Below are 61,317 nucleotides of genomic sequence, written 5' to 3' on the forward strand. Positions count from 1 at the left end.
CACCCCAATTGCATATGTTATATTGTATTAACATACAGATTGGAATAAATTACATTTTATTCTCAAAAAAGGTTGCATAGTGCCACTTTAAGACAGGAGCTTTAAAGGAGCCATTACACTTGGCATATGACTCATATTCCCAGTGAAATGGTAATAGCGCTCATTAAATGCCTGAATTAGGCACCGATTAAGCCATCACCTCCTCCCACCTCCTGTCCTGTCCTAGTGAACTTCTCTCACCTCTAGGAGGGTCTGAGGGCCATACATGTCCCAGATCTTCCTCTTACGTACGTCGATGCCCTTTCCAGGGTGCTGCAACACAAGATGCCATGACGGTCAGCCAATAATCGCCTCATTCAACCTCATCCACACTCCAGCCTCTGTGTGTGATTCCAATTATTGTTGCCAGCTTCTGATTGGGCATCCAGGTTAATATAATGCTTCTATTAAATATTGTTTAGATATATGAATCCCCTCACCTGGGCCCTTACAGGCCCATGTTATCGGGCTACTTAAATGACCTCTGCTTGAAGGGTCAGTTTTCCACATGGCCTAGGCCTGCTTTAGTTATAAAGATGGCCTGTTTAACAGAGTAAATCTACACAAAGCAATTCAAATTGCAGTGATTGAATAATATACAGTATATCGTATATAGTATAATACATAACAACGACAATCACTTCTCATACATGAGATGCAGCTTAAAGAGGTGGTGCCATAGTTTTGTACTTTTTCTGTTTTTCATGTGTCTAGGAGGTTGAAAGTACATCATTGGACCCCCTGTTGTGGTTTTTATGAGCAATTATGTATTCTCTTGGTATTTGTTTGTTTTCTCTTGGAGGCTGCCACCTTGTGGTCAAAAGTGTCCGTTAAAAAACACAGATACTTTTACATCACAGAATCAACTCCTCCCCTAATTACCATTCACCCAACACTGTGGGGTGTGGCTAACTTCAGCTGGGTCACCACCCACCATGACATCCATGCATACTTAATGAACTGGGGGTGTGGCCACATAAAAACCCAATTTTAACTCTTTCTGTATACTTTTTGGGAAAAAAATCTTCCTCCTAGTATAATCATAATACCTGATAATCATGTTTTAGTGGGGGGGGGGGGGGGGGGGAATCATGGCACCACCTCTTTAAAGTTACATTACATTTCATAACACAACAAAAATAAAATATAATAATTCAGAAATAATTAAAATGCTACTATAAAAAAATCAATAAAGACATGTTTAAAAAAAAATGCTACTATAAACCTGTTTTGCCATTATTATCTTGTGTATATAATATTCAAACAAATGTACCATTACCTTCTGTGAACACAAGTGCAATCATTTATATGTATTTATTTCCCAGGCCAGTATACAAGATATTGTATACAGTTGAGTTTTCTACATTATTGAGGTGTAACTAGTTTTTCATGTTGTCATTATTCATTGCAATGCACCAACCTCACAAGACAAATTCCACTCATCACATTGTGATGCATTGTGAGCTTGTAGATTTGCCATTTTCACAGAATTGTCACCTATTAAAGGAGTAGTTCACCCACATACATCATTGATCCCGGATAGGGACCCAAATGCATTTAGGTCCCCATCCGGAATCAGTGGGGGTACATTTATTGTAATCAAATTATTGTCTTAGGAATGCGACAAATACAAAAAAAAATATTATTGAACTCAAGTCTCCATGGCGTGAGTAATCAAAAGAAAAAAGGTCATTTTGGGTGTGTTCAACGTACCCCTTCATTACATAGTATGTGAACCAGGAGGCCATTTCCACAGCCCAGGTCCACAAATGACTGTTTGTCAGTCAGGTCCTTTTCTGTTCGCTCCTCGGCCCACAAGACCTAGAAAGACAGAACCAGAGAATAAGCTTTACACTGTGATAGGATGATTTGTTGTGAGCTTCAGCTTATAGATCAGCTATTTTCAGCTATTTAAGATATTTTGTGTAGAGCGAAAACATAAAAGTCATTAGTATAGAGCCCTGATAGCATAGCAGACTACCAGTAAGACCAAATACCCAATTGTTTATTTTAGCTGTAGTTTAAGGTTTCTGCTTGGCTGATTTGTGAAATGGGCTCCTTAATTTGTGGCTAGATGGAATTATTTGATCACAGATTGAACATGTTGTGTTTTCAGGCAACTGTTCAACTGAGAGACAAAACAAAAGCTGGAGTTGTTCTGCCACAGGTCTGTCTCCAAATTGGTTCCAACTTGCTAGTGGCACTCTCCAGGAAAGAGCTGGCAAACACAAACAGTAACTTTACTAAACATTTCAGCCAATCAGGAAAGAGTACCCATTCATCAGCTTCAATTTTATGGTGTTCCAGTTCCAATTTTGGTGGCTAATTTTGTACCATGATTTCCAATTTCACTTCTAATTTTGTACCATGATTTCCAATTTCACTTGTTGAAAATGTATTTTCTGTTTACTAAAGAGCAGGAGAGACAGGGAGACTGCTCTTACTGAACAAACACTCTATAGCAATGAGTATTCTCATAATATAGAGCAATTTAAAACTTATTCTATGTAACCTACCATCATTAACCCTTAAGGCTGCTAAAGCTTATGTATATAAACCAATGCAATAATTGTTGAAAACATGCCTCAAATATTTGTATAAAACTATATTGTTTGGGACTTTACCACACAAATTCTAAGAGGAACATTGAGGCCTAAATTGCCTAAACCCACCAAGAGGTATGTAGCAATAGCAACATCTTCATAGACAAACTTCTCCGGATCCGTCACTTCAGGCCAAACCTAGGACATAAAAATAAAAACAGAAGCATTCAGCAATAATATGATTACAGCTAAGACATTTTGATTAGGGCTGTCACAATTATGACATTTTACATGACGATTAATTGTCACTCAAATAATTGCGATTAACGATTTAATTGTGTTTTTGTCATTAATTACATTTCTGTTTGGCTTTTAGGCTTTGAAGTTGCACATGGTAGATATGACACATAACCTAAATATAGAAAGAGATTACTGACATATTTGACAACTTTATACTTAAAAAAGAACATTGATAGTGGAAATAGCCGATCTAAAAGCTCACAACGCGTAGTGAGCTTGTAGATCTGCTATTTCCACTATTTTTGACTTTTTTTTAAAATATATGAACATGGAAACTATTGTGAAAAATAATCGGTTTATGTCAAATAATTGCGATTAGACGATTATGTAATAATTGTGACAGCCCTAGTTTTGATCAAATAAAACATTTAAAAATACAAATAGTGACAAGAGATTTTGCACAAAAATCCATTACCTTCACCATGTTCTTGTACCGGTCTTTAAGCTGCTGGTACATGAGACTGTACTTCTCCACGGGCAGGAGAGACAGGGTGCTCTTGAACTCACTGGTTTTACTCTCAGTGGCCCAGCGTCCCAGTTTAGGCAGGAGGTCTCTGGACAGCCAGGGCAGCTTAGGGTAAGCCACTCCATCAGAAAACCACTCGTCTGGCCTCAAGACATGAAGCTCCAAGAACCTGCAGACCAGAGGGCGAAGGGATACGTTTTTATGCTCTACACCAGGGGTCTTCAACGTTTTCAGGCCAAGGACCCCTGAGAGAGAGATGAAGCAGACTAGATTCCATAGTTTAATCGTTTGACATCACATTCATCAGTGTATTTTGGAATGGATTCATGTCAATTTGTGTTTTCAGATATTTAACCACTTGAACCGTCAATACTTTAAAAACTTGACCTTTCACTCTGTACTTAGTCAGCTCTTTTTCCCCTCTACGCCAAAGCTCTTTGCCGAAATAGCCGATCTACAAGCTCACAAAGCCTCGCAGCGCGAGGCTTGTAAATCGGCTATTTTTGTCTAAAGTTCTCGGAATATGGACGCTATAAGGGTTCAAGTGGTTAATATATAAAAGGAGAAAAAAAGTTTCTATCACACAAAGATTTGGAGGACCCCCTGTAGTAACTCTGAGAACCCCCTAGGGGTCCTAGACCGACCCCCTGTACAGTTTGACATTTTAACCACACAAACCCTTTATACCTAGTCAACTTGACATGAGTTGGCACTGTAGTCTGTACTCGGTCCACTCTTTTTCCCCTCCAGAGTCTACTCTAAACCAAATCTCTTGGCCAAAAATAGCCGTTCTACATTAGGGTTGAAGTGGTTAAACAGAAAGCAAACCAATACAGAAAGAGGGCAAAAGAAAATGGTCAATACACACTATACACATGGTGCAAAGTGTTATTATTTATTTTTCTCTTCAGTCAGGAAATGAGGAATGTCTAAATATTAAAACATATTTATGCCAGCGCAAACTCACACGTCTCAATTGTGTTTTATCTCATACAAAAACGGAAAGTGTTTGGAAGTGTGTCTGATGATCACATGATATTGAGTTTCATTTCGATACCTGCTTAACCATCACAAGACAAACCTGAAACACAGGCCTAAACCCTTACAATCAAGCACTCTCCAATAATTATGATTACTCCTTTCATGGTTTTAATGTGCCTCTTGTATGTGTCTGCTGTTTTTTTTATGTGACAAGCATTATGAGTTACAAAAAAATGAATTTTGCTGAGTGTATTATACAAGTGATTGTTTGTTGTTTTTATTGTTTTGAAACACTGGCTGAAGTATATTGAATCCTTCTTATTCTTTTTTCTTTTTTGCAACCCATTTTCACCCAGTGCCAATTGCCAATGTAATCCTGGGCTCTGCTCTCCCTCTGCCGCGCCTGGGGAGACAACGGACTGACCTCATGCTTCCTTCAATGCATGAGTAGTCCAAGTTGTTTCTTTTCACCTGACAGGGGGGATTTCCCCAGGATGGACGTAGCGCGTGGAAGGAACACGTTATTCCAACCAGTTCCTTTCCCCTCCATCAAGCGCCCCGGCTGGCCAGGGGGAGGCATTATTGAGACCAGGATTACTGCATGTTTTTGTGAAGGTATCAACCCTATACAAGGAGACACGGGGAGAACATGCAAATCCTTCTACAGCAGTCAGATGAAATGAGTTTCCAGCTAACTCTGGTGCATATTTCTTTAATTGTGCATGTACCTGAAAATGAATTAAATTAAAGTGAACCATGAATTATTCAGTCACCCTGACTTGCCAGCTATGATCATATTAAAGTAGCAACACCTTTTCCATGGCAAGTAATTTATATTTGAACAATAATAACTTGACTAATAATAATGACTCCCTGGGCACTGTTCAATAGATACCCACTGCTCCTAAGAGATAGATGCAGAGGAGAAATGCCATCATGTATTTAAGTTACCATTCCTCCTGACAGGCCTGGTGGAAGAGGCGGATCTGATAAACGTTGTTCTTTTTTTGAGACACCTGCCCTTCTGAATCTTCTTCAATGGGAACAAAAGTCACCTGCTGTCTGTCAAAGTCTAGAAAAGGAGATGGGGACAACAGGCTTTAGTCTTCCTCACAGCATTTAAAATACTGAATAAAGGCAGCATTACTGTTACAAACATTATTGACTTTTTCCCCATTAAATATGTGTCATCATTATAGAGAAAAAAATAAGTTACAAACTTACAACCTCTATTTATGCTTTTATGTTTATGTCACACAGGACCCCCTGTGTGTCTGGAATAGTTTGAATTTATCATCATTGGTTCTCAGGGGTCCCCCAGGGGTCCTTGAGGGAGATCCAAGGGGTCCATCTGGTTCCATTTGTACACTCTCAGAGCTACATTTAAATTGATTTTACAATTGGTGTCTCAGAGATAGAAATGAAATGGGGGGTCCGTAGCCTTCTCTTATGGGGGTCCCTGACATATCTTTTCAAATGGGGGGCCGCGGGCTAATACGTGTCAATTTGGGGGGTCCTAGACATGAAAAATCTTGAGAACCACTGTCTTACATCTTTTGTAAAAAAAAATAATAATAATAATATGCTACCTACCTTTGAGTACAATTTCTTTGTGCCGATTTGAACCATAGCAGTTCACTTTGGGAATGAATGTCCTTACAGCAGAGGACCAGGCGTTGCTTTCCTTTGCATCTGAAGGTCCACAGTCTGTCAAGAAAGACATGAGCTCCTCGTCTCTGTGTGAGGAGTCCAGCAGACATGCCACTGCTTCAGTGTCCACATCCTTCTCCTCCGCCACACTGGCTCCACAAAGGCGTTTGTTCACAACGTGAGGTTTCTTTATCCACACGTCAACAGCTGACCAAAACCCTTCGGGTAGACCCTTGCATTCTCCTGGAAGTTTTATATCAAAGAGTTTGGGCATAATTCTAATGTTATGATATCACACACAACATGACATGCATGCCATGTGTGTGTGTAGTCTGTGTTGTAGTGTGTACACAGAATTAACTTGGATATGAATAAAGTAAATCGCTCGACGTGAATCCAAAAGGCGTTGAGTTAAGAGTATAGGCATAGGTCCATTGGAATAATGTACTAAATCGATATCCCAGTAGAAATACCTAATCCTTTAGCTTGGGCTTCAAACATAGGCTTCAAGTTGCAAAATAGTAAGATGTAGTCAATGTCGCTCGGTGATGACGTTTTGACAGCTAAAAGCATGCAACACCAAAAGTAAACAGTAGAGTATGCTGTTGTTCTTTAACTTGTTTTAATCACGAGACTGTAAATGCATTGTTATGTAGAGTAGAATTATATCAAATGGAAAAAAAGATCAGACTATTTCAGTGGCATCCTTTAACAATACCATCCGACTTTCCTCCTCCAAGATCCCTTTCTTTTTTCTTTTGAGTTGATAAAGTTGATAGTGACAAAAAATAAATTGAGGAAAAAGTAGCAAATTACTTGACAAAGCTCTGCCTTTTATGTTTTATTACCCTTGGGATAAATAATACAACATGTTAAATCAAATTGCACCTAAGCCTCTCTAACTTCAGTGGTTTCTTATCAACTTTGTCCATTTCACACTTCACAGTGTCCATGTGATTGATTGTATTTAGTAGTGAGGTACAATTTACAATGATCGATAAAAAACACAAACAGTCTAGGTCCTACTTGTTTCCATTATGGGTGATTTAAAGACATGCAATGATATATAATAATAAACCAGACATAAATCAACGCTAGCATATAGCAATAGCAATTAATGTATATATTTACAACAAATTGCATACAGGTAGGCCTACTCTTTTATGGCAGTTTTGAAGGAGGGGCTTTATTAGAACTAATTTGACCCCAAGTTTGTGCCGAATCTGGGTGGTTGAGTGAGATCAGTGGAGCTCCCTCTGAAGTTAACTTGTGTTTTGTGTGTGTCTTTCACGTTATTGAAGTAGTTCGACAGGCACATGGGTATCCCTGTTCTCTTGTGTATCTTGAAGACCAGGCCTATTGCAAGTTGCTCTGTCCCCTGAGCCATCTCACCCCAGCATAATGATCAGGGGTTAGGTGAGTTCTGGGTGTGAGGCCTGAGTAACCGGAGATCATTGCTAAGGCATGGTAACAAAGACCAGGGATTATATAGTTCTAAAAGAAGCTCAAACTGTACTCTTTAACCTAAAGTAAAGGTTAGTCCAGGTAGGCTGGTATGGTATTCACACATTTCTTCTAAAATAAAATAAAATAAAAGGTGTATCATGATTGTGAATTTGTGACTATGCTGCTCGACCTCAAGCCGATGTCTTTCCTGGCACATTAAGCTGACTTATTGTTATAAATTATGATTATGACCTTTTATCTGATTGACCCAGTCAGTATACATATGTGTTGAATCACTCTACTCTGCTCAAGCTCTGCCGATAAGCTTGATGCCATGACAATCACGTCATGTGTCCAATACTGTATATATTCTCTATGTGTGTAGGCCTAATGAAGAACTTCAGAACTTGCCGTGGGATATTGTCTGCTGTCATTTTGTTCTGCGCGGCGCGCATACAACTCAACTGAAACATCACTCTCCCTCTAATCACAACACTTATTAAAGGCCACTACTGCATTTTCTATGGTGATGAATCACATCGCACATTACATTCTGTTACCTCCAGGAGTCAAGAAAGAGCTTCCCACACTGTAAGCTGACACTCATAATGGAATGAAGGAATCTGAACTTCAGATAAGATTCAAGGCAGCAGGATGGGGGCACGTGCACACACACACACACACACACACACACACACACACACACACACACACACACACACACACACACACACACACACACACACACACACACACCAATCTACAAACTCACACACATGTGGCCTACATTGTTTTACATCTGTATGAACTACAGTAGTTAGGGCTATATTTTCAAAATATCTTGAGCAAATTTGGAATATGTTTTGAACGTTTTAACAACACAAATCTTTGTTCAGGGGTCCAGGGCCAAATGCAATTATGGTGGTCCTTGACATGAAAACGTTTGAGAACCACTGGTTTATCTTACTTAATTCGGTTAGTTAGTTTCTGTGACCTATTAAATAATTAGTATCTACACAGTATCACTGAAAGATGTGTATATTATCAAAACAGTTCATCATTGCCATCCTTAATAGCCACATAAAAAGACAAAATCCAATCCTTGTCATACCTTATTGCCAGGTATTACAGGAATTTGCACTGAAAAACTAATAATAAAGCTCTATATAAAGCTGTGGGTTCTGGGACCCCTCATCACATTGGTGACTGAACTGAAGGATAAATGCTTCTACACTAGTGGTGCTCAAAGTGGGGTCCAGGGACCCCCATGAGTCCTTGATGGGGTTCCAGGGGGCCCCCAGCAATGTGTTGAAGGAGTAGTTCTCTCAACAAATGACTTATTTTCTATCAATTACACACCCCATGAATTTGCATTCCTGACAGTAATTTGACAACCAGTGGAGTCTCAATTGAGCCTCTTCCCAGAGACTCCAACGGTCATCAAATTATTGGCTTAGGAATGCAACAAAAACAAAAAAATCATCATGAATTGAAGGCTTCATGGCATGTGTAATTGATAGTCATTTTGTGGGTGAACTATTCCTTTAAGCTGGCCAGTGGTAGTTACTATCCCGTTCTGTACAGTGGAAATCCAAGTGACACAGCAACACTCACAGTCTTCTGTTCCCAGGGCCAGAATGGCATTGCCATTTGTCAATGTTTATGTAAATCTGCATTCATCCACTCACTGCACTGGTGAATGATGCAGTTTTACCAGAGCCCTGTTAGTCAGCATGACCTGCTTCCACCTCCCACGACGAGGACGTAGGGTTGGATTTTGAGAGGCATACAGTGCCTTGCAAAAGTATTGATAGATTGTTTTGTATTTTGTTTTATTAGGTTTCTGTATGTTTGCAAGGCACTATATCCTTGCAAGGCACTCTATATATTATGTATGTATATTTTACTTATTTTATTACATAGAAATATTATTTAAATTTACTGAACTTTACAGTGTCTCCCAATTTCTTGTGGAATTGTTTTGTTCCATTTATTACATTTTTATTTTATTTTATTTTATTTATTTATTATTATTTATTTTTATTTTTTTTTGGGGGGGGGGGGGTATCTCAACCTAGTCATGGGATGTTTAGCAGGCCCACATGTGTCCCTCTATTGGAAGTGGATTAACTGGTTCGCAGTATCCATGACACAATGCCCTGACAACGCCACGATAAAAAAAAGAGACCGGATCTAATAACGGTATTGCTTCCCTGTGGATCTCATCATGTGTTAATTAATGTCAGCCTTGCCAACTTTGGAGGGACAGGGGGCAGGCGTACAGATGGACACACACTCTTCTAGACCAGTGTTTCTCAAACTTTCAAGGTCTCCCCTTAACTCTGACAAATGGAACCAAATGGACCCGTACACTGTCAGAGTTACAGACTTGTATGGGTCAATTTACTTTAAGAACCACTGTTCTAGATGACCATAGGCACCACTCAGGAAAAAAAATCTAACCATGATCCACATGGGAATCGCTTGGCTACAATGTGGAGCTCAGGTTACTTGAGGCGAGCCTGTGACTAACATCATTTATGACGTTTCTATGACTTATTACTCCAAATCTGGGAAAGGTTTCAACCCCTTTTGAGCCCCATTGATTCCCATTATGAAATTAAAGTGGATAAATACCACCACAAATGTTATTCCACATATTATTGTTTTATACTTTTTTTTTTAATTTACATTTTATTTAACTTTAATTATTGGAAGTGTTCACAAGAAATATGTCGCTGATCTGTCCAGCGTCTTGCTAAATTAGCTACAGCCAAACACAAACACAGACTTATATCCTCCATCAACAGAGTGAGATAGGGGGGCATTTCCCTTTCCTCTCTATGGGATTCTCCTGGACAAAGTGTTCAAAGAACTTCTTGAGTTTGAGGACTGATTGAACTTTTGGCTCGACGATAGCAGGCTCCGGCTCTTCCTCAGCCTCAGCCAAGGGTTTATCACTGGCAGCCATTGCAGACTCATCCTTCGGGACTCCTGGCTCTGAACAGGGCGCCGGGTCATAGAAAGTAGCAGTGACAGAGGTAGTATTCTCAGCCTCCACAGAAAGTGCTGGACTGGCAGCTGCTGCAGACTTCGCAGAGTCTTCCTTTATCACTGTGACTCTTGGCTCTAAACAGGGAGTTGGTCTGGAGACCACAGCAGCATTGGGGATGATGAGAGTGATGGGGATGATGACAGTGTGACAGTCTGCTTGCAGCTGCAGAGACGCAGTTATCATGGCCTTCTCAAACATTGCTGAGGATTCAGGACCGGCAGGTGCAGCATATTTGTCCTCAACCAGTGAGACTACCGGATTTGAACAGGGTGTATCTTGATAGAAGACAGCAACGATGGGGGTAGTAGTGACAGGGGTGGGGTCTGCTTTCAGCAGCATGGCTGAAACATTTGCTGCTTTTTCTGACTCCACCAAGGGTCCAGGACAGGCAGCCACCACTGACTCGTCCTCGACTTCCTTGTAGAAGGAAGCAATGGTGGAGGTGGTGACAGGGGTGGTGGGTTCTGCTTTCAGCTGCATGGCTGTAGGGTTTGTCACTTCCTCTGTCACTGTCAACTGTTCTGGACCGGCAGCCACTGCGGACTCATCCTCAATTGTTGGGACCCCTGACTCTGAACAAGGTGTCTTTTTGAAGATGCCAGTAGGAAAGAGGGTAGTGACAGGGGTGCGGTCTGCTTTCAATTCCACAGCTGCTAGCTTCAGTGCCATTGCTGAATCCACCAAAGGTTCTGGACTGGTTGGGACTCCTGCATCTGAACAGCTTATCTCTTCATCAAAGGCAGCAATAATGGGGGCAGTGACAGTGGTGGGGTCTGCTTTCAGCATAATTGCAGGCTTCACCTCGTCCTCTGTATCTGCCAAGGGTTCAGGACTGGCAACCACTGCACACCCGTCCTCAACTGCAGCGTAGAAGGCAGCATGGGTGGGGTTCATGACAGGGGTGGGGTCCGCTTTCAGTTGCACAACAACAGGAATTCCATCTTCTTTGGCCTCTACCGAGGGTTCAGAACCTGCAGCTGCTGCACACTCGTCTTCAACCGCTGGGACCTGTGGCTCTGAACAAGGTGTCAGTTCATAAAAGGCAGCTGCAGTGGTGGCAGTGACAGTGGTGGTGTCTGCTTTTGGCAGCACAGTTGCAGCCTTCGCCTCTTCCTCTGCATCTTCTGAAGGTTCAGGACTGTCAGTCGCTGCAGAATTGAAGGAATCATAGAAGGCAACTGCAGTTGAGGCGGTGACAGGGGTGGGGTCTGCTTTCAGCTGCACGGCTGCAGGCTTTGCATCTTCTTCGGCCACTGCCGAGGGTTCAGGACTGGCAGCTGCAGCACACTCGTCCTCGACCCCTGACTCTGAACAGAGTGTCTCTTCATAGAGAGCTGCATCGGTGGGGGCAGTGATGGGGTCTACTTTAAGCTGCATGGATGTTGCCACCACAACCTTCTCAGATTCTGCGGGGGGCTCAGGACTGACAGCTGTGGACTCTTCCTCAAATGCTGGGACCCCTGGCTCTGAACAGTGTGTCATCTCTTTGTAGAAGGCAGCATCAATTGCGGTCTTGACAGGGGTGGGGTCTGCTTTTAGTTGCACGGCTGCAGGCAATGCATCTTCTTCGGCCACTGCTGAGGGTACAGGACTGGCAGCTGCCGCGCACTCGTCCTCAACCTCTGGCTCTGAACAGGACGTCTCTTTGCGGAAGGTGGAAGCTATAAGGGTGGTGACAGGAGTGGTGTCTGCTTTCAGCTCCACAGCTGCAGGCTTCTCTGGCGTCTCTGAATCCACCAAGGTTTCAGGACTGGCAGCCACCGTAGACTCTTCCCCAGCCGCTGGGTCTCCTGGCACCGAATGGGGTGTCTGTCCGCAGACGGCAGCAGTAATGGGGGTGGTGAAATCGATGAGGTCCGATTCCAGCTGCATTGCTGCAGGCTTTGTGACCTTCTCTGAATCCACTGAGGGTTCAGGGCTGGCAGCTACTGATAAAATGTCTTTGATTGCTTCATAGAAGAAAGCAGCAGTGGGGGTGATAATAGGAGTGAGGTCTGCTTTCAGATGCATGGCTGCAGGCTTTTCATCTTCGGCTACTGCCAAGGGACTGGCAGCTGCCACACATTTGTCCTCGACCGCTGGGTCCCCTGGCTCTGAATATGGTGTCTCTTTGCTGAAGGCAACAGAAATGGGGATGGTGACAGGGGCAGAGTCCCCTTTCAGCTCTACAACGGCAGGCTTCGCTGGCTTCTCGGACTCCGCTGAGGGCTTAGGACTGTCAGACACCAAATCGTCTTCCTCGACCACTGGGACCCGTGGCTCTGCACAAGGTGTCAGTTCGTAAAAGGCTGCTGCAGTGGAGGTTGTGACAGTGGTGGAGTCTGCTTTCCACTGCACAGTTTCAGCCTTTGCCTCTTCCTCTGAGGGTTCAGAACTGGCAGCCGCTGCAGACTGGTACTTGATTGTTTCATAAATGGCAGCAGCAGTGGGGATGATAACAGGGGTGGGGTCTGCTATCAGTTGATCGGCTGCAAGCTTTGCATCTTCTTCGGACAGTGCCAAGGTCTCAGGACTAGCAGCTGAATCACACTCATCTTTGACCCCTGTCTCTGAAAAGGGTGTCTCTTTGCAGAAGGCCACAGTGATGGGGGTGGTGACAGGAGTGGGGTCTGCTTCCAGCTGCACGGCTTCAAGCTTCACTGCCTTCTTGGACTCCAACGAGGATTGTTGGAGATTACACAACAAGGTGTACAGTGGCTGCCACTCCTCATCCACTGGGACCACCGGCTCTGAACAGTGTGTCTCTTTATAGATGGCTGCAATGGTTGGGGTGGAGACAGTGACAGTGATAGGGTCTACTTTAAGCTGGATGGCTGCAGGCTTCACAGCCTTCCCAGCCTCTGCGAAGGGTTCAGGACTGGCAGCTGCTGCAGACTCATCCTCAACTGCTGGAATTCCTGCCATTTCTTCGTAGAAGGCAGCAGCAATGGGTATGGTGACAGAGACAGAGTCTGCTTTCAGCTCCATGGCCATATGCTTCACTGGCGTCTTTGACTCCACCAAGGGTTCAGGACAGGAAGTTTCCACAGGCTCTTCCCCAGCTGATGGGTATCCTGGCTCTGAATAAGGTGTTGTTCCATAGGCGGCCGCAGCTGTGTGTGCTGTGACATTGATGGGGTCAGATTTCAGCTGCATGGCTGCTGGGTTTGTGGCTTTCTCGGAATCTGCTGAGGGTTCAGGACTGGCAGCCAGCAAAGACTCTTCCTCGACCAATGGGACCTGTGGCTCTGAACAAGGTGTCAGTTTGTAAAAGGCAGCTGCAGTGGGGGCAGTGACAGTAGCCGGATCTGCTTTCAGCAGCATAGTTTCAGCCTTCACCTCTTCCTTGGCATCTGCTGAGGGTTCAGGACTGGCAGCCGCTGCAAATTCCTCCATGAGTGCTTCATAAATGGCAGCAGTGGTAGGGGCAATAACAGGAGTGAGGTCTGCTTTCAGTTGAACGTATACAGGCTTTGCATCTTCTTCGGCCACTGCCATGGGTTCAGGACTGGCAGCTGCAGCACACTCGTCCTCGACCCCTGGCTCTGAACAGGGTGTCTCTTCATAGATGGCTGCATCGGTGCGGACGGTGACAGTGATGGGGTCTACTATATGCTGCATGGCTGTAGTCATCACAAGCTCCTCAGACTCTGTGGGGGGTTCAGTACTGGCAGCTGCTGCAGACTCTTCCTTAACGGCTGGGACCCCTGACTCTGAACAGGATGTCATCTCTTCGTAGAAGGCAGCAGCAATGGGGGTTGTGGCAGGGGTGTGGTCTGCTTTCAGCTGCACGGCTGCTGGCAATGCATCTTCTTTGGCCACTGCTGAGGGTTCAGGACTGGCACCTGCGGCATACTCGTCCTCAACCTTTGGCTCTGAACAGGGTGTGTCTTTGCAGAAGGCAGCAGCAATGTGGATGGTGACAGGAGTGGGGTCTGCTTTCAGCTGCACGGCTGAAAGCTTGGCTGCTTTCTTGGACTTCACCAAGGGATCAGGAGTGGCAGCCACTGCACACTCGCCCTCGTCCACTGGAACCACTGGCTCTGAACAGGGTGTCTCTTCATAGATGACTGCATCGGTGGGGGCTGTGACAGTGATGGGGTCTACTTTAGGCTGCACGGCTGCAGTCATCAAAGCCTTCTCAGACTCTGTGGAGGGTTCAGGATTGGAAGCTGTTGTAGACTCTTTCTCAACTTCTGGGACCCCTGGCTCTGAACAGGATGTCTCTTTGCAGAAGGCAGTAGCAATGGGGATGGTGACAGAAGTAGGGTCTGCTTTCAGCTGCATGGCTTCCAGCTGCCCATGCTTCTCTGAATCAACCAAGGGTTCAGGACCCACTACAGACTCTTCCCCAGCCACTCGGTCTCCTGGCTCTGAATAGGGTTTCATTGCGTAGATCGCTGTGCCTGTGTGTACGGTGACATTGATGAGGTCTGATTTCAGCTGCACAGCTGCAAGCTTTGTGGCCTTCTCAGACTCCGCTGAGGGTTCGGGACTGGCAGCCAGCAAAGACTCTTCCTCGGCCAATGGGACCCATGGCTCTGAACAAGGAGTCAGTTCATAAAAGGCTGCTGCAGTGGGGGCAGTGACAGTGGTGGGGTTTGCTTTTAGCAGCACAGTTGCAGCCTTCGCCTCTTCCTCTGCATCTGCTGAGGGTTCAGGACTGGAAGCCGCTGCAGACATGTCCAAGATTGTTTCATAGAATGCAGCAGCGGTGGGGGTGATAATTGGGGTGGGGTCTGCTTCCAGTTGAACTGCTGCAGACTTTGCATCTTCTTCGGCCACTGCAGAGGACTCAGGAATGGCAGCTGCAGCACACTCGTCCTCGACCCTTGGCTCAGAACAGAGTGTCTCTTCATAGATGGCTGCATCGGTGGGGGCAGTGATAGTGATGGGGTCTACTTTAAGCTGCATGACTGTAGTCATCACAAGCTTCTCAGACTCTGTGGAGGGTTCAGGACTGGCAGCTGCTGCAGACATTTCCTCAACCGCTGGTACCCCTGGCTCTGAACAGGGTGTCATCTCTTCATAGAAGGCAGCAGCAATGGGGATGGTGGCAGGGGTGGGGTCTGCTTTTAGCTGCACGGCTGCAGTCTTTGCATCTTCTTCAGCAACTGCTGAGGGTTCAGGACTGGCAGCTGCTGCACACTCGTCCTCGGCCCCTGGCTCTGAACAGGGTGTCTCTTTGCAGAAGGTGGGGTCTGCTTTCAGATGGATGGCTTCAAGCTTTGCTGCTTTCTTGGACTCCACCAAGGGTTCAGGAGTGGCAGCCACTACACTTTCGTCCTCATCCACTAGGACCACTGTCTCTGAACAGGGTGTCTCTTTGCAGATGGCTACAGCGGTGGGGAAGGTGACCATGATGGGATCTACTTTAAGCTGCATGGCTGCAGCCTTCTCAGACTCTGTGGAGGGTTCAGGACTGGTAGCTGCTGCAGACTCAACTTCAACCGCTGGGACCCATGTATCTGAACAGGGTGTCATCTCTTCATAGAAGGCAGCAGCAATGGGGATGATTATAGGGGTGGGGTCTGTTTTCAGCTCCACAGCTGCAGGCTTCGCTGAATCCACCAAGGGTTCAGGACAGGCAGACACTGCAGACTCTTCCCCAGCCACTGGGTCTCCTGGCTCTGAATAGGATGTTGGTCCGTAGATGGCAGCAGCTGTGGGAGCACTGACATTGATAAGGTCGGATTTCAGCTGCATGGCTGCAGGCTGTGTGGCAGTCACTGCAGACTCCTCCTCCTGGCCTGCACTCTGTCCAGAGGTAAAGATAGGTTTCTGTACATGGGTTGGTGGCCCCTGTGGAATTCCCATTATTCTATCTCTGGGATCCTCCTGTTCAAATATCTTCTTGAGTTTAAGGACTGACAGTACTTTTGTCTTCAGAATAGCAGGCTCCGCCTGTTCCTTGGCCTCCACCGAGTGTTCAGGGCTAGCAGCCCCTGCAGATTTGACCGCTGGGACACCTAGCTCTGAACATGGTTTTGGTTTGTAGAAAGCAGCAGCGGTGGTGTTAGTGACAGGTGTGGGGTCTGCTTTCAGCTGCATGACTGCAGGCCTCGCTGCCTTCTCGACCTCAGCTGAGGGTTCAGACTCCTCCTGGCCTGCACCCTGTCTGAAGCCAAAGCTAGATTTCAGTGCATGGGTTGGCGGGCCCCGGGGAACTACCGTTATTCTCACTTTTGGATCCTCCTGTTCAAAGATTTTCTTGAGCTTAAGGACTGATGGTAATTCTGGCTTACTGACAGCAGGCACTGCCTCTTCCTTGGACTCCACTGAGGGTTCAGGACTGGCAGGTGCTCTAGATTCAGTTGGAACCTCTGGTTCTCTGGGTGTCTGTTCATAGAACGTAGTGGTGGAGGCAGGGACAGTAGTGGGGTGTGTTGTCAGCTGCACGGCTACAGGCTTCGCTATCGTCTTGAAGTCCACTAAGGGTCTAGAACTTTCAGCCACCATAGACTTGTCCTCAACAGCTGGGACCGGTTGAGGACAACAACAGGTCCAACAGGGTGTGAACAAACACCCTGTCTCTGAACAGGGTGTTTGTTCATAGAAGGCAGCAGAGGTGAAGGCAGGGACATAAATGGGGTCTGCTTTCAGCTGCACAGTTGCCACGGGTTCAGGGCTGTCAGCCAACTCAGACTTCCCCTCCTCCTGGCCCACATCCTGTTTGGAGTCAAGGCTGTGTGTCTGTGCATGGATTGGTGGACCCCGTGAAACTCCCATTATTCTGTTTCTGCGACCTTCCTGTTCAATGATCTTCTTGAGCTTGAGTATTTTCTCCTCCCTCTTCACAACTTCCTCCCTCGCAGTAAGCTTCATTGCCATCTCTCTCAACGCCATATCAAACTCATCTAAATTATCTTCCCAAGCCTTAAGTCTTTTCTCCTCCTCTTCCAGTGTTTTCTTCTCAACCTCCACAAGCTTCATTATCATCTCCATCAACGCCTTCTCCCGCTCATCCAAATTATCTACCAAATGTTTTAGTCTCTTCTCTTCCAGCATTTTACCCTCCTGCTCCCTTTTCTCCAACTCCCGTGCCTCTTTGACTGTCTTGTGATCAGTAGGCATGATCTAATTCCTGTACATTCACATTACTTCTTGGTTAGTCTATGTTATGTGACTGCATCCGATGTTTGATTGCCATGCTATGAGGTCTGGGGCCTTCTATATTCAGATCATTTGTGACGTATGACGTACCATGACGTCAACAGCTTACGTTGTGGCGTATAGTGTGGTTAACCGACAGGGTAGTCCTTGGGAAACTTTTTCCTAGATAAACTTTATTTGTGAATGGGTTTTTACCTTGAATCGGGAATCAATAGGGTATCAATGGGAGTGGTGCTAATTCGAGTATTGGTCGATCTTCACATGACAGTCAGCTTGCTGCAGAATATAGTCACGTCGGCAACCACACTTGCAATTTCCAATTGCATTCTAGTATTATACACAAGAATGCTGTGTATAACTAGAAAAGCAGTTCCTGCAGAAACTGCGTGGGCTCACTGAAAACACACAAAGTTTATTATGTACAGTAGAAATGTAGACCTACACAATTAACTCTTTGTTAATTAACTAAATTGCACCACTCACTTCACACTGCGTGTGATTTCTTTTTTTTCCGTTTCAATATTTTTTATTATAAGGAAGACCTCACAAACATACACAAGACATCACTTAACACTACATCAAAACATACATAAGACACCACTTGACACTACGTCACAAACTTAACAGTAGACCATGAACAACAAAGACAAAACAAAAATAATAATAATAAAATCATAAAGTAATTATTCACACCAAGTACAATAATAATCACCCCCATAATACTACCACCACCATCTCTCCCATATCTCTGCCATCCATATCCATCACCTGCCTCACATTTGATAGCATTTTCTATTAGATATTATTCTCTGTCACTCCAATACATAGGACTCTGAACCACTCATCCCCCAGACTTGGTGCCAATGGCCGCCATGTTTCCACAAATTCAGCCAGTGTGCCCCGGAGCACACAGGAAAGCCTCTCCAAAGGTACCAGGCCCAGCACTTTCCCCAGCCACAGCAAGGTATCTGGAGGACTGTCCTCTATCCACTTGCTGAGGACCGACAGCCGGGCAGCATAGAGCAACACTCTTAGTAATTGTTGGTTTCCTTTTAGTAATGCAATATTAATGTCTGCCCCTAGGACATAGTAAAGTGGATTCAAGGGTATTTTAGCTCCAGTCAATTTAAGGATTTCTTCTTGAATAGAGATCCAAAAGGTCCTAATTTGTGGACAAGTCCAAATCATATGGGTATAGGTACCTTGTTCACTTTTACACCTAGGACATAGGGGAGAGCATAAGGGGTCATATTTACTTCTTATTACTGGGGAAACATGTAGTTTGTGTATTATTTTGTATTGGGTTTCATAAGACTTGTTTGAGCACGTTATTTTCTTTGCATTGCAGTGATTTCTTTTTATTGTCTCTGCCAGGCCGGATGGCGAAGGCCAAATTATAAAAAATTGAAGAACAAGCAATAATTACTGCGTATAAAGCTAAATGTTGAAGTTTGAACTACATTTTTAGCACAAAGAATGTGAAAGTAGTAGGATGCCAAAAAAAGGGGCAGAATAATATAAAGTGGGGACAACTAGTGTGTCCTCGCTGGAGCAAGCCCACAATAATACCATTTGACAATATTGGATATATCGACCCCATGGTGGTGTTATTAATAGGCTAGCTTACTTTTTACACCATTTTGAATATGTGGCCCGAAAGGGAAACACACTGTAGTCCTGGGGAAACTTTATTTTCACCACTAGATAAACTTTTTTGTGAATCAGATGCAATTGGAAATTGAAACATTTGAGGAGTGGTGCTAGCTTGAGTATTGGAGCTTCACATGACAGTTAACTTGCTGCAGAATATAGTCACAGCAACCACACTTGCAATTGCTGTTTTATCATTTGGTTTAGTCCAGTGAGTTCTCTGTCTGATGGCTCTGTGTTTGTGTACAGAGTTGGACCAGCTGGCTGAGGGGGCATCTCTCTAGAGTTTTTCTGTGTGTTTATGCCTTGTTATGGATGTCTGGGTCACTTTATTCACACACACACACACACACGCACACACACGCACACACACACACACACACACACACACACACACACACACACACACACACACACACACACACACACAGGGTTAGGGCATGACTGATGCTGTCAGGAACAAGGCAAACACAGAACACTGAATGACAGAAATCTGTTGTGCAGATGTAACTGATTGGAGCATCCTTACTTTTTAAAATGTTTTACAAAACATACATTAACCACTTCAACTCTATATATACTTTGGCTGTTTGAAAATAGACAATCTACAAGCCCCCAAAGCAAAATTAAGTGTTGTGAGCTTGTAGATCTGCTATTTTCAAAATACTTGTATATGTGACGAACTTGTGAAATGGGACATAAGCTACTGCATAATGAGCACTTTTACTTTTGGAACTTTAAGTAGCCTATATTTTGTAGCCAATACTTTTGTACTTACTTTACTACTTTACTAGACTAGAGTATAGATACTTTTACAAAAAAATATATATATTTCTTCCTCCACCACTCCCCTTGTCTTCAAATTCCCCCAGACAAATATGATGGTAGTATGGTGAGGTATACCGTGCCTCCTGGTGGCGATTTGTCTACTGAGTGCTCCTTTATCTTTTTTTTCTTCATTTTTGTTATATTTATCTTTGGTTTAGTACTTATTCTGTTGTATCCTGTGTGTCACTCATACTACTGCTGTTGCTGTTATGCCAGATTTTCCCTCCAGAGATCAATATAGGTTTCTATATTAACACTTTGAATGAACTTTCCCTCTGTTGAGAAATCCAGAGTGAGGAGTTGAAGGAAGTGCCAAGGTGCAAGGAGGGCGGTCTCCACTGTACGGCTGCATTTACATTCGAATTGCAGCCCACGTGAGAGGCAAAAATCCTGCCGGACTAGTTTGACAGCAGCAAGCCTGGAGGAGAGAGAGTGGGAGAGTCATTCCAGTTCCTTTGGCTCATGTGCCCCTGGCAAGTTTCGTCCACAACTGAAGTCAAGCATAGGCTACTGTAGTGTAGGCCAGGCCTACAGTCACTGTACATGACAAGAGAGACAATCATACCCTGTGTTGATACAGTCTTAAAGTAAGGCATACTATTTTAACATGACAGTTGCTGCTTATATGCAATTTAATGATCATAATTATACTTCATAAAAACAATGAATGTAGTAGCAGTTGAGGACAAAATATTACTCTGATCAATAGGCCTACTTAGCAACAAGCAATTTTCAAACAAGCCAGTCTGTTTGCAGTGGTGTAAAGTAGCCTACTGTTGCCTACTAAGTCAAAATGTTGAGGTATTTGTACTTTAATTGAGTATTTCCAATTTCCAATACATTTACTTCTATGCCACTACATCTCAGATTCAAATATTGTACTTTTTACTCCACTAAATGTATTTGAACACTTTAATTACTAGTTACTTTGTATATTTTGATTATTATTACAAAACATACATGAACCGGCAACAGTCCGCCATTCCGAAACACCGCTATTCCGAAGCAGGGTTAGGGTTAGGTTTAGGGTTAGGGTTAGGGTTAGGGTTAGGGTTAGGGGTAGGGTTAGGGGTAGGGTTAGGGTTAGTTAGGGTTAGGGTTAGGGTTAGGGTAAGGGTTAGGGTTAGGGTTAGGGTTAGGGGTAGGGTTAGGGTTAGAAGTCAACGTTCGGAATAGCGGTGTTTCGGAATGGCGGGGTGTAACCACATGAACCACTTCAGCCCTCTTTATTTTGGCCATTTGAAAATAGCAGATCTACAAGCTTGTGGATCTGCTATTTTCAAAAGATACTTAAAGTAGGCTACTTTTGGTAGCCTACTTTAAGTACATTTTGATTCTTGTAGGCTACTTTTACTCAAGTGCATTTAGAATTCTGGACTTTTACTTGTGACAAAGAAGGCTATTTCTATATTGCAGTATTGATACTGATTGATACCTACTTTTTCCACCACTGTCTGAATAGGTTACAGCAGTGGTTCTCAAAGTGGATTCCGGGGACTCTGTGGGTTCCTTTATGGGGGTCTAAATTGACCCATACAAGTCTGTAACTCTCCATTTTTACACTGTCAGAGTTAAAGGGAGACCTTGAATTTTGAAAGTTTGAGAAACACTGGGTTACAGGGGTTACAGACAGTTGTACCTGAAGTGCCAGGGGAGGGGGAGGACAGGTGGGAAGCAGGAAGGGGCGGAGACGGGAAGCAGAGGGTGGAGACAGCAGCTGTAACACACACAGCACACACAGGTAGATCTCAAAAGGGATAAGGATTACTTTGTGACTCGTCGAAAGAAAAGGAGAATGTAATAACAAGCCTCGCATTTAACAAGATTGCCGAAAACTATAACCAATAGTTAGTCTCCAATCCATACGCAACATGAGGATTACGTGACGCTAAACTCGGAAGCATGCTGTGATGTTGGGTCGCTGGTGCTCTTTTGGCAATATGGATTATGTCCTGTTGTTATGTCCTGATGTTTAAGGAACTGCTAACTGTCAATCTCCAGAACAACACTGGTGGTTATTTCTGTTAAACGGAAGGTAATTTTATCCCGTCCTTATCTATTGTGACTGGACTTTGGTTGAGACACACAGTCATACAGTATACGTCTTCATTGCTTTTAAAGTTATCGTGTGTGTGTGATCGAAATTATACCTTGGTTTATTATTTTTGTCTGCGGTTACACGGCTCAATCTTTCCAACAGTGGTGGAACAAGTAGGCTACTCACATTTTACCTAAGTAAAAGTAGCAATACCACATTATAAAAGGCCTGTGTTCAAAATGTTACTTGAGTAAAAGTACAAAAGTATTTGCATCAAAATATACTACTTAAAGTACCTAAATCTTACTAAAATGTTTGAAATTGTAGATCTGCCTATTATGTATAATATAGGGCTGAAGTGGTTATATGCATATTTTATAATATTATAATTTATATCTGAAAAGTAGTAACAAGTTAATTGTAGAGGAGTAAAAGTATTGAAATTTGGAAATACTCCAGTAAAGTAAAAGTACCTCAAAAGTGTACAGTACTCGAGTAAATGTACTTATGGTTACTATTTACAACACTGCTTTCCAAAGACTGTTACATGAAATCAAATATAGCCACCTGCCCTATCCTTTCTTGTGAGATAATTAAGGCTAAATAAACTTGCTTTACATTCAAAGGCAAAACTATAGGGATCTGTTTACTGGCGAAATAATTCCTTGCAGTGTTGTTTGAGAGGCACACCCTTTGATGACAAAGATTAGACTGACACAGTTACATGATTCTGTTCGTTGATCCATTGAGTGGTGAAATGTGTCATTGGTTCTTTCTCTCAGAGAGGGAATGTTTACATTTCGATTTGATATGGGTTCACTGCCCAAAGGAAGTAAACAAAGATTCCTTTCCTAAACCATTATGTCTATGATGGCAATATTTGCCTAACTGTTGATCATTTTGAATCTGAAGGCTAATTATATTATGCCTGATCAAAGCTTAGCTTACTCCAGGTGCTGCATGACTTGTATGTGATTAACCAGCTATAGTGTAGATACTATTCAACATAGCAGTCCACACACATTGCAGTTGACAGAGGATTATTCAGTAGTTGGTGTTGGTTAAAGATTGACATGGAGAGGATTATCTCAGCACAGGCATGCCGAAACTGACCTCTTTGTTTACCATTTCACATTGCTTTGCTGCACATGGCCTTTTAGAAATCATCTGCTGTGAATTGTATTTGGGTGTGTTTGGGAGTTGTCTCAGTAAAATGATTGAAACAAAATCCATCTCATGCCCAGGCTAGTCTCCTTCCTTTTACTTTTACTTTTAAGAGTGTCAGGGCAATTTGCCTATGTCCTGTGTGAATGTTTTATACGCAGTGGTTCTCGGCCTGTGGGTCAGGACCCCCAGGGGGGTCCCCAAATTATTTTGGGGGGTCCCCCAGATGATTAACTTAATGTGCAACATTGTTTTCTCACTCAACAGTAAACAGACCAACATAAAGTTTAAGTGTATAGAGGCTAACCGCACGTTTCTAAAGTGACAATTTAAGGACTTTTTGATACCTCTAAAATGACAAAACATTGGCCAAATTGTCAAATATTAGAGGAAGAAATTGTGAAAATAGCCGATCTACATGCTCAAATAGCCTCGCGTTGCGGAGGTGTTGTGAGCTTGTAGATCGGCTATTTTCACAATAGAACTGTGTTGTACAAAATGTAATGCATCTAGTACTCTTAGTGCTCGTCAGGGTGGGGGGTCCCCAGTTCATAATATGATTATTTTGGGGGTCGTGGCCTGAAAAGGTTGAGAACCACTGTTTTATAGCATGCCATTCGCCAATCACACCCCACAGAAAGGCTTTCAATGCAGGCACACTGTAATTCTTATAACCCAGCATATAAAGTCAGTCATATGTTAAAAAGTGTCAGGAGTTTCCCGGGTAGTTGACAGAGGAATGTGAAGGCCTCCCTCCACTGAATCATGCCCTCCACTGTAAACCAACTGTCTGATAACACGCAGGGAGGCTGCTTTATTACAGTACCCAAAGACCTGCAAGCAAGGATTTATGGCTATTGATACATAGCTTTAACATTTTTGAATGTTCATAATCAAGAGAAAGTACTACAAGCTTTTTCTCTTAACTGCTGCAACACTCTAGGCTTCTTGGATAACCTCAGTAGATGTGAGTATTGTGTTGGTGCCTGCCTGGTGCAATTACATTAAATGAAGATGGGACTGTTGTGTAAGTGAACGTGACCATGACAGAGATTCAGAGTCATCCTGATGTTTCCTAGTGCAATTTCCACACAGTGTGTCTTCAGTATTGTTGCAATTGAGTATCTTGAAGTGTTTGTAGATACTATTACATAATTACCGTGTGAAAAAGATCAGGTTGGACTGGTAGAGCACCCGTGTACTGTTGACAAGTTAGCATTTCCATGTCTGCGTTTGTGACACTGCTCCTAGGATTCCCTGGAAGAGCATACATATAGGCTTATGTAAAAGCATCTTTGCACAGCTTCAACAGCATCAAAACAGGCACTTCTGTCATTGGACTTTGAGGAAAAACGTCAAAGTCTTCCTTTTTCTTGCCCAGCCGCTTTCCCCCATAGCCACCTGTTCCTCTCTTCCTTTGTTTCCTAACTGCTTTGTTTTTCCTATCATCTTTCACCCCTTTCCATTATTGCATCCCATCTAATTTAGGCTGTGTACTGTAACTACACAGTAACATCTGTGAAGTGATAATTTAAGAGTGTTGGTGTAAAATTCTGTCCCATTTACCAAAACAAGAGGAAACAGTATTTTTTCCACCATATTTCTATTTTTAGTAAGTATGAAGGGTGCTATTCTTAGGACTTTGATACAATAAACTTGAATCAGCACATAAAGTAAGTTAATTGCCTGTTTGAATTTCACGGCACACCCAAACTCATTATACCTTATTATCACAACACAACAAGGGCTATTCTCTGCTTCCACATGACACAACAACACACTCTGTAAATATAGTTACACTCTCAAACATGAATGCTACTGTTGTACCTGATGCTGTGCATACCCAATGTGCAATATCAGCAATACTCTGTATACACTTGTCACTTTTACTTTTATACACACATTCTCATTTTAACATATTTATATACTGTGCTCGATATAAAATTACTTTGTAAATAAAGCACACTATAGCCTATCCGATAGCTGATCAGCTGAGCTGTTTTTTGAGCGGTGCTCCTGGAAGGAGCTAAGCTCCGACTTCTGTCTTTGTCCGGGCTCTGAAGCGTGGCCTACATCTTGGCACAAAGCACTCAAAGTTTGTTGTACGACCCAAAAATGTCTGGGCTCTGAAATCTGGCCTACGTCTTGGCAAAGGGCGCTAAAAGTTTGTTGTACGCCCCAAAAAATGTTTTATTTTTTCATAGCTGAGCACATTTACACTTGAAAAGCAAACAAATAAAAACTTTGTAAAAACAGATATTAAATACTTAAACTGGATTCGGACACACTCACACACAGAGTTAAATGAACATTTAACAACACATGTGTGAAAGATAACACATCAGCCCGTACACAGATGAACCCTTATAGTCAGCTTTGCTCTTTTTGAACCCAGAGTGGCGGTGCCTGGCACCGACGGTCATGGTGATGGACCAGGACACTCAGTGGCTCTACAAGCTCCTGGGCGAAGTCCAGCTGGAGAAGTTCTACCTGCGCGTCAGGGATGGCCTCAACATCACCCGCATCGAGCACTTCGACTACGTCAAAGAATCTGACCTGGAGCAGATCGGCATCAGCAAACCTGGTTAGTCAACCACACAGGCCTTTGATCAATGCTGTAATTACTATGAGGATTACAGTATGTTCACAAAGTTATGGAGTCAGTCTAGTTCCAGGAATGAGTCTTTAAGTGTGCATAAAATGCTGCACACATGTCAAAATTGAAAATTATGTTGTACAAATATAATTTGGCTTGGAATTATACTATAGGGTGAAAATAAAAGCAAAGCATAATATGTGCTTATAATCGGCTATGTTTTTTATAATAATTTGGAAATGTAGGTTTATAGAGAATGTTTTCGTGGTGAATAGAATAGTTCTAATTTGCCATCACAGCAATGTTATCTGGATTGCACCTGAGGCATACAGGGTCAAAAATACAGCCCAGTGAATATACTTTAGTACGTTAGTAAATTGTTAATAACCATGAAACAATTAATAATTTAGGAATTGAAAAAATAAATAAAAGAAAGCTGATTTATTTTTCATTGTCTGACTCAAACATCACATTCAATATTAACCGTACCCACATCTCTTCTGTCCATGCCACCCAGCACAAAGAAGATTATGGGATGCCCTGAAACGCTACAAGATAAACTCACGTCCACGGTCCTGGATGGCCAAGGTACAATATACTTTTCACCCATGTTCTCAGAAGAATGTATCAATGTAAAATTGCCCATTTTGACTATCTTTCTCCTTTGTTATAACCCTTACTAGTTTTGTGGTGCTATTCATGTGTTGGTAAATGTTCCACCTTCATTCCATAAGAACATAGTTATTTCATTCATTAGTGTGCACAGGTGGTTGGTGTTCGAGGTGGTCCAGAGGGGGGCGACCAGTGGAGCGGCGTGGCTCCGGGGCAGTGCCAGGAAACTGGAGCCCCAGCTTTACCGTGTCTCATCCAAGACAGTGAGCTGATCCTTGGAGAGAAGCTGGGCTCTGGTTCCTTTGGAGTGGTTAAGAGGGGAGAGTGGCACACCCCTACAGGGAGAGTGGTGAGGGACTTCAGCCTACATACTGTATTTGATGATGATGGTGGTCAGATTAGGGCTGCAACTTATACCTTTTTATATCAATGAATTAAGTGTTATTTTATACTTTGTTGTTACTTGTGCAAACATTTTGAAAATAGCCGGTCTGAAAGCTCAGTTCCCCCTCACCAAGGGAGATATTAGGGTTCTGGGCTACAGGCAATACTCTGATACAGTACATTCACCCCTACATTCTTTCCACTCCTCTATATCAGTGGTTCTCAAAGTGGACCAGGGGTTCTGGAGGGGGCTCCAGGGGTTCTTCAGCGAAATTAGGAACATCTTAAGAGTCCTATAGTATTTAGCTGATCTACAAGCTCACAGCCCATGAGACGTAATTATGTCTCCATAACAGAAGACTGGTGAAGATATTGTCTTCACCAGCCTTCTGTTATGGAGGTCCCTAGCACAAAATATTTTCAGATGAGGGTCTGCAGCCAGAAACACGTGAATTCGGGGGTCTTTGACATGAAGATGTTTGAAAACCACTCTTCACTTTCTCTTTTCAGTTGCCCGTAGCGGTAAAGTCACTGAGGAGCAGTCTATCAAGACACACAGAGATGCTTACAGACTTCCTTCAAGAAGTGACCACGATGCAGTCACTGGATCATCCCAACATCATCCGCCTCCACGGTGTCGTGCTCACACACCCACTCAAGATGGTAATGTTTTACAGTTATTTTTCATGTAACATCATGAGGCCAGATCCTTTTTTACTGTATGCCTTTGAAAGAGGTACCCGGCTACCCTTCTAAGGTAGTAACCAATTTTGGCTCCAATCTGGATGGGAAAAGAGATTTGGGCTGCCAGTCTGAACAAGGCCTGTAAGTCTGTCTATTCTCACAAACCACTTGATCAGCACCAAAGTTCTTGTGCACAATGTCTCTAGGCTAACGTAAAATCCCACAAATTCTTGTTCACATGTTCTATACGTTTTGAAATATTTAACTTTTTACTTTGAAATCACTTATGGAAGTCAGATAGGCCAAGATTCTCCAACTTTGTGCACAGAAGACATCATTGGCTTGAATCTTTCAGAGCCTATAGTTGTTCTTTTCATAGAAAAAAAAACCTGTCAGTGAATCTGTTTGTTCTAGTGAAGCATTTTTATACTTGTGTGAAGTATTTATAAAGGTCACTATTTCCATTTGGGCAAAGGAGACCTAGACGTCACCACACTAGTCGTCATGCCCACAATCAGCCAGCCTGTACAGTGCAGCTTTTGCCGTGTACAGCGTATTGGGATTTGTGTGGCTTTGTTCTCAAATGACACACACAGTAACTTAATATCGATAGCTAAAGACTGGACAGAGAGGCCATGCCATTATTAGACTCCATGTTTTGGCTCAGTAATTGATTTTTGTTTCCTCTATGTGAGGGAAGCAAATCGGCACTGCCTTCCATTCTCCCATCACCAATTCCATTATTTGCTCTATTGAATCATTGCAGGAGATTGTGGACATTGAGTTGCATTAGGAGAAGTGATTTGTATAGTTCAGTGGGAGGGGACTTTTACTTCATGAAGGTATAAGCAATAGTGAGCCAATATGTTACGGTCTATGGATATTTATTAAATAGAAGCAGTTTGGAGGTGAATTCATAAAACTAGCCCTTACCCGTTCAAAGATATGAGCTCCGAAATGATGTGCAGTGTGTGGATTATGGGATGTGCACTGTGCACACAGTATATGAGGGATGGAAAGTAACTTTAACTGGTGCTTGCATGCTAATATGTAGGAGCATCAATGTAAGAAATACCCGTTCCATTTAACGGCTACAGAGATACTGTGTACCGATCTGCATGATTTTGGACATCTGTAACAGGGCCAGAAGCCCCCCCCCCCCAACCCCCCCCCCCCCCCCCGCCCGCCCGCCCGCCTGCCGCCCGCCCGCCCGCCTGCACACACACACACTCCCCCTTTGTGTGTGATTGTGCATGGCCTGAACAACAGCGCCCCTCCCTTAACATGTGTGGTCACAAAAGGTACTGAATAGATATAGATAGACCATAAAAATGCTATTATACAGCATACGATTCGTGAAAGTGACAAACGGGCTTCACAGTTATGTCAGGTGTGTTCATATGCTGATGGTGATGCGATTTCAGATCAATTGCTCCAGCCACCGAGGAGAAACGCTGAGACAGACAGACACTCACTCAGACAGACACTCAGACATTCGCTTAATTATAGTATAGATGGAGCAGCAGTGGCTCAGCAGGTAGAGCGGGTCTGGGTGCCAGAATGTTCCCAGTTTGATCCCCAGTTCATCCTGGCGGCATGTTGAAGTGTCAAGACACTGAATCCCTAGGCTCTCAAAACAGACGAGTTGGCTCCCACTACTATACTATACGAAAAAATGAAATAAAGTGTAACCCACGTCATTTCCTAACTTCTATTTCGCCTGTTAAGTCGTGTAAATAAATACATTTTCGTGAACTGTCGAATTTGTTGAAAACCCCTCCAGTCTGTGGAGCAGATGATAGCTTCCAAAATTACAGACTCTTAAGAAAGCCTCTTGTAGCATTTGAAGATTGTGGAAAAGATATTAGCGACTAGAGAGACTACTGAAACCCTAACTGCTCTTGATTAGCGAGTTGGTGCCTTGCCTGGTTTCCTTTGAAGTTGATGTGTGTGACTGTCTGTGAATGTGAAATACATTGTAAAGTACTTTGAACGGCCGGAAAGACTAGAAAAGTGCTATATAAATGCATTCTATTTACCATAAAACGTCTTTCCTTCCCCTAGGTAACAGAGTTGGCCATGTTGGGCTCACTGTACGACACCCTGCGCTCTCGACAGTATGAGTATCCTCTGGTTCGCCTCTGGCTCTTTGCCACGCAGATTGCCGCAGGCATGGCTTACCTGGAGGGACGGAGATTCATCCACAGGGACCTGGCTGCCCGAAACGTCCTGCTGGCGTCCAAAGACTTGGTCAAGATTGGTGACTTTGGCCTGATGAGAGGCCTGACCCAGGACACGGACCATTACGTTATGAGTGCACACAGACGGATCCCATTCGCATGGTGAGAGTTATAGAGAAGAGATTAGGCTGGCACTGTATAAATCACTGGTTCCCAACCACTGGGTCGCGGACCCATTTGTGGGTCGCGGACACACTTTTATGGGTCCCTTAATTTTTGTTTCCTTTTTTATTATTATTATTTCAAAACATGTTCAACAAAAAAATCCCCCAAAAAGCGTTTCATGAATAAAACAAAAATCCAATGATTTTTCTAAGTAATTTCATTAATAAATCAAATAAAAATATAAGAAATTCCTTAAATTAGAAAACAAATGTCTAAAAAGTAGTGAAAATAGCTGCGTTGTGAGCTTGTAGATCTGCAGTTTTCACAAGTTTGGGTTCCTGGCAAACCGTCAGATTTCTCTTTTGGTTCTCGAGCTAAAATGTTTTGGAACCACTGCTAGAAATCTACCTGGAAAAATTCTGGTCTAGATTTAGATTTGTTCTGGTAATTACATTTAGCATAGTAAGCCATGTGGCCTCAAAACATTTCTCGAATAGGGTTCATGTGGTAAATCTTCGTCTGTCCCTTTGTCTCATCCATCTCCTCCTCATCCAGGTGTGCTCCAGAGAGCTTACGTGTGGGATCCTTCTCCCACCTCTCTGACGTGTGGATGTTTGGCGTCACCCTGTGGGAGATGTTTACCTTCTGCGAGGAGCCCTGGCTTGGTCTGTCTGGCAGACAGGTGTGTACAGTATCTGCTGCAACACAATAGGGCATTCACGAATAGATTTTTAGTATTCGAATTATTCGACCTCAAAGTATTCGAATAGTCGAATATTCGAGAGGCGAACCATTGTGAAAATAGCCGATCTACATGCTCTCAACGCCTCGCAACGCGAGGCGTTGTGAGCATGTAGATCTGCTATTTTCACAATATTTATCTGCGGAATCGAGTCACATTAAATGTAATGCCTACAATTCCAAGTGCTTGTCAGGGTGGGGGTCCCCAGTTCAAATATGTTTATTTTGGGGATCACAGCCTAAAAAGGTTTGAGAACCCCTGGTATAGAGCATTAACAAATTCATCCACCAGGGGCATTCTTATGACTTCCTATCTAGTCAAGCTTTATAAACTATATATTTTTTAAAGAGAAAACAAAAAAAAAAAAAAAAAGAAATAAGCGAATATTCTACTTCGGTGAACAACATCGAATAGTGACTTTGATATTCGAATAGTTGAATATTCGAATATTTGGTGAATGCCCTACAACACAATAATGACACACCATAGAGCTAAATGTTTTGAACGGCCATTTCTATTCTGATCAATGCTGTGCATTGTGTCAAATACAGAGCAGGAATTCATTATTCCATGGGGAGTCTCAACATTGAATTTGTTTTATACTTCATTTTATTCTATTCTTATTTATTAAAGGACGTCTTTACAATATTAGTTGATTAATTTGAAACCTTTCCTGGCTAGCCTTCTGTCAACCTTTTTATAGTGGCCAAGCATGTTATTTCTACCCCTTTTATCTTTTTATTTGATATATTTTCTTTTACCATAAGCACATATTTGTGAAGAGATTTGTCACAGAAGATTAGAAGCACTATTCCTTAAAAACTCAATTTATTGTCATTATTATTCTTGTCAGGATGCGTTGATTAGGTTATCCATAGCAGTATTGGGTCTCCCAGTAAAGTAGATGGCTATGAAGTGTGAACACAGAAGTACCTATCTATACTTGACACACCAGTTCTTTTGTTGTTAGTAGTGGTGGTGTTGCCTCTGTTTGTATCTGTTTGAGTCTACCGATCTGTGTACATGTATTTTGAATTAAAGTCTTCAACCACCACTATAGCAGGTTCTGTTTTCACAATGTTATTGTCTCTCTTGGCTCAATCTCTCCCCTTTGCTTATCCAGATCCTCTTTCGTGTGGAGCGAGAAGGCGAGCGGCTGGAGAGGCCTCCAGCCTGCCCTCAGGAACTGTATGCTGTGATGAGGAAGTGCTGGGCCTGCAACCCCGTGGACAGACCCGCCTTCAGTCAACTCACTACTCTGGTAGCAGAGGTCAGTCAACATGCAGGGACAACTCTGGCACCTCTTAATGCCAACAATAGGATGAATCCTCACTGGATCTAGTGATATTTTGGGGGATTGCAAACCAGTAAGACTTTGGCAAGATTGAACCTGCTGCCTGAGTCACTTGTGAACAATTATTACAATTATTATAATTTGCACTGCAGTCCTCTAGTTGGTGATAATGCTCATGCATCTGTTATTAGTATCGGGGAAGTTACTTTTAATATAGTACATATTACTTTAACTTTAAATTAGTATTTTATGTTATGTTAGAATACAGTACATTCTGTGCCAACTAGTCTGTTATAATACATTACTTGTGTTACTGTTGTGTTACTTTCACAAAGCAGCCTAAGCATAATATTAAAAGAAGGGAGGCTAATTAGAATAGAAGAATAGCACATTAATGTTATTGGTATTTAACTGATATTGTGGCACATACACATATCTTTTTGGGGTACACATTTTTATGTATTTGTTGGAATCTTAAACGATTAACATTTTTGAAAAGTAATGTTCTAATGTATTATTAGTACAGTAATAATAACCTATTTGTAAGATTATTGCATTATGACTTTGTTACCACTGCTATTACTAAGGAAAAGTAATATGATCACATAATGCATATATAATGTCCCCCCAACACTGTCCATTATAGTACTGTATATACCTAACTATACAAATTATTTGTATTCACTAAATCTGTATATTCACCCTTTGATTCACCTCTTTACCGTTTCTGCCCATCTCCTTAGGCTCAGCCAATGGAGGTGCAAATGATGAGAGACTTTGCAGAACCCAGGAAACTTGCACTGCAGGCCAGTGACCTAGTGACCGTCATAGACCATGGGTGAGAGAGAGAGACACAGAAGAGAGAGAGAGAGAGAGAGAGAGAGAGAGAGAGAGAGAGAGAGAGAGAGAGAGAGAGAGAGAGAGAGAGAGAGAGAGAGAGAGAGAGAGAGAGAGAGAGAGAGAGAGAGAGAGAGAGAGAGAGAATAATAGAATAATAGAAACAGTGGTCTATTATTTAGCTCAGTAACAGGACTTAAAATGTTACTTTCTCAAAGCTGCATTCCAGCCCTCATTTGACTCAGCATTCTGGGTGACGTGATGCACATGGAGCTGACAATGGACAGTACATCAGATGACAATAATATTGCACAACTGGTATTTCCAATTTACATCGTTCCATGACTTGCATGGCGCTCTCAACCTGTGGGTCTGGACCCCCAGGGGGGTCCCCAAATTATTTGGGGGGTCCCCAGATGATTAACTTAATGTGCAACATTGTTTTCTCCCTCAACAGTAAACAAATCAACATAAGGTTTAAGTGTATAGAGGGTATATGCACATTTCTAAAGTGACAATTTAAGTCAATTTAATACCTCTAAAATTACAAATGAAACACTGTCTAAATTGTCAAATATTAGAGGCAAAAATTTTGAAATTAGGCGTTGTGAGCATGTAGATCTGCTATTCAACTCTTAGTGCTTGTCAGGGTGGGGGGTCCGGTCCCCAGTTAAAATATGATTATTTTGGGGGTCCCCAGTTAAAATATGATTATTTTGGGGGTCGTGGCGTGAAAAGGTTGAGAACCACTGGTCTGGTCTAATCTACTTGTAGTGTATTCAAGAGCCAATATTCTGGAGCCAGGAGATGGCATCCGTTTAGATTGTACCCATCTTTCAGTAAACTGGGGCACTTATTTTCATATGGAATATACTAGATAGCCACCTGGGGGCACTCAAATACATGGGATTAATGTTACAGACTTGAGGTGATAACGGTGCTTGTTTTGATAGCGAGGTAGTTGGCTCATGGTTTACCAGAATTCTCCAGCTAAAGCCCAGGATAACCATTTTGCCTGATAATGTAATTAGTAGGTCCACAGAGAACCTCTCTTTTTGAGCAGTGCTAACCTACATGGCTTTGTGTGTATGTATGTCGGTATGTCTCAGAGCTTGGCATTGGCCAAGCTTCGTGAGACACTTAATGAAATGAACTCATAAAAGGTACTCCTCACTTTACACTGGGTGTGATTTTTACTATGCAAATTGCTGAAAATAGATCTACAATCTCAAAACGTGTGCCGTGACCCGTTGTGATCTTGTAAAACGGTTATTTTCGCAGAATGGTCGCCCCCAGAATAGAGATATAGGCACTTGTGTGATGCGACCGTAGGCATGAGGCCACATGCTGTAGATCAGAGCACCAAAAATACAATATTGAATAGTCAATATCAGTGCACAGTAAAAAACATGTTTTTGTATTAATTTGGAGCTTGACTTATTTATTTGTGCAGGCTGGAGTTGAGTGAGTGGAAGGGACAGAACCAGAGGACTCTGGCGGTGGGGTGGTTTCCTGCCACCCTTGCGGCACCATATATCTCTGCCCCCAGCAATGCTGCCCCCAACCCCGCTCCAGCTCCTCTCTCTGCCTCATCCCACATCTCTGCCCCCCTGAAGGGCAGTCTGCACCACGCCGGACATGGAGACATACGCCCTGAGCGCAACTGGGGCACGCCGGAGCGCATCGAAACGTCAGTGAGACTTAGCTTCAGATCAGCTTAGCTTCAGGTTTTTTGGAAATAAAAGCAGCGCTCAATTATGCATTTACAAATTCAAAGTACTCAGTACTCATAACAGAAAGTAAGCTTTCTGGTTTAAGACATACAGCTGGTATTATGTAAAAGCTATAATTTAATTCTGGCCATTACTTGAACTATCCAGGCATTGAATATTGATCTTCTGTCAGGTCAGTATACCGGTATTTCTTGTGTGTTCACTATTACCTCATTCACAGTAGTGGAAACTGGAGGACTCCGCTGGCCAGCAGGGAAAAGGAGGGCTCCAATCTCCAGAGAATGGCAGGTAAGAGCTGCAATATACTGCAGATGTACTGTTGGTATTCGATGCTATTCAAACACCAACAAGGGTCTGCGTGTTGTATCTGTTTTACATGTTTTCCTTTTGTCACTTTACTACTGCTTTTGTAAGTAACATACAGTACTGGTGGTCTGACATGTTTAGCATATTGAATCACGGTATACAGTACTTCACATTAGTGCCGACCATTTTCCATAGCGTTCTGTGGTTTCTACTGAATGTTAGACTGCTATGGATGCCAGAATGAGGACACTATGTTTCATGTGGTTAAGTGAGTCTCTCTCTGTTATCATACAGGTATAACCCGCAGCCTAGAGTCCGTGCTGAGTGGGCCCCCCAATAAAGAGCCGGCAGCTGGCGGGGTCAGAGTAGACGTGCAGGGTAGACCCACCCCGAATGTCATGGTGGCCCGTAGCATGGTAATGCAACAGGACACCCGTAGGTTCAGCGAGGCCAGTATTGTACCCCCTCCGCGGCCTCCACCCCCTGCCTTCAAGCGCCCCAGGCCTCAGGTGATGGTCCGAGATCGCAGGCCCACGGTGCATCCGGTCCAGGTCTCGTCGTGGCCTCCCCCTCCCCCACAGATGCTCCCCCAGTCCCAGCCACCACAGCCCCAGGCCCAACCTCAGCCGGGCAACAGTGGCAGCAATCTGGCCAAGATGGCTCACATGGCCCGATCAACCCCACAGCTGGACGATCAACCAGACAGCAAAGATGGAAGGGATCGAGAGAGGGAGAGAGTCAGAGAGAGGGAGAAAGAAAGGTATTCGCCTCAAGTGCAGCAAACGAAGGACGCTCTCATCTCGAAGGTATGAAATGATTTATTTTGTCCTATACTTAAAGTCCAAGCACTTACTTTTCAGGGTGAATGACCCAGCTTCTCTGCTACCTCGTCAGGTTATGGAGGCGGTGCATGGGGTGACCATTGAGGAAGCCCATGGGGCTCTTCGCCGCAATGACTGGAACCCAATGAGAGCTGAGCAACAGCTAAAGGTTCGACCATCAGTTGACTAATTCTAAAAGATAACATTACATGCTCAGTGCTCACCTGTTTGTTTGTTTTTTTTCAGTTGAGTTTGGTAACACGCTTGTACAAGAAGTTAATGGACTAACAATGTGGCATTTACTTCAAGGCATCTTTGCCTTGTTAACATAATTTTTGTCCTGCTCCCTGTCTCTCTCAGCTGGAACAGCTGTACTCTCTGAGCTTGTGTTCCAGAGAAGACTGCATGCGAATCCTCTCCAAGTACCAATGGAACCTCCAGTCCGCCAGCCGCTACCTCATCCGGATGTCCCGGGACGACAGGCCTGGACCAGTCATCAGCGCCGAAAAACGGGTTTAAAACAAGTTTAGAAAGAGGAACAAGAACAAAAGAGGCTTCAGAGGAAAGGAGATGACTGATTTTAAAAAGAAGCTAAACTTAAAGGAGTCATCCAGACCAAAACACATATAGGGTTAAATCTGTCTTTTATCATACCCCTTTATACCTGCTTTAGTCCATTTTTTTCATAGCTGCCCCTGTTGCTAGATTTCGGCTGCCCCTGTTGCTAGATTTCGCAGGCCCTCTCATAACTAACAGAGTGTATAGCCTTTATACTAGTGCGGTTATTTCTTCAGCTTCAAAGTTAGTCTTTTTTTATTGGATTGTGTTTACACAACGTCCTGAGACCAACCAAACCGCTGTTTTGACCTCACAGGCACCCTTACTTGTCAAACCAACCCCTCCCTCCCCTCCCTTTCTAGCCTCTCCTCTCCCTGCTCTGGTGCAGAGCAGAAGCCGTTTGACAAGTAAGGGTGCCTGTGAGGTCAAAACAGCGGTTTGGTTGGTCTCAGGACGTTGTGTAAACACAATCCAATAAAAAAATACTAACTTTGAAGCTGAAGAAATAACCGCACTAGTATAAAGGCTATACACTCTGTTAGTTATGAGAGGGCCCGCAAAATCTAGCAACAGGGGCAGCCGAAATCTAGCAAAAGGGGCAGCTATGAAAAAAATGGACTAAAGCAGGTATAAAGGGGTATGATAAAAGACAGATTTAACCCTATATGTGTTTTGGTCTGGATGACTCCTTTAAATTGCATCTATTCTTATCTATAAATCCAGGAATCGCTGTGTTTATGTCCCTTTTTGCCCATATGGAGATCCCAGAACTCTCTCAAGTTGGTGCATCTTACATGACTGACATAATGGATTGGCCTCAAAGTAAAGTACTCTGATGGGTACTGACGTCACAGTACATGGTACCCGCTGACGCTAACGGGTAATACACTAGTATATACATAGGAGTAACTTTTTCCGACAGCTGTTTTTATATTTATATTGAAGTGTTAGCTACAGCATCTGTTTGTTTTTTATAAATAGTTTATTAAATGATGAATTTGTATATATTGTAGTAATTGTATGTTAATATAATAATTGGATATTGTAGTTAATGATTATTGTCATCAATAAATTCTCGATGAGTTGAACTCTCAAAGCATTTCCTTTCCTTTGCAAGCACGCGGCTCATGGCAATTGCAGCAGCGGTTCTCAAACTCTTTCATGTCAAGGACGCCCAAATTGACACATATTAGCCGCTTAGTCCATTTTGATCTCTGGAACCCCAATCTATACGAGACTCACCATCATCAGTGTCAATTTAACTCTGAGAGCGTACAAATGAACCCTAACAGGTCCATTTGTCTCTATTTGTACACTCCTATACTATACTATACTATCCTAACTAAATAATTTGGCTGGGGACCCCCTGGAGCCCCCTCAAGGACCCCTGGGAACCACTTTGATAACCACTAAATTACAGCCCTTTTGTTTTTAAATTAAATTCTCTTAAAGGGGCACTCCACCACTTTTCAACCTATGTTCATATAATTGGTCCTCACTCAAAAATAGCTTTTTTCTTTTTTTTCTTTTTCTCAGAGGAGGGCTGTGGGCAGGTCAGAAACCCATTGTCTTGTGACATCATCGATTGCCAATCCAGCTTATAGAAACTGCAGGCTTTCTATTCCTGAAAAGTTGCAATTTTAAAGTGGAAGCCATTGTTCTCGCGATAATAAAAATCTAAATATTTTTTTCAAAAGTATTGATTAATTTTTTTTTTTGGAAAATGATGTCACAAGACGATGAATTCTGAACTTCCCACAGCTCTCCTAGGAGACTTGGACTGAGTAGAAAAGAATTGTGATATTTTATCATGAACATTAGTGAGGACCTATTATATGAAGAGTGGTGAACTACTCCTTTAAGTGTCATAGCTATTTGTACAAAAGACATTGAAATGGCAATTATGAAACATTGTTATGATAATTATTATCATTTATGACCTCCAACATAGTTGGATGGGGTTTATGTGTAAAATAACCCGCAGACAGGTGGCCAGATTGTCATGAAAGTACGAGGGAACGATAATATGAAATACATTTTGAGGTTGAAAATGTCAAAGGTCACAATCAAGGTCAAAATCGCAATCCATATCTCTCAAGAATGGTTGATGGGCCTGCATTCCTGGTGGAAAAATAGATTAAGTGATGTCATCCTTTGCTATTCATGTGCCATCACTGTGCCATCATCAAACGACATGGATGGGCAGATTTTCAGTAAAATTTGTTGAGAATGACATACACTGCCCTAAAGAGGAAATATCTAGGTCAACATCAAGAACAGATGTGTGGATTTACTTTCTTTGGGGTCAAAGAACAAGGTCATAATCACGGGCAAAATTACGCTAAAGTGGTAATACCTTGACAGTTACACGTAGGCTACATAATATGGGTTGGCAGAGGTTTGCACTCTCCTACTGAGTGCACTATTTTCTATTGTAATGTCCTGTTGAATTATAGTGAATTTATACTGAATCAGTCTGGATTCCAGGCTAACGTTTTGGTGCACTCCAACTTAGTCTACACTTGGAAGTGTGAATAAACATCCACATTTAAATCATAAATAGCATGAAACAAGTTGTACATCATGGAAACACACAAGTGTGTCAGTCCGTTTAAGAAACAAAGTTAAAGGTCTTCAGTGCTCTGGAATTTACAGTAATGAACTGAATGAACTGCCTCTTCATCAACTTGCATTTCACACATGCTCCCCAGGAGAGGGCGTGGTTTAGTCATTATTTGTGTTGAGGTTTCCCCTTTCTTTTCTTCTTACAGTATGTGTGAGTGCCACATTTGATTACATTGGTCTAACAAGACCTAATCACCTTCACTACAGATATAGTCTCGCGTGGCCAGACTGTTGGCAAATAGTTTTCTGGCTACGCGAGACTACTGCAGACGCAACTGAACTGCCAGGCCTAAAGCTGGTTGCACGAGCACAACTACTTTACTTTAGGTTTTAGGGTGAAGTAAAGACTAGAGCAGCTGACCATTACTGGAAGGGGACTCTGTACTTGAGGGTGGAGAATTAGAGTGGATATCCCTCTAAGGCTAGGATCAACTTTTCCAATTGCAAACAGATGTCTTTCATGTAGCAGGGCTTTCTAAACTAAGGCTGATCCATCCCTTATCCCTTCCCTCAACAGGCATGCTCTGTCATACACGTTTTGCATTTCAACAATTTGTTTAGAAGTAGGACTTTTATTCATTTTTTTTGTAAAAATGACATTTGGAATTACAAAACAACAGTGTCATAGAAAGAAACACAATACAAAAAACACATTTTAAGGAAACGTGACTTATTGGCTCATGCCAACTGCAGGTGCTGCACCTTACATTGCAAAGATGTGTTTTGATTCAGCATCTAACATACCAAATAAATGTTATTACTATAAAGTACAAATGATTTGGCTACTTCCCATTTCTTTGATAGTGGTCACTCACGCCATACACAGGCTAAATATTTAGAAATCACACGAATAATGCAGGTAGAAGACAGCACAAAGTTATTATTCTCTTACATCATATCAACAGATAAGCAATAGTACAAAAGTCTATCTAGAGCCTTGACAGAGCAGAGAGTGAGGGTCTGAAACCACTTATGGAATCCCAGCTTCACAGGAGGCACACCCATTTAACCTCACACGACCCATTCATGGTTGAAACCAGACAGACTATTCAAGTGCAATGGGTGACGTATGCATAGATTACTGTGTATTCCCTCCACCATGCCTCTGTCAGGGCAGCAACCCATCAGCCTCTTTCCACTGGCCCTAATGCAACAGGAATGACAGAACAAAAGGCCAAACCCAATGGGGGTTTCCATTTAGCAAGACGTCACATTATTGACTAGGAACCTTAACTTCTCTCTTTGTTTTCGATTTCAACATTACTGCTGCTGCTTACTTCCCTCTCATACTCTTGACCTTACTCCTACTTCTCTGTATTCTTCCTTCTCTCTCTCTTATTGCATTGGCAGTGATTCAATATGGTGGTGTTTACCGTACACCCCGCCCAGGAGGTGGGAGGGGACTCTATTCTGTTGCTAGGTCAGTTTCCACCCAGAAGACCAACACTGAAAGGCCACACGATATAAACACAAACTAGGCTGTACAGATAGTGTTTGAGCTACCTATACTGAACATAGCAAAGGCAACGAAAGGGATAGTAGGTCATGTAGGCCACACACTATACTGTGTAGTGTATAATAAAAACAACAGTACAGTTATTTTAGGCAAGGATGGAAGTAAAAGAGGTAGCGAAAGAGCACTGTGACATTTAACATACATACATTCTGTTTCCTTTTCTGAACATATTTCTTCTACTCCAGGGGTCTTCAACATTTTCAGGCCAGGGACCCCTTAGCTGAGAGAGCGAGATGAAGCGGGGACCCCCACTACATATTGTAGACATTGTGTTGCAAATATTTCTTAGACAGCTTACACTTGTTTCAGAGCAGGGAGGGAAGCACGCACATCTCCAAAAATGTACAGGTGTCGAACCAAAGAATACAGGTATATACACACCATGGAAGAAGAGGAGGTTCGCACACTGTTCCAGAGCTCCAGTAAATATTTTATTTGGATACAACGTTTCAACCCCTTTGGGTCTTCATCATACCTGATTGAAACATTGTATCCAGATAAAATATTTACTGGAGCTCTGGAACAGTGTGCGAACCTCCTCTTCTTCTGATGAAGACCCGAAGGGGTTGAAACGTTGTATACAAATAATATATTTACTGGAGCTCTTCTTCCATGGAGCCTACACTTGTTTGACAGCACTGTCATCACGTTGGAGTAATGTGTCTTTGCAGACATTTAACCACTTGAACTATACTGTAACATATTTTTGTCTGCTCGTCTTTGACAAAAATAGCCGAACTACAAGCTGTAGATCTGCTATTTTTGGGTAATGTTCCACTCAGAATAGGGATGCTAGGGTTCAAGTGGTTAATGTAACAACATGATCCTATCACACAAAGATTTGGCGGCCCCCCTATAGTATCTCTGTGGACCCCCTAGGGGTCCCAGACCCCCTGTTGAAGACCCCTGTTCTACTCTCTTTACTTGCTAAGTAATGATTATCCTATATGGACCACATGGCCATTTCGTACAACAATGCAGTTAATACATCTTATACATCTACTATCATATTGCACTCACTTTTTCAGATACTTTCATATAAATGACAAAGAACATCACCAGACAGAATAAAAGGAATAAGAGTAATGCAGATAGTTGAGAGATATTTGGCAAAAAATATGAATGTGTTGCTATCAAACAGTAGAATACCAATATGATGTGGTTATCTTTTTTGTAATCTGGGGACAAGTATATACTGTATGTTATATGAGCTATACTGGTATATTGTTCAATGACAATTAACAAAAGGAAAACAAAGAAACAACAATTCAAAGATGAGTGAAACTGACGTCCGTCCTATAAGATCCCATAGCCCAAGGACTATGAGATGGGCAGTTTGGCTGCATCCGACAGACTTTAGAAAGGTGTGTATGGTCTGTGGACGATGTAGAATATCTCACCGGACAATGGGACGGGCAGTGTGTGGCAACCACAGATATAAAAAGCTAGATACCTCATCTACCCGCTGCAGTTGATTGGAGCAACCCGTCCAACTTGGTGGGCACAAAAGAGGAAGTGTCGAGGGCAGGCTGCCACTCAAAAAAAACTACTGGCCAATCACAGCGTGTCTTTTCCGGGACTTTTCCATTCAAACCTGCCTCTGATTTGCCTGCCGACCTTCCGTGTCTGTTACGACACAGAAGAATTCCAAGCCTGTCAATCAAAAATGCCCACCAAGGCGAGACGGGTACCAGAGAGCCGGAAGAGGCGTCTACCTTTTTATGTCTGTGGTGGCAACATCCAACAGACATTAGACTAAGGAAGTGATCCAGGCAGAAGGGCGGATCATTGGACGGAATGGACATACAGAGTGCATGAACAGAGGAAGTGATGTAGCAGGATGGGATACGCTTCCCGGTTTCTTCATTATGAAAAGACGGTGCTGCGCTGGTTTGCTTCCCCGACCTTTTCGAAAAACATGAAGTCCTGCAGGGTGAAGATGAGAGGAAGAAATAGAAGAGCAGGCATCAGAACCTTTTGTGCATTTTATTTCACAGATTCTATAGTTCTTGGATAAACAGGTCCAAACGGCAAGATCCCAATATTACAAATATCATTCAAGAGATATTGTTTTACCACTTAAATCTAATAAAATGTGTGTTGACTGGGGTCCCCCAAGGTTCTACTTGGTATCCTCTTTTTTCACTTCACAACAAATGTCTTTGACAAAAATAGCAAATGTCCACCTATTATAACATTCCCAGAATTTGGAAGTTAAGGTTCTTGTGGTTAACATGATGCCAAAAACGTCCAGGAACGTGATAAGGATTACCGCAGTTCAGCGCCACGGCCCGTTAACACGCCCAGGGACGTGTTAACTGATTACCATGGTAAACAGGTGCTGTGGCGGCAGCTGGTGAGCGGGAAAAAAAAAACGTTAAGATGCATCTTGAAAGCTGTACCCTGCCGGTTCCACTAACCTCATTCACATCCATTCTATCTGGTTTCTGTAAAATGGCTTTTTCTCCCTTTGTTTTCCTACATCGCTCGTTTGGTCAAGACGGCGCCATGTTCTATGGACTATATCTGACTCATGGATTGCCGCGGTTGTATTTTGTCTTCTCAGTGCGAAAGACAAGACGTTGAACGGGTACCACCGCGTGCAAATCGAGTAAAAACAATAGGAAAGATACATGGCCGTTAATCTACATTAGTTATGGCAAAACTATGGCAGCCCAAGTGTTAAAAACAACACACAGACTTACAATGAGGAAGCAGGCTCCCATGAGCACGGCCTTCATTTTGACGTCCATGTCCAGAGGGAACTGGATACCAAAGTTGTCAGTGTCTGTGAAGACCTCTTTCAGAAGGCCGCTCCACTGCTTGCTAATGCGACCAATGGGCTTGCCTCCATCTTTCCCCTTTAGCTGCAGAGGAAGCACAAAGACAATTTCTTCCACAACAAAGTTTGTCACCCACTATCGTAACACTGCAGTGTTATGAAAGTATGAATACACAGACAATAGGTATTTTTGTTAGGGTCCAGAGGGAACAAGATTAGTTTACCGTAGTTTTATGTCATCTATTCAGACTGAGCAAGTTTGCAAAAGACAGTACATCATACAAAAAAAGAGCTATAGTCCTCACCTCAAAATTGACATCCCCGCAGCAGTTGCAGGCGAAGCAGGGTCCTTCAAGCTTCATCAGGGTTTTCTTTTCGGCATCCTGGATGGAGAAGTGCGGCACAAAGGGGTGCCAGTCCTGTTTCACATAGCCTATGGTTGTGCCCGGTGGTGCTTGCACCTCCATCTAAAATACACACACACGTACATTAGCATTGATACACACATACATACATGCTGAGATATAACAAGAACACATAATACAAATGGTACATAATATGTCTGTCAACTGTGGTAACAATGAACTTTGCCGTTGATCTTGGGCGCAATACTTGCTCAAGCCATCTTGTTATTTGGATGAAGTTTCATCCAAATAAGTTACAAAACATTAACTAATGGTACTCAAATTTGGATGCCGCAGGGGTTAGGTAGATTCTGTTCATTGTCTTTCCAACAAACACAGTTCCAACGAACACAATTGGCCATGTCTGCAGGTGTGAAGCATGTCAGGGAGGCCAATCTCTGTCGTTGCACTAGCAACTGCTACAGCCTGTTCAGATAGGAGTAGTAGTACTGGAATGGATAGTGGGGGAGCCTAGACTACACGTATACAGATATTTTCGTTCTCCATTTAAAGAAAATCTCTGTCCACACAAGTGTATATCTGAACACACGTACAGGCAGAAATGCATTGAACACGGGTGCACTTCCCCGATCAGCAGCAGATCTCGTGTCTGTGTTAAATTCATGTAAAAAAAACTACAATGTTCAGAAATGGGCAAAAGTAGACCATGTCGTCCAGCCTTCCATTCTGGATGGCAATGCTGTCTGTGTAACCGAGTCCCCGAGCTCCCGGAGCAACAGTGAAAGTAAAACAACCCTGTCCCTGACAAGGTGACTATAAATACACATGAATTTACACACGTACTATAAATACACATGAATTTACACACGTGTCACATGGAGCAGCTTGGATGAGTGACCAGTGAACCAATGTCCTCTTACTGTCTTCTAGTAAGAGGACTGTCCCCCCTCCCCCCAAATAATTTGGGGACCCCCTGGGGGTCCCGACCCACAGGTTGAGAACCACTGTCCTAGGAACTGCTGTCATCACATGGGTAACATGCTTCACATGACTCCCGTTGTTAGTGGGGTAAACAACCATGAAATACATTCAAGTCAGGGGAGAAGCTTGGGAATGTCCTGTGTTGTGGTCTGCCAATGGTGTAACTTAATAGAGACAACCAGACACGAAGAGATGGCAGCCGGTTTGGCCAGTCCAGGTGACAGTTTGTGCTGACAAAGAGCCATTCATAGTCTCCACAAAACCCAGCCCGACAAGGTCACTACTGTAAACGAGCGTCCTCACACAGCCAAGTATAGTACTCACACATACTGTAACAGTAACACAAAGAAAGGTTTGGCTGTATCTGTAGTCATGAAATTATCAAGCACTTTAACCCTAGCTTCTCCATTTTGGTAGAAAATAATACAAGCTCACAAAGCGACACCAGATGGACGTCATTAACAAATAATACTTAAGTCGTCACTCGTCAGGGTTATCAGCTGTTAACAGGGTCATTAGCGGGTCTGAACTATTGCCACGTTGTCTTTGAACCTCACCTCAGCACCATAAGAATCAAGTCAAATATTTGTACTCTGATATCAAGGAAGTGTTTGTCAAGGCCTAATGAGGGCAGGGTTGGTACTGAATAAACAATTGAATTATGTATCTCCAGGCATGCTTAATAGATCTATAACTCTCTTAACTCACTTCTCTCTCACACACTACACTACACACACATAGGGGTGAAACAATTCAATGATCAAAAGACAGCTATTCAAACAAATCAATTGTGTATTGTTCCATGTGGGAATTTGGTCGGACCAACGGCTGGCAATAAACTCAAATCTAAGGATCTTTATGGGTCCCTTTTATATCCATACAATATTTGGAGAGCTCCTTATGTCTTTCTGTCTGTGTCTCTTTTATGGCCATATATGGAGAGCCCTGGTGACATCATAGTATTGACGTTATAGACTGGCCTCCAAGTACTCTGACAACAGGTGCTGTACTGAATAACTGGAGGGGCATCATGCATTCCCCACAGGCATTGTGCCCAATGAGAATTGTTTCCAACGGGCATCAGCCTAGTTATTGCCTTATTTGACCTTTTATGGCCTAAATTAATCACAGCACACACCCGCACCCACCTCTTGCAGGCAGCAGGGGCACCAGCAGGAGACGCAGCGGAAGGGTCTTATGAGGCGGATGACCTCTCTGTCCATGTTATCCTTGATCTTCATGTCAAAGCTCCGCAGCGAGCCGCAGCAGTTCCTGGTGCAGCAGTCGTTCTTCTCCTTCGCCTTGTAGATCTTCTGGCCCAAGCTGTTCTTGATCTCATACTGATTGTTCGTCTCAAAGCCGATGAACGCTGGAGACGAGGGCGACAAGAAGGCGTTCTTTATGATGAACTGGCCACTGCTTTTACCGTGTTTTTTGTAACGCCTGATCGATGCCAGGTTTTTGGGTCCGATAAGACCAGATCTGCTATCTTTTGCTACATTTTTTAAACCTTTTAACGACATGCTATGTTGGTGTGGCAGGGATTGTACCTCTAGGTGTGTCTTTAGCAGGCCAAATCTAAAAAAGTTCTAGGAGGACAACATTATTTTATTCTCCTATACTCCCACTAGGTGAGCTACTGAAGCACTGTGTATAGCGCTGGAGTGTTTTACCACCAGGATCTCTGTCTGTCGCCTTTTCTGGTGACAGACACAGTGGACAAAGTGTGTGCCATCTTTCTCCAATCCATTACTGAATTGCCCTGGACGTGTTTGTAGCCGCTCAGAGAGGGATTATCCTCAGTCAACCTTTCTTCAAAATTGTCCATTGTTTGTTTCTGACAGACAGTGCTGGGCTAAGAAGGCCCAACTTCAAAGAGGTAGAGCCTGCACACCAAAAACGGTAAAAGATACTTCTTTATTACAAAATTGACTGATTGTTTTGATCTGTGTGGATTCTGTGGAATCTGTGGCTGTGGATCGTCTTTTTTTGTTTTTATTGACCTGCAGAAGCACAAGAAAGTTTCTGTTCTGGAGTACGAGTAGGAAGTGGGAGGGAAAAAGGAGGCAGCGGAAGGAAATGAAACTGGAACAGATAAGTGGGAGTGGTGGAGAAATCAAAAGGAAGGAAATGTATAAATATCTTAGGATTAGGATGTCTGGTGGCAGAGGTCAATTTATCACTCTGATGCATTAACAAGAGGGTTAAAGTTGGGTGCAGTGACCACTGCTATGGAGGAGAGCTGTATGAGACCAAGAGAAAGCCATAGAGGATGGATTAAAGGAGTAGTTCACCCCCAAAATGACTTTTTTTCTATTGATTACTCATGCCATGGAGACTAGAGTTCAATAATATTTTTTGGTTTTTGTCACATTCCTAAGACCAAAATTTGATTCGAGTAAATTTACCCCCATTGATTCCGGATGGTGACCCGTTTCGAAACGGGTCACCATCCGGAACGAATGGGGGTAAATTTATTGTTATCACATTTCTGTCTTAGGAATGCGACAAAAAACAAAAAAATATTATTGAACTCTAGTCTCCATGGCATGAGTAATCAATAGAAAAAAAGTCATTTTGGGGGTGAACTACTCCTTTAACAAGCTTTACCTTCTAGGAGCTCCACTTTTTGGTGGATCAGTATCTGGTCGATCTAGAACACGAGAGAAAGGCAATAAACAAACGAACCACATCACATCCGTCACCCAAAAACACAAGCCAGTTAAATCTAGATACAAGACCCTGTACTTCCAGCCTACCTGTGTGAGGTACTCCAGCCCTGGCGGTACGCCAACAGCGATTGCTGCTGCAGCTGGTGCAGGAGCTGGGGAGATTCCACCCGGGGGGCCTCCGTATTCGGACCCTGGCACGGGACTTTGGCCTGGGCCTACAGGGCCTGGCTGATACATTACTGGTTGTGCTGGTTGCTGAAAGCCCACATTGAAGCCTACCGGAGGAGGTGGTTGGTTGGGGTCACCATACCCGCCCTGAGGAACCGGATAAGGAGCCATGGAGTAGCTTCCAGACTGGGGCATATTCGGGTAGGGAGCTTGGCTTGGAGTGCCTGGGTAGACTGAAGTAAAGACAAGAAATTACTTCAAAACATTATCCACATACCCGCTAAAGATGAACATCAACAACCCTCAGTGGGAACATCGGGAACATCTTTCACTGGAGAAAAGTTGAATATTTTCATAAAAACTATTTCATGCACACTGCTCAACCCAATGAATGCAAAGCCATTATTAAGACAATTTATCAAATAGTGTCACGCTAGTTGGTTGATGGGCATAGTGTCATAACGTGACCATTGTTCAAGATACATATATTATATTACTATTGTTGTGTAATATCTTTAAAAAATGTGTGTGTGTGTGTGTGTGTGTGTGTGTGTGTGTGTGTGTGTGTGTGTGTGTGTGTGCATGTTCCTGTATCCATGCTTATTTGCAAGGAAACATCTGAAACAATTGCTTGGAAGCACCTCTGAAACTACTTGTTATTCATACCATGTCTGAACTGGCTAGCGAACATTACATTGCAGAATGTTCCTGCCTACAGTGAGGTACAATAGAAAGGTATCATAAAAGTTATACAAACAACAACATACACTACAGTGCACATGGCTATCAATTCCAACAGCAAGAAGAAAACAACACATGAAATCTGATATATGAATGCATAAATATTAACTGAGCTGAGAACAAACAAATAAACACTTCTGAAATATTTTACTTCCTAGATATACTTATCTGTTCACAACATACCACAGTAGTCAGTAATGGATTTATTTGATAGTTTTTACATGAGCTTTAGCTTGCAGCATACTGGTTATGTATTCTTATTTGCAGCAAAAGCAGTTTGACAGCAAATAAATGTCATATCAGTCATGTTGTCAATGACTTGCTAATTTCAGATGCTAAATTGACAGCATCCGCCTTGAGGTTTGACTTGTTCTGTGTTCCTTTCCTCTACAGTAGCCTATATTCTACTCATTCCAACTCTTCCTGTAACTGTTGAGCTTCCACAAAAAAATATTCCACCTACTACTTACTTACTCCCTGTAATCATGTGATGATGTGACAATAAAGTTCAGTGAATCTAAAACTAGGCTGCTGGTTACCATGCTTGTATCTTGACTATGTATGTGTATCTTCACTCACAGACCAAATATTTGTTTGTCACATGTGGATCGGACAGAACAACAATGGTCTCTAACATCTATCTGCTAACCTACTTTGGAGGTCATTTGACTATTTAGTAATGACAGAATGCAGCCAATAAAATCTCACTGGCAGGACTATGAGCACTCAAGGGTGGTTAGCCTAGCCTACAGTTTGAAAGTTCAATGAACAGAATGAAAACGTTGCTAAATGAAACCAAAATGTTCAAATGAAGACTATGTGAGTGTCTCTCAAGTAATAATAATTGAAAAACAAACTGATAACAACACCCATAATAATAATAATAAACTTTATTTATGCAGCACTTTTATTTTATCATTTTACTTTAAAGAAATGTTTTAAAAGCATGTAAAAGACGACACCGAGGTAGCTTGTCTGATCCCCAAAGGAAGTTTATTCCACAACTGCGGAGCTCTTAATGCCCTCTGTCATAAGCCCTGTCCTACATAAGCAACAGCTTGTCTGCAGATCTGATAATTATAAGTAGGGAGGTAAGGGGTGAGAAATGAGAATGTCAGAAACATAAGAAGGGGCAAAGTTCAACACAATTTTAAAATCAATTCTGAACACGAAGGGTAACCCAACCAGTGTCGAGAATAGGGTTCATATTTTTTGTTCTTGTAAGAATCCTTGCTGCTGTATTTTGTACAATGTGAAGGCAGTTCACTGATTTCTTGTGTAAGACAGGAAACAGTGTTACCAACTATAACTTATTTCAACATTTAATGTTCAGGTCCCAGATTTCTGGCCTTGTGGGTGCACAAGGTGTGCTGCATTTTCTCAAAACTCAACCCATGTTAAATGACACAACCGGTCATGTTTCTCTCCCACCAAGTAATATGTGAGTAACACCCCATGAACCTCCTCCACCCTCCCCCACATTCCTGACTCCGCTAGAACAAAACAAAACAGGAAAAATGTAACTAGTATTAATGCATCGTCAGGCAGAGGAATGTCAAACTAAAATGTAGAGGGGAAATTACAGATTATTGCCCACTCAAAACAGAAGAGCATTATGGACAAGATGATCAATTCAGAGGGTATATCTAAGTTTACGGTCAACTGGAATTCCTTTCATATTTCATTACGTTGGGAAGGGGAGGGGGGGTCCTCCAACGGCTTCAAGGAGGGACTAGGCAGGGAACAGTACAGGTCATTCAGGGAGGCTGTTCATTCACTATATAATGACGATCATTTATGACTTTATAAATGAAAACGTAAACTGGAAACTTGCGGTGAAAGCAATCATCACAGAACCTGTACTTAGGTAATATAATCTGTCAATTATGTGAATTATGAATTCTGCAAGCATAACATCATCACTGAGATAAATATCCTCATTCTTCAGCATTTCCTTGGCTGAATTGTGGATATGCATGTGATTACAATGATTTTTCTTTTATTATTATTACATACTTTTAACTGAAACCTTTTTGCTTTTAGTACAGGAAATAAATCCAAGATCTCAATATTCCACTAACCTCATAAGTCTTGTAAAAAATCCATGATGTGATATTAATGTTTTAAACCCTCCCATTTTTCTCGTGAGATTCTCATAAACTGCACACCAGCACAATTTAGCTGGAAGGAAAATGAAGGTGCTGTTAAACACATCCATGAACAAGTTTCAACCCTTTAACATTCAGAACACTATATTGTGTATCATTATTTTATGCTTTAACTATTGAAAAATAGCAGATATACAAGCTCATAGCACGGCACCGAGTGCTGTGCTGCGAGCATGTAGATCTGCTATTTTTGAAAAATCGTGAAAATTAGAATTTTGACCCGATTCTATAAGTGTCTTTTGAATCCTTCTAAGGTTTTTTGAAAACCCTATGTTTCTATGTCAGCAATCTGGCTAGCCATCGTCAAAGAAAAGGTCCTTTTCACTTAACTGGAGCTCAGTTAGTCTGTTCTTGAGAGACTACTATGTCAGTGGTTCTCAAACCTTTTCATTTGAAGGACCCCCAAAATGATATATATTTGGCACGGACCCTCATCTCAAGATATTTAGTTCCGGGGACCCCTCAGAAGCAAAATTTGAGTTACAAACGTTCGCTTTGAAAATACATGTATTCAAAGATTTGCACACATTTTCACGACTTTAAAAAAAATAGCAGATCTACAAGCTCCGCGCTGTGAGCTTGTATATCTGCTATTTTTCACTGGTTAAAGCATTCAATAATTCTAGGCCTAAATGGGTTAACAAGGTAAGCTGTTCTCTGTGCCTTTAATGGATTTTATCTAGTTCTATCTAGCTTTCAATCATTTATGAAATCTAGTAGCTGTACTGCGTAGAGTCTGTAGACGTTGCTTACCAGGAGCAGACATGATGAAGTTAGGTGGAACTTTTCAGCAAAACAAATGGAAAAGAGGTTGCACTTCCTCCCTTGTTCCCTCCAATGGTCCAACCTCCCCACCAGCTCTCTATGGAAACCTGGAGGAATGGGAGGAGGGGCCTTGTGAAAAGCTAATAAGCAACAAATAAGAGGAATAAAACCTCAAAAGAACCAATGATTTATAGCAGGCATCATAGCTTACATGTGGGTCAACACACCCGATGCAATAAAATACTCAAGAATAAACTACACTTTGGTCCTCATAATACCATAAACTTTTACATATTTATCAACATATTCAAGCCAAATAAGTCCAGTCCGGTTTGTCTTGTTATATAGGTGTGTAGCTAAAGTATGACAGTAATGATGACACAACTAAACTACTGTGCCTATAGTGTAGTGAGTAGGCACATATTTGTTGTTAAATGTTCATGTTTCATTCATGTGGAAAGTGGGTGTGGTGTGGAGGGAAGCCTTTCACAATTTTGAGGTAGGCCTACTTTTACTTTACTGGTGTATTTCAACATTTCTGCACTTTTACTTCTATTTCACTACATCTCAGAGGCAAATATTAAACATTTACTCCACCACAATTTTTTGACAACTTTAGTTACTAGTTACTTTGTAGATTCTGATTATTATTACAAAACACACTGACTAACCACTTCAGCCTTATTATAGCCTATATTTTGGCCATTTGGAAATAGCAGATCTTTTGAACATGTGAAATGGGACATTCTGCACAATGAGTAGCCTGCTTTTACTTTTAGTACTTTAAGTATATATTGATGCTGATACTTTTACTCAAGTACATTTTGAATTACTTTCTTTACTTGTAACAGAGTATTTCTGCATTGCAGTATTGATACTTTTACTTAGGCCAAGTACAAAATGTGAGTACTTTTTACACCACTCCTTATTCCACTATCTTTGATCTACTTTCCTCCAGTCCAGCACATGCAAACCTCAAGAGTCAGACATAAACTACTACTGTAAATAAAATATAAAAGCGATTAAGTTAACACCATTCTGAAAGTTTATGCACGCATATGCAGCATTCAAGAGTGACATAAATAAAATAACCGTGTCCAAAATATGAAATAATTTATTTCCAACGGATTCAGAAGGAACATTGTTTACACGGACATTTGCGCCCGCGCATTTCCCTTTAACCATGTTTACAGTATAGATAAGACACATGACGGGCTTAAAAGCTTACCTCTGACGTTGTTGGTTGGTTTGCACACACCAGCAGTGTGAATTTCAGCGTACAGTTTAAACTTTATTTTCGTGATTTAAACCCTTCTGTGTACTAGTCAGTCAGAGCTGTCAGACCCATTCTTCCTCGTCTGACTCAATCTTGGACTCAATCTTGGTCTGACTGTGACCATCATGGCTCTTCTGGGTTTGACCAATTGTAACCGCCAGAGGGCGACAGTTACTAAATAATGACCGCCAAGTATCCTGTGAATCTGAATCAAATTGAAGGAATCAAGGAAACCATACCTGAGTTCAAAGTAACCAGCTTAAAGGATGCATTATTCCCAATCTGAGATCAGATGCCAGTCATGCACAGCATATAAAATATGAACAAATTAATAAACAGATGAAAGATCCACAAGGCCTATTAACAAAAACTAAACAAAGGCTACACCATCAACATGTGGAACGCCCTTCCACAAGCCCTAAAGGAGAGCAAATCCCTAGCCTCCTTCAAAATTGGTATGAAAAGTCACCTTCAGACAGCTGCTACCCGTGACTTGTAAATAGACTAAGCCCCCATGTCCCCCCCCCCCCCCCCCCTTTTCTCTTTTTTTGTTTTTGATGTTATGCTTTTGAAACTGATATTATCCTAGATAAAGTACTATGTTCTATCCGTCTGTCTTTCAATGTTATATGAGATACTTAAAGTGTGGTTCCTTTGGAAATAAGCCTCGGCTTTCTAGGATCTCCTTTTAGTTGACCTTGTACCAGTGATTTGTACTGTCATGAAACTGTACTTTTTTTCTATTGCAAACTTCTAATAAATTCTTCAATCAATCAATCAATCAAAAAAAGCCTATGCTGCTAGAACTTAAGCTAAACAAATAGAAGCCTATCCTTCAGTTTGTGGACAGACTGGAAGAGCAAAATGCTTGTTGAATAGGCATAATGAATAGGGGGGGATTATGCTAGCCTAGCTGCAGCTAGACTTCATCCCCACACGTGTTACAAGGAGGGGAAAACAAACACCAAACCAATTCAATTCAATTCAATTCAATTCATTTCAATTCAATTCAAAGGAGCTTGCCAAAGCAAGTATCACAAATACAAATAAAACAGTTGAAAATGGGGAACATATATACAGTTGGAGGGGGTACAGCATTGTGTAAACAGAGCAGTTCACAAATCTTGCTGCTGTGTTCACGCATTGTTGTATTTCTCCCAGTAGGTATGGGAGTTTTTAGCTGGTCAGCAGGACCAGCTCTTTAAACAGATTACATTGTCCTGAGACATTCAGGGGACCTAGGGGACCTATTTGCCGATTGGCTGTCCATGTCACATGGTCACCGAGCTCATGATCCATTGGCCAGGCCCTCCAGATCTGTACTGCTGTAATGACATATTTTGTCCAGCAGGGAGCACCATTCCTTCACACTGAGGCGGTGCCTGTGGCCAGCCTGCTTGTGATAAATGAAACAGAAGAAAAGAGAGGTCTATACTTGAGTAAAAGTACAAAAGTATTGGCATCAAAGTACAAAATGTTTGTATGATTGCTTGTAGATCGGCTATCATTCTTTGATTTTCACAAGTCATTGTTGACATCATCATCCATTTAAGCTTTATAATTAGCTTCATACTAACATTAACATTATTTTTCTTCTTTCAATTCTAAACGTAGAGATTAGGTTATGAAAGGAAGGTGATTAGGTGATGAAAACTAGCAAAACTATAGCAGCCATTCACTTTAATCAACGCGATGCATCCAATGTAATTGTGATGAGGATGTCAAACAAACGTTAATCACGTCGTATTTAATTATACTTCATCTGTTACAGATGATTGTCCAAATAAACCGTACGTTATTTAAACTGTGAGCCATTTATAGACAATATGCAGTGTTGCCCTGGGCATCGTTGTAGGCTGTAGTAGGTGATGTGTCACACCATCTGCATACCATCTGCATTAACATATGAACTGAACGAGTATGCAAGTTGTCAATGATTTAACTCTATGACCATGATATGGGCTTTGGTGTGAAGTCATGAAAATATCGTACCCTACACAATTTACAAAAGCAACACAAAGTACATTCATTGATGAGCTGCTTCTTCCTGTCATCTGATCAGTGTCCACACAGTAGATTAATTCGAGTTGCATTTTAATATCAAATGAAACAGAGCAAAAACGATGTGCTGAATGAACCAATGCGAGTCTTTGAGAATTACAGTTAGTATCTTCACAAATAATGAGCACATTTCTAGAGACACGGTAACACATTCATTGTACTAAATGACAAGAAAGCATATATTTAGAACGATATGTAGCAGTGAAATACCACAAGATTTTGGAAAATGCCTACAATCAATACACTTATTTGAACACCTTGGTTACATTAAGTTCTGCATAATGCGTACTTTCTGCTTTTGGTACATTTCAATACAAATACTTTTTATACTTGTACTCAAGTAAATTTTGAATACAAGTCTTCCACTTGTATGATACTTAAGTAAAGAATGCGAGTACTTTTCCCACTACTGCCTAATAAGCATGCTAGTTTTAGTAAAATCAGACATCACAGATAGATTTATAGAGTAATAGGCTATATGGCAACTGTAAACTTAGCAGGAGTCCTCCAGGCTATGGGGGAAAGTAGCTGTTGGAAAAAGTACTCAAATGTTTTACACTTGTTTTTTTAAAAGTATCTTAAAAGTATCAATACTGCACTGTAGATGTACTCAGTTATAAGTAAAAGTCACACACACACACACACACACACACACACACACACACACACACACACACACACACACATACACGGGGGGGGGGGGGGGGAGTGACAAAATTCATAGATCTAGAACACAGACTTCATAGATATAGAACACAGAATATGTACAGTACAGTACAGTGAGGTACAGTATACAGTACAGTAAGGTAATACGCAGTTATTACTGTTGTTTGAGCACGCCCGAGTTTTTTCAAAACTTTTTTTTTTCCAAAAAACATTTTTTTCCAAAACTTTTTTTTTTCAAAAAACTTTTTTTTTTTTTTTTCAAAAAACATTTTTTTTTTCATCTGACCAGCTTATATGGGTCAGTGACGTGACGCCCCAAAAAATGTGTTTTTAAAAAAACTTTAAATTGCAGGCATAAAAGTTATTTACTTTTGTTCTACTCACTCTCAACCTTATGGAAATACATTTTGTTTTTAGATATTTTATTGGAATCAGACTTTATTCAGCAGTTTGTTGTACTTGTGCCTAAAATCGTCATATGGTGTGACATGAAAATAATTGTTCATAAAATGAAAATGGAGTACATCTTTCTTAAGTTACTCACTTTATCAAAGTCCTTTATCATAACTAACCAGTGATCCACTATAGTTTTTTGAAAATTAATTATATCTGTATATTTTTTTCATAATCGACACTCTGTGTGAGGCCCATGTTCATGATCTTACAACATATTTTAAATGTATTCTGTCAAAACTTTCTCTAAAATTACACAAATATTTGTGACTCTTCCTGATAATATTCTCTATGTAATCCATAAACATTTTTTTGGTTTAATCATTAATAAAGGTATGATTTCTCACTATTTGGAATGTCACACCAAATGATTTAGTGTCACACCGTATGATCATATCTTCATGTGTCAAAGCAAACTGTGTTTTAACCTACCTATTAGTGAGTACTGAACTGAACTACTGATTGATTAAACAATTACCCAGGATAACATGGCCTTAATATTTCTGAACAGGATATTATTGTAGGGCGTTAACATGGGATAAGAAAGAATTGTAGTAGTAGATGGATGATGAGGATGTGCACAGGAATGCTACGCACACCTAAGTCTTCTGCCGGCCCACGGCAGAAGGATCCTAAAGGGACAATAAGGCGCATAGCCACACTTGGAGCCAAGGCATTGAAGGCAACATTTTATTAACACCAATTAGTGGAAACAGAACTCAGCATTCAGGTAAATTGCTTTTTTCCGAAGTCTCCTGAACTTGAACACAGCATTTTGTGTTGAACAAATGTAATTAGGAATCATGACATTACACCACATCTCCACTAGCTAAAGAGTGCTGGGTTGCGCAACTCCGAAAATAGCTGATCTACAAGCTCTCGCAGCACAACGTGTTGAGAGCTTGTAGATCAGCTATTTTCGCTAGTTTTGTCTCGGGTCCTACCTTAACACTGTCCACTGTCCAGTCCAGTGAGTGAAAGTACAAAAGTATTAGATCAGATTAGATTATACATTTAGACTGTATTGTACATCAGCCAGTCGTATTTGGTGAGGGTAGCAAACCGGCTGCCTTGTTGCGGTTCTGCTATGCCACAGACAACCTCCTGCTCTTCGTAGAAAATGCAGTCTCGCCCCTTTGGCTCCTCTCTCCTTGCTGGGTCATTGTTTAGTTTCTCCCTGTACTTTCTCGTTCTCTCAGCACTTGTCATTTTCCAGCTGACAAAAGAAAATGCAATGTATAGTTTAAGACAAAGAGAAAATATTGTTTAGATTGAAACAATATGTTAAGGTTTCTGTGAAGGGGTTTCTGCTCTGTCTGATGAATTTGAAGTATCACTGAATGAAGCTAAATTACATTTTATGTAAAAATGTTTAAAACAAATGTTTAAATGTACAAAAGAAACATGGAACTTTGTTATTTGTTGTTATATCTGTAGTTAAATACAGTATAAATCATATGGTGTGACAGTCAAGTCATATGGTGTGACAAGCAGACATGTCACACCATATGATTAAGTGTCACACCATATTACTGTTTTCTCCATTTAGGTTTACCTTGAGGCTACTATGTACACATTAGCATGCTAACAGCATGCTAGCTATAACAAAGCAGCCTAGATCTACATGGAAATATGACCAAAACTTCAAATAACTTAAGCTTCTTTTAAAGAAAAGGTGTCACACCAAAAGACATCCAGAATGGTGAGTTTGTCAACGTTTCAACAAGATGGCATTTCATGAAAATGTTAAAATCATAACTCACCTCAGACACCTGTCTTGCAGTTGTGCTGGGAGTGCTGAATAGCCTTACAGAAGAAGGACCTCTCTAGCCAATAGGTGTCCAAATAATTGCCTGTTTAATTTTTCCAAACTAGTGTCACACCAAATGATTTTGGGTTGGGGGACAAAATGTTTTTGATCAGAAATGACTGAAAACATTATGCTTTGACTTTGAAAAGATATAGGCTCAAAATAGACATTTTTTTTAGCCTAAATTCATTTTCAAATGATTTTTAGCAATTCTTTTTCTTAGTTTTATTCAGGTTCCCACTTTGAGAAACAAGGTCAGGACAGTCACACCATATGAGTTTTGCCATGTTTGGTTGAAGATTCTGAAGAAATGAGGAATGAAATGTTTTAATCTTGAGTAAGTTCACATAAAGCTTAATGTCCTGCACAATATTCAGAAGGTTTTTGACAAATATATTTTTTATTTATACATGTTTGACACCGAGGACAGCGAAAACGTTACGTCACGTCACCCACCCATATATTGACTGTGTCAATTCTTGTTCATCATTGGTCGAGTTTTCAAATTCACTTCGGGTGTGTGTAATCTGTGGGAAGTATGTGTCTCTGATGTCTTGGTATAGTGGGCAGGTGGTTAGAAAGTAGTCTGTTTAACAAAATCACATCCCCATAGTCAAACAACACTTTCCAGGACCTGGACAATGCGATCATATTGATTGGTTGTGGGTCTAACAAAGAGGGTTCGTAGAAAATAGAGTCACACACGCCCTATGACTGAGAACACATGCCCTATCCTTTTTTGTTACCTCTCCCATGAAATACTTGTGGATGGATAACCTCCAGACTCTATACTGCAGTTAGTTAGCTGCATTAGGCTGGCCCCAGGCTAGGATTATGCTGGCTCCTCTGTTTGTTCTGAACAGACTGTAGGCTATCTCCAGGAAAAGTACAGTACATGATTTGAAAGCATGTGTAGAGGTCTGAGCACAGCCGAGTTTAGTCCCCTGAATTGTTCAGGATGGCTGCAGAGTATGTGGCGCTTAGTGGTTAAACTGTAGGCACATTGCATGTCACTCCTCATCTCTCTCTCTGTCTGTTTCCTGTCATTCTACACTGCTGGCTACTATCCAATAAATGTAGAAAAGCCCCAAAGAGGATTAGTAGAGTAGGAGCAACATTCGAAGCACCTACTGAATCTGTTCTCTAGTCTGTTAATACTTTTAGGATGTTTAGGACTGCACAGTTAACCACCTACTGGAGTATTACTGAGGTCTAATACTATACCACACTATACTATTATACTATACTATACTATATATACTATACTATACTATACTATACTATACTATACTATACTATACTATACTATAGCTTACTATACCACCACCCTTTACAGAACACCAAATATGTTTGCTGAAGATAGACATTGTATAACCTTGCAGCTTTTAGTTCAAAGGTTCTCCCCCAGAATAGGGGTCATGTGGTAGGTAATCAAAATTTATTGGAAATTATGTTTCACAGTATTGTATGAATTCAAAAATTAAATCAAATGTTCTTATTTGGTCAGCAGTTAATCAGTCACCACCATTACACATAATATTTTACAAGCCATTGCCCGCTCCACCAAGCTCACAAAGGTCAAAAGTGACGATTATAGGCTGACTAAAGCCTGCTGGTAAGCACAATGAGCAACAAAGAACTTCATAGGACCATGCCAGTGGTGTGGCATGTCCATTAACAATGATTCACAGTATTTGCCATTAAAGTAGGCCTACAGCGTCTGTCTCCCCCCCCCCCTTCTTTTTAATTTTTGGGTGAAATTTATGTCATTGTTGCATTTTAATGCATTTTAAAGGGTAGGTTGATTTGAAAAGCACAAGGTCTTTGGTGAATGATAACTATAGAAATCCATGAACCAAGCAGTAGGCCTACTTCTTGGATTTTTGTGGGGTCATATTTGGATTATTATTACAAAACATACATTAAGCACTTCAGCCCTATTTAAACTTTGGACATTTGAAAATAGCAGATCTATACAAGCTCATAAGCTTTTCATGAATTGTAGACACTAGAAGTTCGCGGCCCTTCGGGCCGCTCACGTCTCGAGATCACGGCCTTATACTTTTCTTGTGCCGGTATAACGAAAACCTTGGGCGGCGAGCACGGAACTACCCTTATTTTTTGAATTTATGTCTGCGAAAGGCGTTTCCCCGGTGAACGTGGAGCTGTTCCTCGGCAGTGGGCAGGTCGTTCCGTAGGACCTCACCACGGAGCTAACAACAGATCGCCAGCGGAGTGTGAAGTTCTATAAGGGGCTAAGGTCAAATCTGACAACTTGTGTAGTTTTAAAGATAAAGTGGGTGGTTCATCTTACCCCGTTCTACCTTACTGTGCTGCAGCGCAGCCTGTGCAAATTCACATTGGCTATTCACAGCACAGGGCGAACCCATGTGCGAACCAAGCCATAAATAATAACGCCTGTAAGAGGAATTATATTTTTAAAACGTTTTTGTTATTCGTCAGCTATATGTGGGAAATTATGACTCCTATATCAGCCAAATTAGACAGTGCAATGGCTTGTTTGCATTGGGGCCCTTTTGTACTCAATGAATAAAAAATACATGTACACTCATTTGAATTGACACTGCTGTGTATGAATTCATAACTTATACAGACTAAATGAAAACGAAAACATGTAGCACCAGCCGGGAGGCGATCCTGGGATTTCTATTGGGTCTATTAGGCACGTAGCCTAAAAAAAAAGAAAAGAAAAAAGAAAAAAATGGATTTGCGTGCCAATTTGTTGGGCACGAATATAATAATCATAATGTCCTTGCCGCTAGGCTGGTTTAATTGATCAATTCATAATGTAGGCTATTTTGTAGGTTCGTTGATTTTGTAGGTTGACTATGAGAGAAAAGGCGGGGCACAATAATTGTGCAGTTCTTAGTTGATTGAGTGAATTCAATCATTAAATAGACTGAGTGAAAACAATTTTGTATAAAGGTGGCATAAAAGACTGGGTCTCGCTGTATTGCTCAGGCTGCACTGCAGAGTCTATTCACAGGCGCGAACCCACTACTGATCGGCATGGGGGCTTTGACCTGCTCCGTTTCCGACCTGGGCCGGTTCACTCCTCCTTAGACGACCTGGTGGTCCCGGGCTCCCCCAGGAGCTCCATATCGATACCGAACTTAGTGCGGACACCCAATCGACATAGTCCACTGCAGCTCAGAACCCCTGAGCTCAAACGATCTGCCAGCCTCAGCCTCCCAATAGCTTGGATTACAGGCGCACGCCACTGCACCCGGCGAGAAATAGAGGCACTTCCAGGGCTTTTAACTTTGAGAGAAATTACGTCATTGGTAATACTTCACTCTTTGCCACCATCTAGTGGTGGAAAAGAGAATTGGCAACTGTATTGAATAGGAAAGCTCGTCAGAAAATATACAGTATACTAAGGGAAAGTTAGCCTATTGCTACATCAATCTGGGAACTAAATCTAAATCACTAGCTTTGTTCACAAATGTGTTCATAAAGGTGTCTACTATCACCTCTGAACTTTGTCAAACCCAACTCCCTTGACATACTTTGTGGGAGCCAATCAAAGTTATTGGGTATCCCGAGGGCCTGGGATTAAAGGGGGAAAAATAATAAATGGCCAATATGAACGTATGAGGTGTGTAATTTGGGTATTTTTGGGCTGCTGAATCTATTCCAACCACTAGTTTTCAGTTAAAATTACTCATTGGCCATAAAATAGGCCACAGCTACTTTTGTCTTTTTGGCAATAAAAAAAAAAGTTGGAGTAGGGTTTGAATTCATGAAAACTATTCAAGATCAGGTGGGTAAGCACACATCATGACACACAGGATAACATGATACAATCTGACAAGGAACACTCAAACACAGGGTTTAAAACAGGGACTAATATAACAGGACACAGGTGAACTCGAATGACATGATTGGCTAAGCCTTAGCCAATTAGGCCTTTTTTATGGCCAAGGAGTCATTTTTACTGATAACTAATGGTTGGAATGGATTCAGCAGCACAACAATACCCTAATTACACACCTCATACATTCATATTGGCCATTTTTTATTTTTCCCCCTTTAATCCCAGGCCCTGGGTATCCCGATACCCCCAACTTTGATTGGCTCCCA

The 61,317-nt window shown here is 42.0% G+C and overlaps 3 protein-coding genes across 4 annotated transcripts in view; 1 reads left to right on the forward strand and 2 right to left on the reverse strand.

Moving 5' to 3' along the window:
• Positions 1 to 6,470, reverse strand: part of trmt44 (tRNA methyltransferase 44 homolog) — a 20,973-nt gene extending 14,503 nt beyond the window's left edge. The window contains exons 1-6 of the mRNA XM_080742383.1: positions 5,923 to 6,470; positions 5,281 to 5,401; positions 3,298 to 3,517; positions 2,712 to 2,780; positions 1,753 to 1,860; positions 241 to 312 (exon numbers count right to left, since the gene is read on the reverse strand). Coding sequence (XP_080598509.1) covers positions 241 to 312; positions 1,753 to 1,860; positions 2,712 to 2,780; positions 3,298 to 3,517; positions 5,281 to 5,401; positions 5,923 to 6,253 — 921 coding nt within the window. The 5' untranslated portion in view covers positions 6,254 to 6,470. The remainder of the gene's footprint in view (positions 1 to 240; positions 313 to 1,752; positions 1,861 to 2,711; positions 2,781 to 3,297; positions 3,518 to 5,280; positions 5,402 to 5,922) is intronic.
• A 15,347-nt stretch (positions 6,471 to 21,817) lies between these two features.
• tnk1 (tyrosine kinase, non-receptor, 1) lies at positions 21,818 to 36,260 on the forward strand. Of its 2 annotated transcripts, none has more exons than XM_080742017.1 (14): positions 21,818 to 22,085; positions 25,648 to 25,836; positions 26,366 to 26,436; positions 26,615 to 26,809; positions 27,355 to 27,507; positions 29,593 to 29,870; positions 30,429 to 30,555; positions 31,739 to 31,885; positions 32,653 to 32,747; positions 34,200 to 34,436; positions 34,700 to 34,767; positions 35,080 to 35,591; positions 35,680 to 35,775; positions 35,967 to 36,260. In XM_080742017.1, the coding sequence occupies exons 2-14, from the start codon at positions 25,674 to 25,676 to the stop codon at positions 36,123 to 36,125; spliced, it is 2,301 nt and encodes a 766-aa protein (XP_080598143.1). In that variant the 5' UTR covers positions 21,818 to 22,085; positions 25,648 to 25,673; the 3' UTR covers positions 36,126 to 36,260. The 2 variants fall into 2 exon arrangements, with proteins under 2 accessions (XP_080598143.1, XP_080598144.1); XM_080742018.1 differs by having other exon boundaries at positions 35,080 to 35,545; positions 35,646 to 35,775.
• Positions 36,261 to 41,789: 5,529 nt separating this feature from the next.
• Positions 41,790 to 52,303, reverse strand: LOC308297763 (phospholipid scramblase 2-like). Its single transcript, XM_080741328.1, has 8 exons — positions 52,176 to 52,303; positions 50,936 to 51,054; positions 47,193 to 47,506; positions 47,044 to 47,086; positions 45,582 to 45,802; positions 43,393 to 43,554; positions 43,011 to 43,172; positions 41,790 to 42,231 (listed from the first exon to the last, which is right to left on the reverse strand). Exons 2-8 carry the CDS (start codon positions 50,946 to 50,948, stop codon positions 42,172 to 42,174), a joined length of 975 nt encoding a protein of 324 aa, XP_080597454.1. The 5' UTR covers positions 50,949 to 51,054; positions 52,176 to 52,303; the 3' UTR covers positions 41,790 to 42,171.
• Between the last annotated feature and the right edge of the window lie 9,014 nt (positions 52,304 to 61,317).

This window comes from Nannobrachium achirus (assembly GCF_963921795.1).
Source record: "Nannobrachium achirus genome assembly, chromosome: 14".
In the NCBI taxonomy this organism is placed as follows: Eukaryota; Metazoa; Chordata; class Actinopteri; order Myctophiformes; family Myctophidae; genus Nannobrachium; species Nannobrachium achirus.

Coding starts and splice junctions, on each gene's coding strand:
- tnk1 (XM_080742017.1), top strand. CDS start 25,674: ATGGTGATGGACCAGGACACTCAGTGGCTCTACAAGCTCCTGGGCGAA. Junction 26,810..27,354: donor ACACCCCTACAGGGAGAGTG/GTGAGGGACTTC, acceptor TTCTCTTTTCAG/TTGCCCGTAGCGGTAAAGTC. Junction 35,776..35,966: donor GAGCTGAGCAACAGCTAAAG/GTTCGACCATCA, acceptor TGTCTCTCTCAG/CTGGAACAGCTGTACTCTCT.
- LOC308297763 (XM_080741328.1), bottom strand. Junction 43,555..45,581: donor GCCCCTGCTGCCTGCAAGAG/GTGGGTGCGGGT, acceptor TGTGTATTTTAG/ATGGAGGTGCAAGCACCACC. Junction 43,173..43,392: donor GCGGGGATGTCAATTTTGAG/GTGAGGACTATA, acceptor CTTCCTCTGCAG/CTAAAGGGGAAAGATGGAGG.